The following is a 72,089-nucleotide window of genomic DNA, read 5'->3' as shown; positions in this document are numbered from 1 at the left end:
TTGACCTCACTGTGAACTCTATGTTATTGTACCTAGGCATTTCAGGCGTCTTACGTCTTCTTGTCTATATTCTATGTAGTCTTTATAACTAATTCATATATACATATATATACATTATATGTGTGTGTGTAAAACTTATACACGAAGGAAAACGCCACTAAGTGGTTTTCCAACACACTAGAAACAGGAGTTAAATCTCAAACCACGAAAAACTAATTCTTATTTTAGCACATCGAATGTAGGCGGGCAGGAAAATTTGAGGGAATCTGAAAATGATGTCATTCCCGTACTTCGAAATTTTGCCCTTAACGATTAAATACACTAATTAATTAATCAATCAATCAATGCATTAAACCATCTATGACTCATCAGCGAAAATTCCGATGGACGTATAATTAGAAAACTCAATACATACCTTAGTGGCTTTTTCCTTCGTGTATAATTTTTATACACACATATGATATAATAATATTTGCAGTCTACCGACATTTTTATTCATGCTTGCCACTGGTAAAGAGTTAATATTTAATTTTTACCCTGTACTTAAATTTATATATATATATATATGTCTATCTCTCTCCCTCTCTTGTTCTTCATCCTTTCTGTTTTTCTCTCCTACCCTTTACCTATTCTTCTCTCCCTTTCACCATTCCCTCTCTCTCTCTCTCTCACTTTCTCTCTCTGTCTCTCTCTCTCTCTATCTCCCTCTCTCTCTCTTTCTCTCTCTCTCTCTCTCTCTCTCTCACTCTTCCTCCTTGACGCTCTCGTCGCTGACACGTGACGAAAGGGAGTCTTTCTATCCGCTGGCTTCTTATAGAGAAGACGTGATTTTTCTGTCTCTGGTCTCCTCTCTCATTCACGTCTACTAGCGTTCAAAAACTAATAATTTTTCTATCGTCTTGGCCTAACAGCCCTTATTGTTTGTTTTTACTGTCTCACTGTCCTGTTCTTGTTAACACATTTACCCTCCGCCAAAAATTCCAAATTTTATTCAATTTGCTTTGCAGGAAGAACTGTTCCAACGAAGTCACGTATTGCCCTTGCCTTCGAAACGCGGAGTAGATGGAACAGGGACAACTGATGAAGGAAAATATTCTTTATGTTGCATGGCTCGTCTCTCTGGTTTTTTTTTTCGTTGTTGTAAAAAAGTTCGTTTTCTGTTTTCGTTTCTCATTGTGTTTAACGTTTTTTTTTTTTGTGATGTCCTGTACACATATATGCATGTATGTATACATATAGATGTAGGTATGTACATATATGTATGCATATATGCATATATTTAAATATTATATATATATATATATATATATATATATATATATATATATATACTTGGGTACGTTTCGGCCATATTTATGCGTGTGTGTGTTTATGTGTATGGGGGCGTGTGTTTGTGTGTGTTTGTGTGTGCGTTTGTGCATGCGCATCTGTGCGTGTATTTACGTATGTATGAATGTATGCATATGTATATGTATATTCATTATCAGAGATTAATTTCGTTTATGTTGCGTATAAATCTGTGTTGTTATTTATTTATATATTTATTTACTTATTTTGGGGGGCGTTAGCACTTTTACAGTTAGAATATTTTCCGTTCGTCATTAATCGTTTACTGTTATGATGAACATAGAACATCTGAATGCTGATCCCCTGAAATATTCTGTTCGTTTCTTCGAAGACCCAGGCATACATATTCATAGACATACGCACTTACATAAATTGATGCTACTTTAATTAGCCTTTTGTCATCTATTAATTAGGTATACTGCTCTTTATTTGGAAAGAAATCACTCTTTTGTATGAAAGAGTAATTCACTTTAAACACTTTCAGTTCATCCAACAAAACCATTAGAAACTTAACTTCAGTATGAAACAGTAGACGAACATTGTTCGACAGATATCTATCGTGGAATGACCAGTCGGCAGTGGAAATGGATCAAGTAAACCTGGAAATTTATTTCCCACAGAGCTGAATCAGTCAACACAATTTGAAAGTACTGAACGCAAACGATATCAAAGAAACATCATTTTGAAATTTTAAGATAAAAATGACATTCACGAAGCAGTAGTATTCGTTTGTTCGTTGAGGCATATTTGATATACAATGCTCATTAAGGAATCTATATACGTATGTCTGTGATTGTGTGTATGTATGTATGCATGTACGTTTGTATGCATCCCTGTGTGTGGATGTGTGTCTGTGCGCGCGCATGTGTGCGAATGTGCCTCTGTTACTGTGGGGGTGTATATAGGATAACCATTATGATATATCGGAAATTATCTTAGATTGCGGATAAAATTACTGTGAACTTGAATATAAGAGAACACACACTATTGACTAATGAAAATCTAATATAGCTACCGTCGAAAAGTCACGCTTCAATAAACAGAACCGTAGAATTATGCGGATGATATGCAACAACACAGAAATCCTTTTAACAAGGGCGTTATATTTGATCACACAACCCCATTTCCTCCCAGAAATATCTACATTTCATCTATTGATTTATTTATCTATTGTTTACACATTCAAATGTCCCACGTTTCGACAGATGAACTCATACGTCCTTTCACACCGATTCGTAATTTTATGTAATGAAATGTAGTTGATTTCGTTGCAACATACTGAAACGAAATTCGGAAGATATCGATATATCTTCAATATTAAATATAATGTCACCGATTTAGAACATTGAGTTAAAATTTGAGTAATTGCCTTATTATACTGAACTCGAAGTCTGTTGGTAACAAAATATCTAAAATACCGAATGAAATCCAGTATACTATAAATTTGCGACGCAGTGCGTACTCGCTTTAAATTACACTGATATTTATACTATTTTGAAATAAATTGCCGGCCACGTATCACATTGAACTAACTAAATTCCGCACACAGCTGCATCTAATTATTCCTGTGTGCATGTATGTGTATGTGTACGCATGTCCCTGTGTGTGCATGTGCATAAGTGCACAGGAACAGATGTATGTGAAATAGGGTCAGTTAGTCTTTCTGACTCATGCTAAACACACATAAGCGCCCGAGTTTAATAGTTTGTTAGTATGATTATCTTAAATTCCCTAATTAGTACTTTAGATTTCCTGAATTCGTTAATCAGCTAAAACTTCAAAATGCACTTGGTCTCATCATAAGATTGAAATTATGTAGGAAATGTTGCTTAGTCCGCGTAATGCGCAGTCGGTGCTTATAGATCATCGGGATAGTTTCATTACAAAAAACATCTTAAAACGAAGCCCTTAAAATTTTCCCTCTGTTCGAACATAATGAATTTCGCGGTCACTTTTATGTGTGCTTTTCAATTTTGGTCGTTCGACATTCATTTTTGTGGTTATCAGAATTTACCTAAGTATACGCCCGAAAAGTTTAATTTTCCGTGTGACTTAACAGTGCCATCAAGAGAATGCACGACTATATATTCATTTTCTGTGTGTGAAAGAGAGAAATTCAATTTCAATATTTACTGTGGACATTTGTCATTTTTATTTATATAGTACTAGCAGTAATACCCGTTGTTGGTCGGATGATTACTTTTACTCTTTCTCGAGAGCCACATTCAAAGTGTTATTATTGATATATATATATATATATATATATATATATATATATATATATATATATATATATATATATATATATATATATATATATATATATATATATATATAAATATATATATATATATATAAATATATATATATATATATATACCGGAGTAAGCACATGAAATGTGCAGCAAGGTGGAAAAAAGAGTACTCAAATACCAGATGTAGAGTAATATGCTTTATTTAAAAGCATATTACTCTACGGCACAAAAAACCGTTACTCTGAGTTTCACGTTCCCATTCATCGGACAGTTTTGTTAGAATATATATATATATATATATATATATATATGTGTGTGTGTGTGTGTGCGTGTGTGTGTGTGTGTGTGTGTATATGTGTGTGTGTGTTTGTGTGTATATAAGATTAAATAAATGGAGTTATACGCACGTGTTAAATACTTTCTTTTACTTCAGACATATATTTCGAAGATTACAATTAGTTCATTCCAAAGGAATGAATGATGTTGAGAAAGATGCAATCTTATCTTCAGGGAAATACAACTCAAACGTACGACATATTTACCGAATGCGACAACTGCGATTAGAGAAGGACGGCACATAGCTTATTTGAAAAAAATAAAAAACGTTGAAAGGTGCCAAAAATATATAAATATTTTTTTCCCAACATTATTACGTATAACATACTGCTCTACAAAATATAGAACCCTTTACTTTATTTTATTCATAAGTATATCCTTGCATTAAGACCTATCGAGCGTGGATATCGAAGTAAATATTGGTTCAAACATTAACTTAGTTCAAACAAGTATTTTTTTAACTCCATAAATTCTTTAACTTTACCCTTCTAATTTCCATTTCATTTAATAACTCTCTCTCTCTTTAGATCAACAGAGCATTTATTATCTTTATATATTGTTAAAACACTTGATACCTTACTAATACACACAAGCACCATTTACCTATATAAATAATATAAACATTGCCTTTATTGCCACACGGTTATCGTGTGTATATATAAATGTCAACACTGCAAGTATAAACACACGATTATTTCCCTTTTACATTTCCATTACACACAACATACTTTTCTTACAAATTTAATCTGGTTTAAAATTGTTCTATTTACTTTCCACTCCAGATTCTAATATTTTCTTCTTTCTCTTTTTCTTCCTTCCTCTTCCAACGTACTGTCTCGTAGCGTTGCACCTTCCAACGGTTTTGTTTTTCAAATAAGCTATGCAGCGTCTTTCTCTACACCATTCATTCCTTTGGAATGAACCAATTGTAATCTTCGAAACATATGTCGGAAGTAAAAGAAATCATTTAACACGTGCGTATAACTCCATTTATTTAATCTTATATTTATTCAAAATACCTCACATCAACAGGGTTACATCCAATTTATTTTGTGAACTTTGCTACCCGGTAACTATTAAACAATTTATTTTGTCAGAGTTAATTGTTAACCAAGAGAAAATAAATACATATAATTATATATATATATATATATATATATATATATATATATATATATATATATATATATATATATATATATATATATATATATATATATATATGACGAAAGAGGATCTTTATTTCTGCTTACTGCCTTCTTAAAGACGTATTTTTTCTGTCTCTTCTCTCATGCACGTCTGTCATAGCGTTCATAATAAATTTTCTATCGTCTTCGCTTTACAGCCTTGACTGTTTGTTTTTACTGTCTTGTTCTCACTGTCCTATTTTTGTTAACACTTTCACCCTCCGCAAAAAATTCCAAATTTTATTTAATTTGCTTTGCGGGAAGTTCTGTTCCAACGAAGTCGCGTATTATCCTTGCCTTCGAAACGCGAGGTAGATGGAACAGAGACAACTGGCAAAGGCTTATACTCTTTATATTGCATGTCTCGTTTCTCTGTTTGTCTTTTTTGTTGTTCGAAAAAAGTTTGTTTTCTGTTTTCGTTTCTCATTGCGTTTAGCGATTTTTTTTTATGTCCTGGACCCATATATGCATGTATGTATACATAGAGATGTAGGTATGTACACATATGTATGGATATATGCATATGTTTATATATTATTTATATTATTACACACACCGGCACAAACGAACCCACATATACACACATGCAAATGAACCCACACATAACTCCTACACACACACAACACGCACTCACACACACACACACCCAAGTATACATACATACACACACGCACACACATCACAGGCACACACACATACACACGCACACACACAGGACACACACACACACATGTAGAAACGAACTCACTTACACACACATGCAAATGACCTACACACACACTCACACACACACACACACCCAGGTGCACATACATGTACACACATGCAAATGAACCCACACATAACTCACATACACACACAACAAACAGTAACACATACACGAACACATATTATGCACATACACGCACACGCACACACACACACGAAATAACCCACGTGCGATCCACAGAGCAAACCGCACACATATACACACACACGTACACACACATATATATACACATACACACACGCACACAAAAAATACAGGCACACACTGCTAGGAAATCACACCCACACAATACAGACACACATGCACACACACATACTCCAAAACTGCCTGCCTACTTTCTACTTACTTCGTCCACACCACTCCCAAACTATTCCTGCTACTAATTCCTTCCACTACGTCACACACAAACACACACACATACACTAACAGATACACAGCCAAACCACACACACACACACAGACACACATACATACGCACACACACGTTCTGTTATTACACACATACGACCCTCACGGACGCACACATTTTCACTCTCCTGTCTTAGAAAGAACTTTTCCTCCACCACTTCCTCTTCCGGTCCTTCCACAATGTAACCTCGTGGACATCGGTGGCGATTTTTACTACCTCCGTTTTTCCCTTCTTTGAACTTTTCTTGTTTCCGACGAAGAGCTCCGCTCGAAACGTCATACTCTCTCTCTTTCCTTTCCCGAGCGTCTAGTAACACTATCTGTATCACTTTCTCACGTTGTTGTTTTTTGCTATTGTTTTTTGTCTTTTCCTTTTTTTGAACTTATATACATACACATATATATATATATATATATATATATATATATATATATATATATATATATACATATATATTTATATACATATATATATATATATAATAATATTAAGGACAACATCCAAAATTACAGGTAAAAACTCAATTAAAATCAATTTATAAAAAATTAAAATTAAATTGTGCTTTATAGATAAAATATATATAGAATATATAGTTTTAGGGAAAATAACAAAGTTTCAAGAACACATCGATGAAAATCCACTATCATATATAGAAAAATTAATAATTAAACGCACAATAAATGAGTATAATATAAAGTAATGTAAATATCATAAGATAAATATAATTAAAAAATTACACGTGTTTCATAACTAATTTTCAAATAGAAAGGAAATTTAAATCGATTAAAATCAATTGAAATTATCGAAAATAAATTCTATTCAAAAATATAGCTAATCGTCAGATCGTAAGTAGAACAATAATTAGATATATATATCTCAACCAACAATAAGTACCAAATGAATTAATATGAAATACGTATTATATAAAGATAGAAAAATTATTAAAAATATCATAATATCAAAATAATAACCATTCAATAATCATCCCTTCATCCATTATAATAACATGTATATTATATACAAAAAACATCTTACATAAATTATCATTGTTTTAAATACAATTTGAACGAAGTTTAAGTTTAAAATAATAATGAAGATAAAATTAGTACATATTTAACCAGTGTAATAGTTAAAGCTATACTATTTAAAGCTAAAGACGTTTATTTAATGATAATTAAAAATCAATTGAATAATAGAAAAATACAAGATTTTTTATTTCTACAAACGTAATAATAAAAATATGAATGAAAAAATTATGAATGGAAAAATTATGAATGAAAATATTAGGAAAGAAAAAATTATTAAGAATGAAAGATTAAACTTTATATATATATATACAAAGTTTTAATTTTTAAAAAAATCGTTAACGATATTATAAACAATAAAGATTAATTATTAATCAAATATTATTAATCAAAAATAATCGAAAATATATCAACACTATTCCAATCGAAGTTCTAATATTATGTTGAAATGAAACTATAACTTCTAAATAATTTAGTGTTAAATAAGTTATCTATTAAAAATGTTCTATAAAGAATCAAATGAATAATATAAAAAACAGGAATACATATTATTTTCAAATAGTAGAAAATCTTTAGCAAAGTAAAAAACAGTACTTATCCATATTTTTCCGTAATTCAAACTGAAAACTAAGACGTTATCTAATCGCTATAGCGTTTTAAGCAAGAGGTCGTGCGGAAATACTACGTTAAAATAGAGAATAAAATACGAAAACATGAATGAAATAATAATAATACTTAAATAAATGAATGAAAAATTTAAAATTTATATAACTAACAACATAAAAAGAACAAAAAACTATAGTTATCTTATAAAACATATTAATAAATATTAAATTCTAATATATAATAAATAAATAATAATACTAATAGTCGTAAATTAAATAATATTATGAAATAAACTAAAATACTACTATTGATTTAGTCTTATAAAAATCGTCTTTAGCTTTAAATAGTATAGCTTTAACTATTACACCGGTTAAATATGTACTAATTTTATCTTCATTATATTTTAAACTTAAACTTCGTTCAAATTGTATTTAAAACAATGATAATTTAAAACAATGATAATTTATGTAAGATGTTTTTTGTATATAATATACATGTTATTATAATGGATGAAGGGATGATTATTGAATGGTTATTATTTTGATATGATATTTTTAATAATTTTTCTATCTTTATATAATAAGTATTTCATATTAATTCATTTGGTACTTATTGTTGGTTGACATATATATATCTAATTATTGTTCTACTTACGATCTGACAATTAGCTATATTTTTGAATAGAATTTATTTTCGATAATTTCAATTGATTTTAATCGATTTAAATTTCCTTTCTATTTGAAAATTAGTTATGAAACACGTGTAATCTTTTTATTATATTTATCTTATGATATTTACTTTACTTTATATCATACTCATTTATTGTGCTTTTAATTATTAATTGTTCTACATGTGATAGTGGATTTTCATCGATGAGTTCTTGAAACTTGGTTATTTTCCCTAGAACTATATATTTTATATATATATATATATATATATATATATATATATATATATATATATATATATATATATATATATATATATATATATAGATAGATAGATAGATAGATAGATAGATAGATAGATAGATAGATAGATAGATAGATAGATAGATAGATAGATAGATGGATAGATAGTTAGAGAGAGAGAGAGAGAGAGAGAGAGAAAGAGAGAGAGAGAGTTAGATTTATTCCGCCTGTATGTGTGTATTTTATAAGAAAAAGCATGTAATAATTTAAGTAGGAAAAGTTCAATTTCATACACAAGTTTCTGTTTGTTTATTATATGACAATTATATGAGTCATTTGTGTTAGTTTATATATCAATACAGTAATGGCAATTATATAATACACAATGCGTTAGTCGACACGGAGCTGTAGTGAAAGAGAATTGCCCAACGTGCCATACGGTGGGACTGAACCGAGTGTGACATGGCTGGAAACAAGCTTCTCAACCACACAGTCACACCTATAAATGAGAGATACATTTTGGTTAATACACACCTTGATACGATATGGTTAACAAAAGGATGGGATTTTTACGGCGAGAAGAACTTTGATTTTAATATTTACAACGCAACAACTAACAACGCTACAACATACAGGGCATTTCAGAATTAACAATCTATTTCAATGAAATTGAGCAAATTAAAAAAAGAAAACTTATAGAATTTTGTGTTTATTACCAAAACAAATAGATTTATAAATCCTGTTATTGAAAACTTTCAGCTGTCCATACAAAAGTGAGCTGAAAAGCAAAACTCATAAACCTGGGGTCTCGTAAAATTATATATATATATATATATATATATATATATATATATATATATATATATATATATATATATATATATATATATATATATATATATATATATATATATATATATATATATATATATATACATATATATACAAACACACATGCATATATGGGTACAGGACTTCACGAACGGTGTAAATAGCATAAAATAAGTAAACAAACGAGTTAAATACGTAAATAACGGCAACAAATGGAGAACAGGACACAAGTAAACACAGAGAAAGAAACCTTCATCAGTTGTCAGCTGTCTATTTACACTTTATTCCGAGCATTCGATGACAATATGAGACTTCAAAGACAGTCGGTCCTATGGATTCTAAAATAAAAGCATGACAGTGGAGACATGCAAGAAACCGAACGAAAATAATACGGAGGGTTGTTAGACCTTAACTAGACGCCACACTTCAATTTCTAAGTAATTATATATATATATATATATATATATATATATATATATATATATATATATATATATATATATATATATATATATATGTATATACATATATATATATATATACTGTAGGCTTTCAGTAATCGGGGTCTTGTCTACAACATTTGTCTAAGTCAATATCATAGATCACAATCTTGTGCTCTGTATAGCTGGCGATCGGAAATTGTGGACAATTAACGCTATATATCTCACTTAATCTAATGAATACTGCATCTAAACAGGATCTGGAAAACCTAGTGCTGTTGGTCTATGTCTGCACAGAAGAATCCGGGTGATCTATTCTAAACCAGTCAGCCAGTTGAAAGTGACTGAGCAGGTTAGTGAGGCAAATTCGCTTTTCTCGTTGGAGTGGAGCCAACACAATCCACACGTGCATCTAGGATTGTGATAAAGTCACCTACTAACACTCACGAGGGTCACGTGCCAAGGAAAGCCTCTAGGCATCTGAAGTAGATGGATTGCATGGTGTCGTTAGGGACATAGGACACAACCAGTCTGAAGGCGCTGCCACTGTAATGCGTCGCGTGAAGGACGACCAGCTTGCCCTCCAGGTCACAAAGATTCTCTCGATTTCTAAATCCAGGCCTTTCCGGAATAAAACCACTATTCCCACGCCTCCTCTAGATTAGCTTGAAGATATGTAGATCTCACAACCATCGAAGAGGGGCGAAAGACCTTGTGACCTGGTCAGCTTGGTTTCGCTGGTGACTGCGACATCCATAGCCCATGACCTGAGATCGTTTAGCAAGCATGCTTGCTTCTAATACGATCCCAGGCCACGCACATTCACACTGCCAAGCTTGAATGAAAATATAATGAGAGAAATTGATTACTTACTTGGAGATGGGGAGGGATGTGGATTTATCCTCCCCTCTTGGTGTGTCCTGTGTGGCGTTCTTGATTGAGGTTTGGAGATAAGGGCTCGGGTGTAGATTTATCCTCCCGTCGTGGCTTGTGGGGCATCGTCGATTACGTTCCGTAAATGTGTTTTGTGACGTTTAGCTCTAATGTTCCACTATGATTGAGATATCGTTCCTTTAGTTCCGCATATGAATGACAGTCAAGTATTATTACTTTGATTTGTTCAGGAATTTGTTTATGTGAGCGGGGGCGTTCAAAAGTGTTGGTTGCATTGTCCAGGTGTTTTGGAGACACGTCTGGTGGAGGGTGCCCATAGGAGGTATCCCATAGGCAAGAGCTTCTAATGTGACTCGTTTGACTACATTTGTAGCATCTAGGCCTGCGACTCTCTACAATGACTCACAGGGCTGTGCCATCGGGTAAATTTATTAAATCGGTATCATCGAGAAATCTTGTTGTGTGACCCTTATGATGATTTCGTGGCCTTGGCCCCGTCAGTTTTGTTAGTGCAGTTTCCTGACCTGCAGGGTGGAAATGCTTCTTTCCAAATCGAGCATAACAGCGGCCACGAGCCTCACTACGTCAATTTTTGATGGAACATCCCAAATTTTTATTTTGGACGTACGTTTACCCATATAAGTGGGCATTAGCACTAGTTCGTTAGATTTTAAAGGCGCTGTGGAGTGTTCCTTTGCTTCGTCTTCGGAAGCGAACCCCACCTCAACTGTACCGTATCGTTTTCCTCTTGCTACGTATTTGGTATCGCTTCATATGGGCTGCAGTCACATTTCTATTGTTGTCTTTGTCATTGGCATATGTTCGACTTTTTTGGTTTTTAGTGAAAGTGTTTAAATATTATTGCCTTTCTTTTATTTCTATTTATTTCTGTTTATTAAATAATATCACCGGGCGGGGTTACGTTTATGTCGTTCCTTTCACGCTTTTCTAAACTTTATTGTTTTCTAGGTCTGACTGGTTAACCTTTATGTTTTCTTGGTTGATAGTTGCAACCGACGCGAAACAGTGTCGGTTTGGTTTGATTAATTCATTTTCTTTGTTGGATAATTACTTTCCATTGTTGCAAATTGGGGTGTCCTTTGTAGAATTTGTCGTATAATTCTGGGTATTTACTTTGTTCACTTCCTCCCGTTCCCAACAGGGAAGTGCTGGGAACATGATTTGGTACATCTCGTTGAGTCTGTTAGTATTGGGGGCGCTATCAATGTTTTGGCTAGAAGCCATAATTTCCGAAAAGTGTAAATAAATTACACAAGAAGTTGCCAAAAAAATTCAATTCGCCCTTAAAATAGGAATTTGTAGATTCGATACTTCCCTTGCTAAGCAGGTTTAGAATCGATAGCACATACAATTCGCAATAATGTAACACAATTTAGATACGAAAATAGCAGAAATCGCGAGAGGTAAAATACACTTCTGTACAGCCGAAATTGTCGAACCCGAATACATCGTCTAAGAACGGGAGAGTCCGGCGTATACACTTTTACACACACTCACGCACACACACGCACACACGCATACATACAATTGCCCGAAACAGTAAGGACTTCTGGTATACTTCACTGAGGAAAGAAGACCACGAATGGCCCATCTTTTTTTGCCTGTCCTAATTGTTGTTTCTCTTTTGTATCGTTTATCTGTCTGAATGTTTTTTTTATTTGGCTTCTATTGCGTTTTTGCTCCATTTTTATATTTATATATATATACGTGCAATTTATAGACAACTGTGCCTAGATTATTGGTAAATGATAGTTTTATGGTTGTATATTTCAAAGTGGTGCACAGTCCACGGACATAGAAATCAGATAAAAAAAAAAATAGAGGAGCGAACGGACATACGCATTCTTTTGTGTATAGAACTAAACTTCAGAATAGATATTAGATGGTATTTCTCACCCACCAAAAAAACATTAACTACGACACTAATAAAAATCTTCGACCGGTGTCAAAGGACGTGTTTTCGAACATAATACACAAATGGAAGATTAATACTTCATGACATTTTCAATAAACAGAACATATAGATATATTTATTTACTGTTTATTTCTTAAGTTATTCATTATATATTTGCATTTTAATCGAAGTATACTTATATAGAGTATTGACGTATACGATTGAAGAAGGATTTTCTGGACAAATACTTCAGCATATACATATATATGTGCGGGTGTGCGCGTGTGTGTGTGTGTTTGTGTGTGTGTGTACATGTGTGTAAACAATATTCACTCAAACACAAACATTTTCAAATATACAGACATCTATGAGTTTGTGTAGGCATGGGCGTGTATGTATGTGTGTTAGTCATTACACAGAAATTATCTGTATAAGAATTTTTCTTCCTTACATCTGTATACAGATATACAGAACCAAGCTCACATGCATGTGCACACGTGTTTATGTGTATACAGGGGTGTGCGCATTAGAAAACAACGAAAATGGTGTATTGTAATTTATTGGGACTGTCACTTATATCTCATTCTCAGAAGCCGATACAAATCTCCAACTAACAGTATGTCACACATTAACACTCTCTCAGAGGAACACAGACACAGATACTCTCATGCACACTCATTCATACATCGATTTATACACAGATATATATATTTATATATATACATACATGCATACATACACTTAAGCACACACGCACTCACACACGCACATACACCTGCCTACCTACGTACATGTATACATACTGGCTCAGTGAAAATAGATAAATCAACAGAACATGGTTATGTTTTGCTAATGCCCTGTACTAAGTGTGAGTGGCAGTTTACAATTTCAGTTCTCCTGAGGAATTTTGCTATGAATTTTTAAAACTTTTTCGAAAGAACCAGTCGAGGATAAAACACAGATAAATCATTGAAAATAGAGAATATAAATACCGAACAAATAGGTATCTTTTCTTTTGTACTCTAGGCACAAGGCCCGAAATTTTGGGGAAGGGGGGGTGAAATCGATTAGATCGACTCAAGTACGCAACTGGTACGTAATATATCGACCCCGAAAGGATGAAAGGTAAAGTCGACCTCAGCGGAATTTTAACTCAGAACATAAAGACAGACAAAATGGCGCTTAGCATTTATCCCGGCGTGCTGATGTTTATTATTGCCTGCAAGGGGCTAAACATAGAGGGGACAAACAAGTACATACAAAGGGATTAAGTCGATCACATCCACCCCAGTGTGTAACTGGTACTTAATTTATCGACCCCGAAAGGATGAAAGGCAAAGTCTGTTTGTATATGCATGTTCTACCTTCGGGAAAATACGATATCAATGAAATTTATGCACAGTCGTAATGTACCTAACTATTGTTCTCAAATTGTTCACAAAGCCAGCAAGGTTAGAGGGGAGAGTAAGTTGGTGACATGGACGCCAGTGATCATCTGCTACCTCGAAAGAATGAAAGTCAATGTCGACCTCATCAGAATTTGTACTGAGAATGTAACGATTGATAAAATGCTGCTATGCATTTTGCCCTGCGTACTAATGATTCTGTCAACTCACCCCCTTCGTTATATGCATACTTCTTGATACACATTTTCTTTACGCTGCACCTCATATAATGATTCGTTTTTCAAACTTAACCGTAACGGACAAAATCTGAAGACCTCGATCCAACTAAATATTGGAGAGAACATTAAATAAAGCGGTTATTCCAAATAATCAATGAATTGTGACACTAAACGATTAATTAAAATCCTATATCTCTACGGATAACATTAACATCTCTGAACAATTTCCGATATTTTTTTATGGTTTTAGCGAACACCTTAGTAGGGCCATTGAAATTCAACTTAATTCTAAAGTGAAAATCTACCAGCCAGAGAAGTCTAATCATAATTCCATCATTCTTCTAATAGCGTTCCACTAAAGTTATCTCAATCAGTCATAAAGCTGAGATGAATTACTCAAGTTAAGACATTCGTTAAGTAGATTTAACCATATCACACATCATGTTTCGATGCTTATCCTATATACTCGTGGAAATTTGCCGCTTTTATAAATGCACTTAATGTATATTATAGATTCGCAGATTTTCATTCTACCTCTCACGTATTTGTATCCAATGGACAATGTAAATAACTTTATATCAATGGAGTATATTATATTAAACGGAAATACTAATTAGCTCATTCCGATTAGATGCATAGTTGTGAGGTAGTTTGTATCTGCAAATCTGCTGACTTTATCTCTGTAGAATATTGCCATAATGAAATTTGATGTTCATAACGATGTGTCTTAAAAGCTCTCTACCACATGACATTAATAACATACATTTAGAATATTTACAACAAATTCAAGAGTGGTAGGTAGGATTCAAAATTCACTGACACTTCGTGGTATTTGGCTTTGTAGTCGCACAGTTTAAGTTTAATATGCTCCGATATTGCCTTGATTTAAAGATGAATATGTCAGTTAATTAATATCAGAAGTATATTAGAATGAACGTACTTTTATTTAGTGTACTTTTCGTATAAAATGTTCATTTTATGCTCGATTCTAAACATTTGAATTTAATTTACAAATACGGTTTTCCTTTGAGTACAGACATGATCGCATATGATTTATAACATATTAAACTGGTTAATTTCCTAATAGGGTTTATGCATTGAATAGTATTAAGAACACTAAGGTTACGGAATATCGGAATACATTTCAGTGGACAGTTTCCTCATAGTTGGAGATCTACACATAATTGAATAGAATATATACAATACTTTCGAAAATCGATATAAAGTTAACAAAATACTTTTAATATTATACTGCACATTATATTAACCCATTCCTGCCGAAATTGTTCTAGTCAATGAGATTGCCTGAAAAGTTACAGATACTATTATTTTGACCTAAATAACTACTGAAAAAGAAAATCATAGAAATCCGTTTGATACAGACTGCATACGAGTTAAGAACATGTTTCATTCTTTAATACAGATGATGCACAAATCACAATTTGTGTCAAATATTTGTTTTATGCCCTTATAAATTAAGTGTCAGTTTAAACGAATGATCGGCATGAATGAGTTTAGTATTGCTGTGAATAATTCCGAATAATTCACTTGGAGGTTGACTCTATCACCTCAAAGCAACAACTAATTACCTATCAATATTATAATGTCATCACATTTAACAGAGATTTCATAATTATTCCACAGGAGTATTCACGTGTACGTATACCTGAAAGATTATCAAAGAAGCTTGATATATACAAAGATTCATATCTAGGGCAACATTTCCTGCAAGGCGTTTTAAATAGATTAATAAATTAAATTATGATCGGGAAGGATTTTGGATTACATATTTAGCGAATATAACTGTCCAACCAAACATCACAGTTGATAAGAACGGTATCCAGCGCACCTAGACTATTGCACCATGTTCTTAAACATAACAAAGTTGTCATTATTTATGACTGTGTGACCTGGAACATTCACACACAAGTGCACAGCTTTATCAATACTATACAGATGTGGTTCCAAAGAAGAATGCTAAAGATATCCTAGACAGACAGAACAATGAAGGAACTCCTTAAACAAGAAACAAGCATGATACGACTTGACAATAAACACAGTTAATTGCACACCGTATAATAAGAAATGACATTAGGCATTTAGTCACAGCAAGGAAAGTGAGAGGGCAAAGCAAGAAATTAGGGGATGGTCTTTGAAACTAGCTTTAGAAATATCAGACAAATAATACACGTCTGAGACAGAAAGACATGAAGATGCATGATCGATAAAATCTTTAGACATAGAACATGAAGTTGGAGTGTTGTTCTAAACTTGTTTCTGAATATTTTCTCAGTAACACGTTTCAGCTTATATGTATATGTTAGCACTAGCAATCCTTTTAAGAACTATCTGTGATAAAGGTTGGCCCTTATTTGTTGATGTTCCATGCCACAGAACTATATGTAAGGCTAGTTTCTACGTTTACCTATAGAACTCTTTTCCTTATACTTATTAGTGCTGTTTATTTCACAATAGCGTTGGTCAACGGAAGGTAGCTTCAGCCTGATTTATATTGATGTAATTTCTTGGACATTTTCCCACTTTTGATGAAAATAAAAGCAGAGGCCTTCCGCATAACTAAAACTACAAAGCACCATCATTTTACTGTGGAAAAATGAATGTAACATTCAGGCAGTTAGAGGATATAATGAATGTTGAGATTCCATCATTAAATGAAAGAGAAAAAAGGATTCACTACATTAAGTCAAGTAATGGGCAGACAAAAACAGATTCAACAGCTGAAAAACCAATGTTTTTAAGAAAAGAAGATGGAATAAAACTTGCATACTGTGTACTTAGGAGTGAGTTATTTTTAACATGTGATTTCTTGTATTCCGACCATTAAGTAATCTTATCTACATACACACAGGCGCTCATATATACATATGAATGTTTGAGCGAATATATGTATGTGCGTGTGAGTTTATGGGTTTGTGTGTGTGTGTGTGTGTGTGTGTGTGTGTGCGCGCGTGCGTTTACGAGTTTGTGTGTCTGCGTGTGTGTGTGAGTTTATGGGTTTGTCTGTGTGTGTGTGTGTGTATGTGTGTGTGTGTGTGTATTTGTGTGCATAGGAGGGGAGAAATCAGATAATGGAAGTAGTGAATTTAGATTCAAGTATTGTGACTGAGCAGTCGTGTGCATATTTTGTTAAAGTATACGCCTAATACATCAGATGAACCACAGATGTAAGACACGTACGAACTTCATACATACCTTTCCATTGTTACTTACACACTTTGTTTTAGTTATATAACTATGAATAAACGCTTATATATATATTAATGTATTAATATTATTTCTGTATAGAAGGAGTTGAGCTGGCATAATTTTTTTACCACACCGGGCAAAATGCATAGCGGTATTCCGTCCGTCTTTACGTTCTGGGTTGATATTCCTCAGACGTCCACTTTGCCTTTCATATTGGGATCGATGTCATAAGTATCAGTTCAACATTGGAGGTCTATATAATCAACGTAACCCCCTACTCCCGATATTGTTGGTCTTGTGCCAAAATTAAAAATCAGTATTATTTCAGTAGAATTTTTGTTTCAGTGGTAATTTGTTTTAGTTTCAATAATGGAAAACTAAGCATATATATTAAATGTCATTTTTTAAAGAAATTTGATTAATTTTTATTTTACTACGTCGATTGTATAGAATACGGTAATAAAGTAAGAGCAGAAATAAAAGTAAAACGAATTTGAATGTCAGTATACTAAAATTATATGACCAATAATAACACTAAAATTAAAAGAAGAAAAACTGCAATATTTTATTGATATTTGTCTAAGAAAATAATTGGTCAAAATTTTAGGAAAATAAGCAAAAATAAAACGAATAAAATTTTGGCGTAAGACCAGTGATTTGCGGGGATAGTTTACACTGACCCCGGTATTCAACTGGTACTTATTTATCGACGTCGAAAGAGTGAAAAGCTTCCTTATTGCCAAATTTTACTTCGATGGAATTTGAACTCAGAGCATGAAGAGGACGAAATGCCACTAAGCATTTCGCTCTGTATGCTAACAATTCTGCCTTATGGTAAAGACTTATAGTAAAGAATTTGAACTCAGAACGCATAAATGACCGCAATGGTGCTAGTCATTTCGCCCAGCGTGCTAACTATTCTGCAACCTCACCGCCAGAAAAAATATTGAATCCAGTATCACCGCACAATTCACAATTTTATTTAATATTTTTGTATCGATAACATACAACAGTAGAATTATCTGACTATAGAATCTACGAGTATTTCTAGCAAAGATTTTATGAGTTTCCATTTCCGCTGTTTTACTTTCAAAGGCTAGCCGACATGGTGTCAAGGCTGAATAAATTTTCTCCGTCAGTTGTTTATATCTAATGATTTCAAGCTAAATCGACTTCTCAAACTTCATTACAATGTTTTACAGCTCTATATTTTGAAGAAATGTTAATCAGCCGTGCAGTTGTGCCAATCATTTCAAACTCATTTTATTATTAGAACATTTTCCAAGGCGGCGGGATGGTAGAATCGTTAGCACACAGAGCGAAATGCTTAATGATATTTCGTTTGTCTCACGTTCTGAGTCTAAATTCCGCCAAAGTCAAATTTGCCTTTCAGCCTATCGAGATCAGCAAATTAAGTACCAGTGAAACACTGGGGTTTATGTAGTCGACTGGTCCTCCTCACCAAAATTTCAGGCCTTTCGCCTATAGTAGAAACGATTATTAGAAAATGCTGCGATCTTGGTAGAACCGTTACGACATCAGGCAAAATGCTTAGCCTCATCTCACCCGTCTTTACGTCTGAGTTAAAATTCCGCCGCGGCCGACATTGTCTCACATATTTCGGGGTCAATAAAATAAGTATCAGTTGACGACTGCAGTTGATGTAACCGGCTTACACCCCGCCCTGAACTTGCTAGACTTGTGCCAAAATTTGAAATCATTATTCTAATAATTTCTAGTAATTTTTTACAGACTGAAATGTGCGATTGTTCACTAAGCCTGTTCTACTTGTACATCACGCAAATAGTTAACAGATCATTCACGAAAGACAAATTTATTTTGAGAAATATTAGACAGGGTTGAGTCTTTGCAAGTCAACAAATCTGTTTAGGAAATGATGAAGACGTTTCTTGTAATTCATCGTGGAATACTTCTAGTTTGTTGCACTATATCTACGTCACAAGGCGGCGGTCTTCCAGAGTCGTAACTGCATCAGGTAAAATTCTGAGTGGTAATTCTCCCGACTTTAAGTTGTGAGTTCAAATGCCACCGGGGTTGACTTTGTCTTTCATTCTTTCGGGGTCGATAAAATAAGTACCAGTTGTGTACTGTGGTCGATGTACTCAACTTACCATATCCCACCGAACTTGCTGGCTTTGTACCAACATTTTAAATCATTCTTTCTACGTCATAGAATTTCAAACTGCTATTTCTGCGTCATAGAATCGTCAACAATCAACAAGTTCACCCTATAAACATATTCTAGACACTGTGCAGGCTTGCATTTCGATTATATGTTGAGGTAAAAAGTGTCACCGTAAGATCTTGTAGTCGTATTTCCCCCTATCAGGATATATGTGTGATAGATCTTTACCTCTCTGTTATCCCAATAGTGAGTGGTGAGAACGTGAACTGAGTCCAGAATCTCTACATGACGAACAATATTTAGTACATGTCTCACAAACTTACGAAAGGCTGGTTAATCAAAATGTATCGTATATCTTCCATAGCCTGGGATGCCGAATCTCTCTGATTGTGAAATATTTTCTTTTCTAGAGGACCGAATGAAAAAAAAATATTCATTGGGTTTTCAATTTCTACATTTTTTTATCTCCAACCAGAGATTGTGCTTCCAGGATGGATGCAGTGATGCATGCTTTGAAGCTGCATAACATAGATGGATAACATTGGTGAACATGGCTCACATTGGGTGTTATAGGACACGAGCTTTTGTGAGAAAACACTTCCGCTGAGATCACAAAAATGACAGTATAAATTTTTAAAAGTCCCTTATTTCTTTTTGAAAACTGACAGCTCTCCTAATCTTCCGTTTTCTCCTTGTGTCAGTTATTAGAATGCGATCATGCTGTGACACAGTCTTGACAAATTTTGATTGACACCAAAACTTATATTTAAAGAGTATTCATTGTTGAATCAGTGTTTTATGCCAAGCCGTTTAGATACGGAGAGATAAACAAACCAAAACCTGTTGTCGAACGGTGACAGCTGGCAGGCGACAAGCGCAAAAACAAAGCCACACACACACGTAAACAAACACACTCACACATAATACATACATACATACATACATACATACATATATATATATATATATATATATATATATATATATATATATATATATATATATATATATATATATATATATATATATATATATATATATATATATATATATATATATATACGGCGGGCTTCTTTCAGTTACCATCTAAGTTAGAGTTAGCTCTCAGGGCTTTGGCTGTCTTGATGACATAGTAGAAGACATTTGCTCAAAGTGTTACGGCAGTGGGACTAAACCCGAAAACATGTAGCTGGGAAGCAAACATCTTACACACAATCACATCTGTGTGATAGAAAGGTACATCTTTGTAAAATCGGAAATCTTCCCCATGGTAAGTACTAGTACGGAAAAACTGAGATAACTTCAACACTGGTTTAAGGAATCCAGGATATTTTTGTTTTGGGAATTGTTTACAGAATGTAATCTGATACTCATTTTTAGAGTGGGGTCATTGTCTGAATGCATTAGTACATATTCTACGGTTGTAATTTGGTAGAAACACGTCTTTTGGATGCAAAAATGTATGCTGCTTTAAAAAGTCCTATGTGCGGACCTTGCGGACGGCCAACGATTCCATGACGGAGACATATACAGGCATAAAAACAAAATGGAGTGTGTAGTATAAGCCTGCTACAATACTTGGGCCCAATTGAAGCTAGTCAAATGGATCGATTGTTTTCGCAAAGAGTACCTTAGTATGATAAGGGAAACAATCGACCTTATGGGACAGGAAAAGAAAAAGCCAATCGATCATCAACGACGATTTGACTTCTTAAACCTTAGCCACCCCTGAGTTCCAGGTTTTGTGTCATCAATCAGGAAAGAAGCCAGAGACTAAGAGACAGATTGACATCGACTCCTACAAGAACACTATCCATTGAGGACCTTGTTATAATTTCCCTTTCATCTAAGTATTTTTATAATTTCCAGAAACAGAAATTCCCGGGGTAAACTATATTGTGTTTTTATTATCTTTCATCAGCTACATGTTTCAAGCATGAGGCTGCGGCCAGCTAGGGCAACACCTTGAGGAGATTTTTGTCGACCGAATGGACATCGGTACTTTTTTCTAAACCTGGTATTTATCCTAGCGTTCTCTTTTGCTGAACCGCCTGGTTGTGTGGAAGTAAACAAATCGTCACCTGTGATCAAGCGGTTGTGGTGGACAAACACAGACACAGAGACACACGTACGCATTTCCATACACAAACACACACACACATATGTATATACGACGGCTTTCTTTCAGTTTCCGTCTACCAAATCCACCCAGGAGGCTTTGGTCGGCCCGAGGCTACAGTAGAAAACACTTGCGTATGGTATCACGTATTGGGACGGAACTTTTAACCGCCTACGAAAGGCAGTTTTTTGTTTTTCAAATCCGCACGTAACTTTGCTATTCTTAACATAGGAAGAACTAAATATGCTACCAGTCATGTAATTGTATTGTATCAAAATGTCCTTGGCACCATGTCTCCATCTTGTAAATACCCATGACTACTTGAGCACGTGGGACTGACGCAGAGCAATCATCTCGTAGATTTTCTTGAAATCAAACTTCAATGTCTTTCAGAAGATGGTACATATTGCATTATTTTGTCTCCCGTAGAATTATGTCATAGAAACAATACAGGATAGATGAAAATAGAAAGAGCCGTTCACGGATCTTAATACTTTTTGTGCTAACTTAAAGTTAAACAAGGAGAGCAACCACCAACAACACCACCAGCACCCCCACCCCCAGAACCCCCAGCACCACCGCAACGACAACGATAACAATAACTATAAAAATTTGGGGCGCTTTTCATATTGATATCCAAAGCACGATATTTTAATGACCAGTAGTATATATTGTATCATATGATAGTCGTCATATACTCCGTGGAATATTTTGATTTGTAACTTCTTTCCAATATGTATTAAATATTGAGGCTTTGCATCACAAGAGATTCTAATCTTATTGTGCATTATTTTCTATTAAAGAACGTAATCAGAAAATTGCTGACGACTGTATCGTTTGAACAACGTGAATCAAAATATGATCTAAATTCCTTTCGTTATTAGCCTTTTAGAAGTAGATCTGTGTGTGCATGGGAGGGGTGCATATGCATGTGCGCGCGTGTGTATTTATGAATGCATGCATATATATATATATATATATATATATATATATATATATATATATATATATACTCATACTCACACACGCATGGATATTATATATTATACATATTAATGCGTTATATCTATCTCTCTATTTATTTGTATATATATATATATATATATATATATATATATATATATATATATATATATATATATATATATATATATATATATGCGTGTGTGTTGTTGTTTTTAAGGACAGGGAAATGAATAACGTACTTATTATGCGAATTCCTCTGTGAAGCCTTATGTTGTGATAAATAGATTAGGGATAAAATGGATTCCGCTTGCACAATACAAATTACATGTTGAATATAGAACTTTGTTCACTGATTTTTCATGGGATTTTATTTAACATTCTATTTGATATGGTTCAAGGATTTCTCCTTTTCTAAATAAATGTTTCTGGGAAGGATTATAGTAATTCATATGCTGATTGTTAACAGGATTGTTAACATACAATTAAATCATATATATATATATATAGACAATTAGATAAATAGATAGATATATACATATATGTGTGTGTATGTGTGTATGTATGTATCTATCTATTTGTGGATGTGTATGAGTATACAATCTGGTTGGTGAAATTTGCATAGACCAGGAATATATTGTATACGAGGCTTGATCGATAAGTACCCGGACTGTTACCATAGTAACAAAGTTAAAGCACGTTGAGTGAAGCTGCTTCGCACAGATTGACCCTGAACGCTGCTGCGCGTGTCCACTATTTTTTAACGTTCTACCTCACTTCCGCTGTTTATAGCAATGCTTGGAAAGAAGGTGTGTGACGTGTGATCGTCGTATTTACCATGACTAAGAAAGTTGTCATGGCGATGCCTGCTCAGAGGCCTACGCAAGGTTGCAGAAAATGTTTAGAGAGGAGTGTATGAGCCGCACACATGTATACGAGTGGTTCAGACGTTTCGAAGATGGCCGAAAAAATGCCGATTGTGACGGACGTTCTGGGAGATCCGCAACCAGCAGAACTGAGAAAAACATTGCACATATACGTGCAGCTGTGAGGGGAAATCGTCGAATAACCATCCATGAGTTACCAGAGGATGGGAACATTAGTTACGTTTCAGTTTAGTCTATTATCACAGAATAATTGGGTATGAGACGCGTGTCTGCAAGTTTGTGCCAAAACTGCTTTCAGCTCACCAACAAGGCATTCGGATTTCAGTTGCACAAGATCTTCATTGTGTCATGAACGTGTTTTGAAAAGTTTGCTTAGGCCTCTGTGCAGATATCACCAAGTCTTTGGCAAAATTCTATGCAGATTCGGTGCTCAACTTTCACTGTCATAGTCATGGCGACGATCACACGCTACAAACCTTCATTCCAAGCACTGCTGTAAACAGCGAAAGTAATGTAGAACGTGAAAATTTAGTGCGCATGCACAGCAGAGTACAAGGTCGATCTCTGCCGAGCGGCTTTACACTACGTGAAAACACATACATAGACATACAAACACAAAGACGCACATACACATACATAATATAAGATGGGCTTCTTTCAGTTTCCGTCAGCCAAATCCACTCAGAAGGCTTTAGTCGGACCAAGGCACTTGTCCGATGTGCCACGCAGTGGAACTGAACCTGAAACCATGTGGTGAGTGGGGAGCAAACTTCTTACCACACAGCTACTTCTGCGCCTATATATATATATATGTATATGATTGGTATTCCGTCTGGCACGACGACGAGGTTTCCAGTTGTTTCGATCAGCGGAACAGCCTGCACGTGAAATTAACGTGCAAGTGGCTGAGCACTCCACATACACTATATACGTATGTATGAACGCATATATACGGGTGAGAGTGAGAATTACAGACAAAGAGTTTTAGTAGATGCATACATTAATACAAAGATACATATATAAATACAGACACACACACATATATACACATGCATACAGTAATGTTTGCAAATATGCATACATACATATATACATGCATGCATGTATACATACATACATACATGCATACATACATACATACATACATACATACATACATACATACATACATAGAAAAATGTGAACATTTATTCAAGGAAGTTCTATGCGAAACATCGACAAGAATCCATTCTGTCACTTGCTATTTTATGCTGAAGTTCTTTCCTGGTTTAACTGGTTTGGGAAGAGAAACGTTACTGCTATGAATGTTCAGATTTCGAACAATGAGCTGTGACCATTCCTTGAGGCAAAGCCTGTGAGAAAATACTCGGTGTTGAAAAGTTTGATATACGGTGTTTGGTTGATCACCTAGACATCATATTATTTTCATTTTAATATCACAAAGAAAAGAGGGGATAGTTATCTCCTCTTAAACGTCAATGTTCTACTAGAACAAACGATACTGCAGTAGATACCATGAGATAAACGCTCACATTAGTATTTTGTATAAAGTGCACGCTTGTTATAAATCTCCACAACCTCCAGCAACCTCATCACCAGATCATCCGGTTTACACCACCTTTGTCTTGTCTCTGATGGACGCTCAACAGCTAGATATGACAATGACACATTTCCCGGCCAGAATAAGTGTCAGAATACGCGCTTTTACAAAATGCACCGGAGGTAGTGGAGAATTATCTCACTGCTACAAATATAAACAAGAGTACATTTTGTACTAAAAGCCAACATAAGGGTTTCTCTCATGGAACTTCTGTTCATTCTAACAGAACATCCCCATTTAAGTGTGGATTGATATTACCTTTCGCAATTAAAACTGCCTTAATCGGAAATATATATTTTTAACAAACTTACTGGTTAATCGCGACACCAGAGACCGTTCTGTCACAATTACTCTATATATCGCTGGCGGGGTGCTATTTCTAGCGTCCCAGCGTCCATCATTGTCAAAACCAAGGAAGGTTGAAATCACGTAAAATGTTGCTCTAGGCGCCGGAAATGGCGGGGATTTATTTTCCCTCTAGTGATATAAACAAGTGCATTTTGCACCAAAATCTAATAAGAGATTTTATCTTATGGCATCTACCGCAGTATAGGTTGTTGAAAGTGACCGCCCGCGTTTATGTGGGGATAAATATTACCTCTCGGTATTCATACTGCCTCTGTCACTAATATATATTTTTCAACAAGATCAAACAAAATAACTACAAATGAAAGGAAAATCCATATACGCCAGAGTCAGTTATTGCGCTACAAAACTCTACTTTAAATTACGTACAACTCATAATAACTGATATTATGAGGTATTGTTCATTCACAAACCAACAAGTTTTCAGCAGTGCCAGATATTTTAAATTCTTTTGAAGACATACATTACGAATAGACTTCAGAATTTACTGCAATAAAAATGACAAGGATTACATGCGTCAACAGTATAATTAACAGTTCTGGCTCCACAAGTTCACAGGACTGAAGAAGTTTGGTACTACAGCTTTGAAACTCAGAAACAAAGAATATTTCATATGGCACTTGAATTTTTGAAGTGGATTCAAATTCATAGAAACGGAAGAATTTGGAAAGGCAAACGAGATAAAATGAATAAACAAACATATGTCATTTCAATTTTTCTTATCAAGGCAGTTAAAGGCACTATTATTAGTTTATTTAAGTATGAATTATTTTTACAGATAACGATATGCGTTGGATTTTATAAAACATACAGGGACGGGTGAGAGAAATCGTATAAGTGTTTGTAAGAAATTGCATAAGAGATGGACAACAATGGATAGCAGGTATTTTGAAAACTATTTCAATAAATGGCGAGTTCGTGTCTTAGTTGATAGTGTACCATACTGAAGACACTGAAAGAAAATAGACTATACAAATCTCATAGTATCATTATTCAAACATCTCCTTAAAACTCTATTTTCTTTTGTAAATAAATATTCCAGATTCTAGTACTTCATCGAAAGGAATTCTAATGCACATCACTTGTAATTTAAGACTAAAAAAACAGAGGGCATCTTTTGTGTAAAGTTAAAAACAATAGGTTACTTTCATAACGTAACTATCAAATCGACTCGATATATTCATATTTCTTATAGAATAACAAATATTCCCATAGATATTTCATCCCTCGCCTTTCGTTTATGGAATCTCACTTATAAAGTTTCAATCTTCTGAGAATACCATGTAGCAAGTAATATATAAAGATGTAAAGTGTGTTACTTTTGCAAATTAATATCTGTATATTGACGCATTATTAAAATACACGTTTGCACACGTATATAGAAATATTTGTGTAAGAAGCTTTAAACTCCACCATAAATTAATAAAACAATCGTTTAATTCATTTATGTTTAGTCTGAGTTACTGTGAATACACAAGGTGCTTCTTAAATATAATTTGTTATTGTTTAGTTGGTATAAAGAAATGAAACTATTTAAAAGTTTACAATGTTAAATATTAAATATGTTAGACATTTATTATAGATACATAGCATAACTATTTTATGTTTTCGGTGGAGACATTAAATTCTGTAACCGCTAAGCTATTAACAAAATGGAGAGACCATCCAACAAAATTCTTTCTGTAATGTTATTACGTAATTTTTCATTCTCAGATTATTTTCAAGAGAGGTCCACTTTTACTCAACATGCTTTCACTGTCAACACAATATGTTACCGGTCGCATAGTCGGTTGTGTTTATCTACGGAAGTTGATATTAATATGTCCATCAATCAAAGTATTAATTATTTTACTTTCACTTCCAATCATCATCATCGTTATCGTCATTATTATTATTATTATTATTATTATTATTATCATTATTATTATTATTATTATTATTATTATTATTATTATTATTATTATTATTATTATTATTATGATCGTTCAGTAGTTTTATTTTTATAACGTGCTTTCACTTCACTACCGAGCGCAGCTCTGTGCGCCTTGGGTATGTGCTGTGGTTTGCTGTGGTGCTCTTATGTTTACTGTATTGAAAGTGTTTTGCGTAGAATGTGTGCAGTACCCAGTAGTGCAATTTTCTGTATGTTATATATATTTGTAAGTCCTGGTATTTTTGTTATGTATTTGTCTGAATATTTTTTTAATTATACCTAAGGCACCTACTATGATAGGAATTGTTTCTGTTTTTAGATTCCACATTCGAGTTATCTCTATTTCCAGGTCTTTGTAATTTGAAAGTTTTTCCATTTCTTTTAGAGAAACGTTGTCATCTGCTGGTATTGATACATCAATTAGAAAGCATTTTTTTCTTCATGATCTTTGACAACTATATGGGGTCTATTTGCCTTAATTTCTCTATCTGTGTGTATTGGCATATCCCAGAGTATGGTTGCTTTCTCGTTTTCTGTGACCTTTTCTGGCGTGTGTTTATACCATCTTTTTTCTGTTATTATTCCATAGTGTTGGCATAGCTTCCAGTGTATATAGGTCCCAGCTCTGTCGTGTCTGTGAATATATTCCTTCTTAGCCAGGACTGGGCAGCCAGAGATAATATGATTTATTGTTTTATTATTATTATTATTATTATTATTATTATTATTATTATTATTATTATTATTATTATTATTATTATTATTATTATTATTATTATTATTATTATATTTATTATTATTATTATTATTATTATTATTACTATCATGATTATTATTCAGTACTCTTATCTTAATCACGTGCTTTCACTGCACTACTGAGAGCAGCTGTGTGCCTTGGGTATGTGCTGTGATTTGTTGTGATGCTCTTAATTTTACTGTACAAAAAGCGTTTTGCGCAAGATGTGTGCGATGCATAGTAGTGCTATTTTCTGTATGTTATATATACTTATTAGTACTGGTGTTTTTTTTGTTATGTATTTGTCTGAATGCATTTTTTTATCATACCTAATGCGCCTAATATGATAGGAATTGGTTCTGCTTTTAGACTGCACATTCCAGTTACTCTTTTTCCAGATCTTTGTATTTTGAAGGTTTTTCCGTTTCTTTCAGAAAAACATTGTTATCTGTTGCTACTAATGCATTGATTAGAACGCATTTATCCTTGGTGATCCCTGACAACTATATCTGTCGTATTACCTTTAATTCCTCTATCTGTGTGTATTGGCATATCCCATATTATGGCTGCTTTCTCATTTTCTGTGACCTTTTTGGGGGGTGCGCTTATACCATATTTTTATGTTGTTATTTCACAGTGTTGGCATAGCTTCCAGTGTATACAGGTCTCAGCTCTGTCGTGTCTGTGAATATATTCCTTCTTAGCCAGGATCGGAAAACTAAAGACAATATGATTTATTGTTTCTTCTCCATCTCCACATACTCTGAAATTATTTGTTGTATTTCATTTGCATGTCTTTGTTGATTTCTGGCGGGAAGGCTTTCATTCTTTGCAGCAACTAAAAAGCCTTCATTCTCTGCTTTGAGTCCCGAGCTTCTCAGTCATTGTTAGGATTTTGCTTTGTCTATATCATTTCTCTTCATTTTAACCCAGTATTTGCCATGGCGGGGCGTTTCTTGCCATCGTTTTATCATGATATGTTGCTGTTCCGGTTTTAGTTTGGATTTCAGTTGTTTTACAGCTTCTGTTGTTTCTTCTTTTTCTTCATAGTTGTTAGGTAGTATGGCTTCTTTTTTTGTATTTGTCAGCTTCCTTAATGACTGCAAACAGCTTTTATTTGTTCGTGTTTTGTAGCTATATGTATCAGTTTTTCTTGCCTCTGAAGTAGGTATTTCTGTAGTCCTCTGGTGATTATTTTGTAATAGTTTTCTATCTGCATAAGGCCTCTAACAACTTCGATACGTTGTATATATAACCTTTCTATGTTTCATTTTGGGTGGTGCATCCTAAATCCTGTCATTATTTTAAAAAAATTGTCCTGTCTATTTTGATTTAGAGTCCAGTTAAGAATATTGTAACTGTACCTTATAACTGGGACACCTAGTATCTTGTTTTTCGTATTGTGCTCTGTTTTCAGTATTAATATCTAACCCGTCTTTAGTATTTTTCTCTTTCATTTGTGTGTGTTCTATCGTATGTAGTTCATTGGTTGCTAAGTATTTATGTGTCTAGCAGTGGCCTAATTCTCTTATTTCATTTGCATAATCTAGTGTGATGTTGCAACTCTTAACTAGTTTCCCTCATTTCAATGTTGCTTCGGCACATAAATCTAAGCCAAATTTCACGTTTATTTCTTTGGTAAATTCATGAATTTTCTGTAGTAATGTTTCCAACTGTTTATCATTTGTAGCATACAATGTTTAGATCATCCATATATACGAGGTGGCTGATTGTTTTGCCATAACAGTTGTATCGACATCCAGTTTTATTTAGCATGTCAGATAAAGGTGTCAGTGCCAAGCACTATTATTATTATTACCACTGCTATCACTATTGCCAAGGTGGTGAGTTGGCAGAATTGTTAGCATGCCGGCGAAATGCTTAGCAGCACTTCGTCCGCCTGACGTTCTGCTATCAAATTACACGGAGGTCGACTTTGCCTTTCATCCTTAGGAGTAAAACACAAGTCCCCTCCCCCAAAACGTCAGGCCTTGTAACTTCAGTAGAAAGGATTATTATAATTATTATTCAACATTTGGTAGCTTCATGCAATTTTTATTGCATCAACTGCTACACCTCTGTGTTGCTGGGGTGTGTGTTCTTTTTGTTGCTGGGGGAGTGCAAACACTTCCTGGTATTGAACTGCGTCAGTTTGCTTAGTTATGGGGTCTGATTGCAGTTTTTTGTTGTACTAGTGTTTGCATTATTTGTTGTGTGTATAAGCCCGTCTCGCGTACAGCCGGACGAGGGTGATGGTTGCAGCAACAGCAACACAATCAGCGTCCCCAAAAAAGTTTTCAGAAGCTGCAGACCAGTGCCAGTAGCACTATCATCGACAACAGCAGTAGTAACAATAGCAGGAACGTTATTGCTGTTTGTGGTAGCATTGACAGCAATAGTGGCGTCAACAGCAGCTGCACTACGAACGATAATGGTGAGAGCTAATTTGAAGGAGACAACATTGGCGGCGTGAGTAGCACCGTTGGGAGCAAAAGCAATAGCAATAATAAAACTACCAAGAACAACAAATACAAAATTTCATTCGCAGACGTCTCTGCCGCAAAATAATTTTTTATCTCTCCTTAGATAGTAAAGCCTCAAAACTGATAGCTGCAGTTTGATTTAGAAAACTTGAGGGATAATGGGCAAAGTTTGTGCCCCCTCGTCAGTGACTCTAGCAGTAACGGCAATGAAATTTGTGACAGTTAGATGCATTAGTTTCAAATCTTAGCGCTTGGATACGGTCATGGACCTCCACTTTGAAAGGTCCCTAAACGATATATGGTAGAATATTGGTCAAGTATCAAATGTAAGACAGACAGTTTGGCAAGCTCGAAGTCTTATTTAAGACTGAAGCCTTGCGAATCCATAAGTGAAGATTTCCTCCTCTTCCCCATGTATCGGGGAAGAAGAACAATGAAAATTACCATTGAAGAGGTGGCACGAGAACCGTGGTGTTCCATGGCTTGCGTGGTTTTGAAAGGTAAGGAAACACTCCTGGACCTCAAGAGAACCAGAGATGGAGCTCGACTGGAGGTATTTCTAAATGTAAAGACTGATCAGCAAGTAAGGATCCTCTACCTGATCTCCCTGGCGAATGGAGCAGAGTTACGAGTCATTGTTGAGAGCAAACGACTGAGATGCCACATCATCAAATGACGGATCACATACTGGCATTCTGCCCAAACAGCAAAAACAAGGAAAATAGAAAGGAGGGCCCCACCGTTGTCGTCACGGCCGCTGCTACGGCAACAAAAACAAAAATCAAGTAAAGGGCAGTAACAACAACAGTGGCTAGTGCGAAACAAGAGAAAGTTACACCGCCAAAATCCACAACACCAATGAAAGCGGAGGCTGTACCGCAGTTTGTAGTGGTAGCTTCATCTTTGGTGACAGACGTAGCAGCAGCATCGCCACCGTTCCCACCATTATCAACAAAAAGATCAATAGAATGGACCACACACGGAATTCCTTAACCCAACTCTTCCTAATATCCTTTCTCAAACACACTCACACATAGATACTCATAGAAATTGTATTCTCACCCTAACCGAGAAAGTTTCCACAGACACTGATTCCTCCACATTTTAAAGTGAAGACTTGAAGGATCCCCACCCACCAAAAAACGAAATACACGGAAAGAGAGCAAAAAGTGCATTGACTCATACCAACCCTCTCTCAACGAACACGGACACATCAAAGCACCAACCCACCAGCTATACAACCGTGAACAAAACCAATGCTACCCATACCAGTACCATCAATACTATCGGAATCCCACCTCGCTCTAAAAACAAAACTCGCGCAACGACAGTCAGTTACATAAACACCAGATTTACTGCTAATGAGGAGGGCCAACGAAGAAATGATGGCCCGAAATAAAGACGTTGAGAGAGTTGGTGCAATTTACGACACCAGCGCTTTTAGATTGTCAGATAATGTAATGTGTCATGAGAGATGTACAAAAACATTAGGGAGGATCTATTCATAGAAGAACAGAATGGATTAAGCACAGAAGTAACATACACGATGACGGAAAGTGTCGCTAAAGAGGTCACAAATGTATGATAAAAGATTTCCTTACAATAGACATCAGTTAAAATAAGAAAAGTAATAAACGAATGACGAACGAATAGGTAATGAGTCTGCTTATTTCACAAAATAATATATATATATATATAACAGAAATATAACAGCATCTGTTTCAACCCATGGTTTCACATGTGGAATCTTGCAGCACAAATTCATAAATGTAATTGCTGTTGCTGTCGTTGTTCCCATTCTTGTTCTTTTTCTTGTTGTTATGATTGACTGAGAGAGCAGTACACACCATCAAATTGAAACTGGGGTAGAAATATACGAAGTCAAATATACCCATTATGACTACCCGCCTGATAAGGCAACACCAAGCACATGCATTTCAGCCAAAAGTACGAGAGGTGGTCACGTCATATGAAGATAAGCAACGCATGACCTTAAAGGGTGGTGCCCGGTTGGAATTTTCTTGGGGTCTAGCAGCCCATTCCGCTCAAAATGTCTGTGAATAAGGTTTGTTTAAGGATTCTGAACGAAACAATCATGTGCCCAGAGCTGACTTATTTAAATTCCGAAGAATTCCCCTATGAAGATCTTCCTCTACAGATCCTCATGATCAGGATGCATATATCTTACGTAGTTACTTCTCTTCCTAACACAATTAGTTCCACAGCGTTTAGGTTCACCACAGTAAATATACACGGCTTTGATCCTGATAAAACTATACTATTATGGATCTTAGTGTAGAAAGACGTGCTTTGAAAAATGACTTCCTTGACATCGAGATTCATTGTTTTTCTAATACGCATATATATGTATGTATATGTGTGTGAGTGTGTGTGTGTGTATGTCTGTATGTGTGCACAGAGGCAGAGTGAGTGAAAAGAAGAGAAAGAGAGTTGGCGTATTTATTTTGCTTTTCTTGTATGTAGGAAGAGCAGCAGAGCTTAAATGTTTACATATTATCTATATTTGGCGAAAGTAATCTATTATTTGTTATTTCTTTCTATCTTCACGCCGATAATTTCTCTTTCCACTGGGATGGTGACAGCAGCTGGAAGAGGGGTTTTCAATAATAACTGCTGCAATCTGCTGCCTTGGATAAATACCTCCAACAATACAAACGCTAAACTCTAAACGTTCATTATATATTAGACAAGAAATAACTGCAGAAATTACGTCTGTGTTAGTGATGTCAAAAGTAAGAGCAATAATCATGGCAACAATGACCGGCGATAGAGCGGAAACTATATATGCACGAGCTCTCATTGCAGACATGGGTTTGTATTGCAATGCGATAGACGAAAGCATGGATATAAAACATGAGATGCAATATAATCGTTCACATCCTAGAATATTATCAATAAAATGCAATAAAACAATACACCAATACATTCTCAAATGTGAAACGTCTCTTAAACTGCTCAGAGCGAAAAATAAGAAGCTGTCAGCAATTCAATGACATTCTCAAAAACATTTTACCTCCACAGGACAATTCACGATGTCTAGAATGATCAACTGGTTTATGAATAAGTCTATTAATGGAGAAATTGAATGGGAACATAGAGTTCAATTTGGCTTTACACTAAAAAAATTGGTAGTCAGTCATAAATGCAACATTATTCTCAAAGAAAAGGCATATATATTCCGAAAAGTGACGATAAACATTTCAGAATTAAGATTTTCGACTAGGCGATGAAAAATGTAATGAACTGAACAAATGAAAAGTACTGAACGGCTAACGGGATCTAGTTAATATATTATAGCATATTTTTTGCTCAGGCATAAATTGCATTTCTTATTTCCAATTACGTAAGGCTCTCTCCTACCTTTAATTTTCTATTCTATCTCAAAGTTAGTATTTGCATCCCTTAAGGATCAAATAAATCCACTTAAGCTCCTGCTATGCATTTTTTTCTGCATTTGAAGAAACTTCAAAGACAGTTAATTATTTCTTGAATGTAGTCGAGCGCATTTCGATAGAAAAAATGTGAGATGCCACCTAGGGTAACCCTACACATGTACACTATATTTTTCATCAACCGTTGTGCGTTAAAAAGGCAGATTTTCTTAGCTCAGCCACCAAAAGTTTCATCGCTGCTAACTTTACTTAGAATCGGAATCAATTATCTTCTCCATATATTTACCTAAATTTCTACTAGTGTTTAAATGTAGCCAACCCTTGAGAGTTTGCATGTTATTCTGTCCAAAGTTTATTACATTTGGTACACCTCAGTTAAGAACCGCATCAGTTGCCTCCTACCACTGCTCATCTCCTGCATCTTATATGTTTCCCTCGTATTGTCAATAAGAGCCGTGTTCAATGCACCCCTGATTGACTATTTATCAGTTCAGCTCTTTGTTCATGGTTATTATTATTATGTTTATTATTTTTATCATCTATTCTATTATGGTTTTTATCGTTATGGAATTCACATATTCTCCTAATATTATTCGCCGCGATAATTTCGGTTCAGTTTTTGCTAGTGAAAAATGGGAAGGTAATCGCGTGCCGGTTGAAGATCCAACTGTATTTATTCTTTTGGGAAATTACTAACCAGAGCTGCGAATAGTTTGGGGGAAATGTTAGTATCTATTTGCTTAGAGGATACTGCATTATACCACAGTATAATTCTCGATTTATTCATTCTTTTGTGAGCCTAGTTAGTATAATTGCAAGTTGGTCTATTTTTATGAAGAAAAAAAAGTTTTCTTAAGAAGTTAGTCTTCGAAGTTACTATAATACTTGTTTATATTAGTAGCACTCACTATATTCTTTTTCTTAAGGAGGATACTTAAATTTTAGGTGCCTGTCTTTTTATTGCTTACGTTACTGATTTTACTAGGGAGTGTTAGCTTCACTGTCTTTATTGAACTTTTCTATATTAGTATTGACTATGTTATTATCTCGATCCAATATGTAATTATTTTCATTCAAGCTATTCTGGGCGTTTCAGGCAGATTTCACCTTTCCACTTTCAGATTTCCACTTATCGACTGATATCTGTAACTAATATGTTCCAGGACTTATTCCTATGGATATAGTTCTCTTAATACGTTTCTTCACGGAACATATCATGAATAGGAACGTTGGTGTGATATATAATCAATCAGGTGATTGCTCAAAAATGTCCTTCGTTACACTTGTCTGCATGATTTTGTTATTGGTTGTATTTATTTTTCTGAATAAATATGAAAAATAATGAGTAATTGTGTTTTTTATTCGAGTTACCTCTATTACATCAGGTGGTGAAGTTATACGAGACGTTTCTTTTCTATTTTTGTGTAAGTAAATGGTAAATAAAAAGGCTTACCTTATATTGACTGAAATGTTAAATCTAATATATTTTTCTTTATTTTCAGTCTGTGAATATGTCTAGAGGCTGCATCAGTTCACCAGATATATTCTGTTATGTCTTCGAGCAATTCACCCCTTCAGATTCCAGGGGCAATATTACTCTTTTGTTGAAGCGCTGTTGTTTAACTTATTTTGGCTGCAAACTTGGAGACCAGGACAAGCCATTTGCACCTCACAAAGCTTGCAAGAGTTGCATCGGTAATCTTCAAAAGTGATCAGTTGGGAAATTTAAATGCATGCTCTTTGGAGTACCAGTGGTATGGCGGGGGTAAATGAACCACTATGATGACTGCTACTTTTCTATGACTAAAGTAGCTGGATTCAATAAGAAGACTAAAGATCGTATAATATACCCAAATATTCCTTCAGCAATAAGGCCTGTTCCACACTCAGCTTATATACCAGTACTTGTGCCACCTGAGACACGGGAAATTTCATCAGAGTCTGAAACTAGGGATACTAATGGGATAGTAGTACAGACAGCCAGTATGATGAACAAAAAGACTAGCCACCACAAACTAGCTCCTTTTCCGGAAATCACAATATGAAAGCTGTGCCATTAGTTGACCCCCAGCAAAAAAATTTCTACTGCCACCACTCCACATCAAATTAGGGCTTATAAAGAATTTTTCGAAAGCCCTGAATAGAATGGAGATGCTTTCAAGTACCTGGAGTCAAAGAGAAGGTAAGCTAGATGCAGGAATCTTAGTTGGCCCTCAGATTCGGGAATTGATGAGGGACAAGAATTTAGAGGGTGCATTAGTAGGTGTCGAAGTGAATGCCTGATTTTCCTTCAATATGGTCCGAAACGTCTTGGGTAGCAGCCTCTCCCCAGAATATGAAAAAAATAGTCCAAGACTTGATATCAAGTTCCCAACAACTTGGGACTAGAATGAGTGTGGTATTGCATGTTTTGCACTCGCATCTTGACTATTTTTCCAAGAATTGTGGGGACTACAGTGAGGAAAAAGGAGAGCCGTTCCATCAAGACATTTACACCATGGAAACTCAATACCAGGGCAAATGGGATGTCAGCATGATGGAGGATTACTGCTGGTCATTGAAACGTGATGTTCTCGATGCACAGCACAAGCGGAAATCAAAGCGGTCCTAACCCTTTAACCCTTTAACCATTAGGAACATAAATTTTTACCTTCATTTGGCTTGATGTTGGTAATTCTGATTCATTTCATGATGAAAGTGGTTCATTTGATGTTGATTTGGAAAACATATGTTCTTAAAACTAACAAAATGTACTTTTCCTTGATTACTTACTTTATTTTAGTAAAGTATTAATTTATTAAAAATTCACATTGTTTTATTATTATTAATTTGTATGTTATTCAACATCCTCATGTTGCAGAGCAAAATGGTTTAGATATTTAAGTCAGCAACCCAAGAATATGTAACATCACATCCATCAATAAAAATTAAAAAAAAGTTCCCAAATGCAGATCAGTGTTATAGACTACCATCATTTCACTAAGCGTGAGAATGTCAGCACAAAGCAATATCCCTTTTTCAGTACTTTACGTGCAAAACTAAGGCCATAGATATAGTAACAGACAAAATACAATTACAATCAAAATTTAAACATTCAAAAAATAAAGAAATAGACTAAAAAGAAAGGAGTGGGTTGATTATAAATTACATTTCTATCCTCATGGTCACATTATAGGGAATGAAGGGCAAAGAAGATTGACGTGTTAAATTAAGAATTCAGCGATAATAAATTGATGAAGACTGACCATTTCGGTATTTACCACCATTTGATTTGATTCTGTGAGAGATCTATATATCCCCCTATCCTTCGTGATGAAGCAATTGTCTCCATTCTATACTCGAATCGACCTTTATATAAAACAAATGTATTACCGACTAGTTTTGATATCCTTTTTTTTAGAACGCTTAAAAAAAATTAGAAGGTATATTAAACCTCACCCCACTGCATATACATACCTTTCCATATACCCAGATAGAAGGTAGTATATATGTGTATATATATATATATATATATATATACATATATATATATATATGCGCATATATATATATATATATCCATTTCTACATACCTACATATATTACTACTGTATTTACTGTTTGCATAGGTAATAATATATGTTGGGTAAAAAGTCAAACGCACTAATGTGTGTGTGCAATTTATTAGATATATTACTTATATATATATACTCACATATACAGTGGAATAGACAGACCGGGAGACACAGAGACACAGACAGATGCAAATATGCCAGAATTGTAGAATTAAACAAGTATTCGCTTGGTTACAAGTATTCTGCAAAATTCCATCTATTACCGTGGATACGAATACAAAAGGATGTCCGCTGGCTTTAATATTAACGATTCATCGTATGAAATGTTTATTTTACATCCATAAACTAAAACCATAATGAGAAAAATGATTTTTCTCTTAAAATCTTGCCACTGGCAAATCTACTTTGTTCCATATCATTGCAAGTCTGTTGTGCGTAGTCTTTCACTTGAGTGGATAACATAACTTCAATATGCATGGTTTTATATCTTGTTGTGGGTATCTGAAATTATGAAATCTATAAAGGTAGAAAGAATTATGTAACTAAGTGAATTCAGTTAAACTAACTAAAGCCTCTTCTCTCTTGATACGTAGTTAGTTAATACCTTGAGCTGTGGCTGTTTTTGTTCTTGACTACAACAGTGATGATCAGTCTATCCAAGTAATTTTAATGTTGTTGTTGATATACATAAGGTTTGCGCTATATCTATAGAAATATATTTTCTATCACCGATCTTTCACCTACCAAACATTCATATCCATTCATAAAGGCATATACATGTATGTATATGTGCGTCTGTGTTTCTGCTCGTGTATTGGTGGGTATGTTATGTGCGTGTGTGTTATGTTTGTTTGGTTGTATTGGTGAGCATGTTATGTGCGTGTACGTATGTGTATGTCTCTGAGTATGTTTGTGTTTTTATAATTGTCCGGGTGGTGTGTGTGTGTGAGTGTGTGCAACCGTATACACACATATATACACACAGAGACACACAGACACACACACGCACACACACACACACACACACACACACATACACACATATATATATATATATATATATATATATATATATATATATATATATATATATATATATATATATATATATATATATATATATATATATATATATATATATATATATATATATATATATACATGCATAATAGTTAAAGAGGACAACAAGCATTAAGTCATGGCAACCACCGGAAGTTGTATATGATATTATCATTGGAAAAAATTCAAAATGTTACGGCTGTTTCTGGGATACCCCCGAGTATGGGATATTTTGTTATCAGAGACAAATAGGGAAAATCATTAAGAAGGTGACGACAAAAAGGAAGGGATTAAGAGAATAAGGAAATAGAAAGAAAGAAGGAAAAGGAAGCATAAAAGTCCATAGTTCAACTTTCCGCAGTTAGAAAAACAAGAGCATACGTTATAGCTGCAATCCTGCGTAGATCCATGTGGGTTAAAATCCTGATATAGTAGACATCCAGAGAAGAAAGACGTGAACGTATCACCGTTCAATAACAGAATCCGTTACAGCACTTACCTAGCGTACCTAATCGTTTAGATTACCTGTGAACTAAGCCACCGTACTTAGTATATATATATATATATATATATATATATATATATATATATATATATATATATATATATATATATATATATATATATATATATATATATATATATATTATACCAAAAATTAGGCAAAAGAATATAGTATCTGTTAACAAACTTAGCAAAATACTCACAGCTGAGTTTTTGTATATATATATATATATATATATATATATATATATATATATATATATATATATATATATATATATATATATATATATATATATATATATCGACTTTAAAGAGAGCTCAAAACTGACCCATTGAAAATACTTTATTATAATAATAATAATGAAAATGACCTATGAACGTTTCGATGCAATATCCAGAACAATTCATGCATATTATAAAATATTATAAAATATAGGAAAGGGGGTTTGAAAATGCAGAGGTCTTTTTAAAGATGGTTATTGACTTGACCGGTTTCACATTTTATCGAATGTAAAATGTAAAGCTTTGTATGATTCGTTGTGTTAGAAAATGGTTATCATAATTGTATTAAAATACAGTTATACAGTCTTTGATAATGATAAGAAAATGTAAAAAAATAGAATGTTTGACATTGATAAAAAAATATTAAGAGGGGCTTTTTGTTAAACAGTTTTCATGAAAGAGTTCAAAATAGGTCGAAAAGTAAATTTATTATTAGTTTAAGAATCATGATTGTATAGAAGCATATATACAGAAGGAATCATATTGAAGTATTTATACAGAGTTTTAGGGGAATGACCAACCTTTCCATCCATCATCTCTGTATTGTAGTGCGTGTATGAGAAATGTTTGCTATTATTATAAATAGTCTGGAAGGTTGGTTGGTGGGTGAGGGCATTGTGGAATCAAAAGGATGTTTTGTGGTTCTGGGATAGTCTGTCATGGTCCAGTGGGTTTGGGGTCTGGTCTTAGAGTTTGAAATCGTGTGTGCGAGAGACTCTGTGCACGTTTCTACGTATATATATATATATATGCTTGTGTTTGTGTGTGAGTTTTCTTTTATTTGTCTTAGAGTTTAGTGTGGCGTGTGTATGGTTCTGTGTATGTGCTTCTTTTATATCTAGCAGAATGGTGCGTGTAAGGGTGTGCATGTGTTTGAGAGTATGTATTTGTTCGTGTGTGTGTGAATGTGTGTGTGTGTATATGTGGGGTTGAGTGGTTTATGTAATTTTCGGGTGCATGTGCACATGTGTGTGTGCTATATTTTTTGTGGCGAAGTGTGTGTTTGCACGTGTGAATGCCAGTGTATATTATTATTCTGTGTGTTGCTTTGTTTGTACTGCTTGCACAGTGTGTGTGTGTCTATACATGTGGGTGTGTTTGTGTGAGTGTGTCTATGTGCATTCTATTTGTCAGGGTGGTTTGTGTTATTGTGTGTGTGTTATTTAACTCATTAAAAAGAAATCTCATTGTCGTGCATGTTGACATTCATCATATACATAGGATCATAGATTTGGGAATGCCACTTTAGCAGGCCTCAATGTCTATATATACTCTGACACATGTAAATCATTTGTACCATGAGCCAATAATTAAAATTCTTTGCCCAAATAGACGCAACTCATTGCTCTCAAACATCTTCACTAGCGATTGAACAATTCCGACAGGCCTTGATATTAAAAATTGGCTGGCCGCCCACACTTTTTCCTGCAAAATAGGGGTAGTTTATCCTGTTCAGGCTATATTATTCTGCGTTTGAGAATTTAAAATCACTTCTTTTACTTTCTAAGACATCTCAACGTTTCTAAAAGCAAACTACATTTGTTTGTTTACGTTTATCTTAATTTGAATTTAAATAATTATTAATTTCTTACATAAGCACAAGATCTTCATTTTTCGCAGGGGGTTGATAACCATTAAATAGCCCACCTAATTTGACTGATATATATTTCACCGAAGCAGAATTATTAACTTAAAATCGGCACGAGTGTAACGTTCTATCAAGAATTAAAGGTACGTTACTAAACACTGCAGACAACTTCCTTCTGTTGCTTCATCGAGTGCCGACATCAAACATGCCGACATCAAACATGCCGACATCAAACATGCCGACATCAAACACTATTGATATTGTTTCCGAAATACAACAACAACTGTAATTTTAGGGGTGGGGATAGTTGATTACATCGACCCTAGTGATCATTCATTTTAACAACGCCGAAATGAAAGGTAATGTCCATCTCAGCAGAATTTGAACTCACATTGTAATGACGAGAGAAGTGCCTCAAAGCTCTTTGCCAGGCGTGCCAACGATTCTACAAGTTAGATGCCTTAGTCTCCATGAATTTTGAAAGCATTTTTATTCGTTCTCATACAGAAAGCCGTTATGGCGCGTATCTTGGGGTGATTTAAGTGTCACTGATATTTTATTAATAGCCATATGATAATTCCTTTCATATAAGTTTGCATGATATTAGAATAGAATGTATCTGAGAGACAAATAAGAATATATCAAGTTAAATGCAGATGCAGTCAACCGAAGACGGTTAAGTTTATTCAGACGCAGCTGCAGCAGCTTTCAACAGTTTTTTCATTGTATGAATGATGCAATATACATGTATGTTTATATATATATATATGTATATGTATATGTATATATATATATGTATATATATATATATATATATATATATATATATATATATATATATATATATATATATATATATATATATATATATATATATATATATATATATATATATATATATATATATATATATATATATATATATATATATATGTACATATATATGTACATATATATATACATATATATGTTTATATATATATATATATATATATATATATATATATATATATATATATATATATATATATATACTTTGTTCGCATATTACTTTTGTTCATTCTGCGTTTATCCATGTTACGGAATAAGGTGTGCAACTTTGTTGCACACAAATGGTTGCTATTCTTTTGCTGTTTCGCATAATTATCATTTTGTTGGTACCCAGCTGGGAAATAGAAACATTTCAACACTTGTTTATTCTGCCGAATCAGCATATTTAAAAATATGACAAACGCAAATATATCACAGCTTACATAACATCGCCCATGTACATTCCCATCTAATGTTCAAACTGTGAATGAATCGATCACAATACACCCACAAGCACAAACACTCATACACACATACACAACCACAGACACACACGTACATACTCACCCACACATATATATGTATATGTATAGATATATAATTATATGTACATACATAACTATATGTATATACGTGTATTTATATATGTATGTATGCGCATGTATCTATGTATGTATGAAAGTGCGTGTATATATATATATATATATATATATATATTAGAAATAATATATTTTTAAATCTCTCAGAGAGACTTAAGCAGTAGTGATGCGATAAAGTAGTTGTATATTGCCAACTTAACGTGACAGTCCCAATAAGGGAATATACAACTGCTGTTTAGCCCTAGGAAGCTGGACCGCTTCCTGTCGGCCTTAACACATTTCCTGTGTCCTTATGTTTGCGAGGGGGAGACAAACTCCTCCACCCAGCCTAGCCTCAATTCAGGGACATGTTTCTGAGTCTTTGCGCATCATCAGCCTGAAGTAGCACGACTATCTGGTTGAAAAATTCTGTGAACCCTTCGCAAACATACACTATTTTTCAACCAGCTAGTCGGGCTACTTCAGGCTGATGACGAGCAAAGACTCAGAAACATGTCCCTGAATGCAGGCTAGGCTGGGTGGAGGGGTTTGTCTCCCCCTCGCAAACATAAGGACACAGGAAATGTGTCAAGGCCGACAGGAAGCGGTCCAGCTTCCTAGGGCTAAACAGCAGTAGTATATTCCCTTATTGGGACTGTTACGTTAAGTTGGCAGTATACAACTACTTTATTTATATATATATATATATATATATATATATATATATATATATATATACAGGGGTTGGACAAAGTAATGCAAACACCCAGAATGACAGCATCATCATTTTGAAATAACTATAAAACCGTCGAAAGCTTCTTTAGTTATATGTTTTTGATTTATTTTTAGTGTTACTTAATATGTTTTGCTAAAATTGCTGTTTCTTTTCAGATATCATTAGCAAAAGATAATTAAAATTTATTAAAATGACAGATCTATCGGACTTTCATTCAGGTGAAATTGTTGGTGCTCGTATGGCAGGCGCTAGCGTAATCAAAACAGCCAAAGTGTTTAGTGTATCAAGAAGTACTGTCTCGAAAGTAATGACAGACTTTGAGAAAGAGGGAAAAACCGACTGGTCCGGATGAAAGCCAAATCTTTGAGATAGAGACCGGCGAATTGTTAGAAAAGATCACAAAAGTACAGCTCCCAAAATTACTGCAGAGAACCCACTTTCCACAAATACTGTTCGACGGGTGGTGCACAAAGCCGGATTTCACGGGAAGGCTGCAATCAGAAAACCATTAGTTTCAAACACAAACGTTGCAAAACGTTTCGAGTGGAGTAAAAACCTATACAATTGGTCCCTTGAGCAGTGGTGACAGCCAAAATTAGCATTTGACCCAGACTGCTTTCTTCCAATTGTTAAAATTGGAAGATCTGTGATAATCTGGGGGGGGGGGCTATATCTTGAAAATCTGCCGGCCCAATGCTTTCCCTTCATGGCAAAATTAATAGTCAAAACTATTTAAGCATTTTATCTGATCAAATTCATCCGATGGTTGCGGAACTGTTACCGGAGGGAAACGCAATCTTTCAGGATGATAATGCACCAATTTACACAGCTAAATTTGTTCCTGAATGGCACGAGAAACATTCTAGTGAAGTTGAACATCTTATCTGGCCACCACAGTCCCCAGATCTCAATATTACTGACCATTTATGGTGCATTTTAGGGGAAAAAAAATAAGGCGTCGATATCCTCCACCATCATCACTACAAGAACTGGAGACTGTTTTAGCTGAAGTATGGACAAAAATTCTTTTGGAAAACATTCGTACCTTGTACAAGTCCATACCTCGTAGAATTGAAGCTGTACTTACTGCCAAAGGCGGACCTACCGCATATTAAAATAAATTTGTTTGAAATGTTAAGGTGTTACCATTATTTTGTCCAACCCGTGTATATATATATGTATATATATATATATATATATATATATATATATATATATATATATATATATATATATATATATATATATATATATGTATGTATATGTATATATGTATGTATGTATGCATGTATGTATGCATGTATGTATATATGTATGTATACTCTTTTACTCTTTTACTAGTTTCAGTCTTTTGACTGTGGCCATGCTGGAGCACCGCCTTTAGTCGAGCAAATCGACCCCAGGACTTATTCTTTAGAAGCCTAGTACTTATTCTATCGGTCTCTTTTGCCGAACCGCTAAGTTACGGGGACATAAACACACCAGCATCGGTTGTCAAGCGATGTTGGTGGGACAAACAGAGACACACCAACACATACACACATACACATATATATACATATATACGACGGGCTTCTTTCAGTTTCCGTCTACCAAATCCACTCACAAGGCTTTGGTCGGCCCGAGGCTATAGTAGAAGACACTTACCCGAGGTGCCACGCAGTGGGACTGAACCCGGGACCATGTGGTTGGTAAGCAAGCTACTTACCACACAGCCATTCCTACGCCTATGTATGTATGTATGTATGTATGTATGTATGTATGTATGTATGTATGTGAAGGTATATCATGCGGGAAACATGTTGGTAGACTAATATTCTTTAGGTAATATTATGAAGTTATAGTTATACTTCGCTTCAAAAAAAAAAAATAATAATGTTCTGCATTTTTCGCTTTAGATCAGATGTCTTCGGTGTGATTAGTTAGGGAAAAACGGTAAATTGTATTTTATTCTCTTTGCGCAATGTACTGTTCGACGTTTTTTTGCTGTAGAACACATTTTATACACCTAGAAAACTACAAAAAGTATAAACTGTGACTCTGCGTCATCTTAAATAAAAAAAAATACATAGTACAATTAGACTTCGTTTTCATATATTTTGCCTTAGACTCAACTTCTTGATTTTATAGCCACAATTCCTATGAAATTCATGAAATTAGAACACATATTAAAGATGCGATAGAGTTTAAAGCTTCCATTCTGTAGTTCAGTATAGAATTCTGAGTTTACATATATTGAAGATGTATAGAAGATGTAATTAGTATTGCATTTAATTATTTTTCCTTAGTGCTCTCTAAGTATAAACGTACTGACTCAAAATGTTTTGCGACAATCTTAAAACGTTTCAGCTTCTATATGAATTCTAATTAGCTCAGTACCCTTTCTTGCTACTCGAGCTGAATATACATACAAACTCATACACACACACACACACACACACACACACACACACGCACACATATACAGAGAAACCCGCATACATGCAGACAAAGAACACACACTAAGCATACATACGCATATCTATCCATCTCAGTCTTGTAGTTTATCTAAATTTTATATATATCTTTATCTACCAATCTCTCTGTGCAGCTATAACTGAAACTATCTCTCTTGTCTCTCTCTCTCTCTCTCTATATATATATATATATATATATATATATATATATATATATATACCTTATATATATATATAATTATATATATATATATATATATATATATATATATATATATATATATATATATAAACAAATAATAAATGAGTATATGCATATATACGTACAGATATTCTGATAAATAAGTATCCAGACTGTTGCCGTTATAACGAAGCTAAGGCATGCACAGTGAAGCCGTTCGGCACAAATTGTTGGTGATCGCTATTGTGCAAGCGCATTAAGTTTTAACATTTTATCTCATTTCCGCTGTTTACAAAGGTGCTTGGAAGGAAGGTGTGTAACCTGTCAACGTGGCATTGACCACGACAGAAAGTTGAGCAGAGAATTTGCATAAAAGTTTGCTAAAATCTTGGCGATATCTATTCAGAAACCTACACAAACGTTTTAAAAACTTGTCATCGTTCTCGTCTGAATGAAGATCTTGTGCAACTGAAATCAGCATGTCTTTTTGGTCAGCTGAAAGCAATTTTCGTACAAAGTTGGCAGACACGAGTCTCGTTCCCGAAATTCCTGTGATACTGGACTGAACTGAACCGTAACTAATCTGCACATACTCTGATAACTCACGGATGGTGATTCGACGATTCCCCTCACAACTGCTCGCACACCTGCGATGTTCTTCTCAGTTCTGCTGGTTGTGGGTCTCCAGATGGTTCGTCAATATTAACACTTTTTCGGCTATCTTGGAAGTGTCTGAAACACTCGTACACTTTTGTGCGGCTGATACATTCCTCTCCATACAATTTCTGCAACTTTGCCTCCGCCTCTAAGCAGGTATCGCCATGACAACTTTCTCTATCATGGTCAATGTGAATATTAAGCGCTACATACCTTTCAAGCACTGCTGTAAACAGCGGAAGTGAGCTAGAACATTAATAATTAGTGTGCTTGCACATGCACAGGAGAGTCAACGGGCAGTTTGTGCTAAGAGGCTTCACACTGCCTGATTTAGCTTCGTTACTATGGCAACTGTCCGGATACATATTGATCAGACCGCCTATATATAATATCCATAATATCCGATATTGAAAATGCTTCCCTAAGCTGAGGTGGAAAGTAAAATATGACCACTAGAAACCTAACAACCATAATATGATTGATACCCTTTTCTTCCGCACATAGTAATATTTTATGATACAGGAGATGGGCTTTTGGCATGGGGAGAAAGTACCCTACCGAAGCGACCTTCAGTTACAGAGTCTGATTGCGCAAAATGAGTTACAATAAAGAAATAGATGGGTCAAATTTCTAACAAAAAATAAAGATTTTCAAAATCTAAAAATTTCGCAAAATGAGCAGATGTCAAAGTTTACCATATACCTAAGTCCAAATGTCATACTTGACGATCTAATACTTATTTCTTCATCTACCGTATGTATGTATGTATGTATGTATGTATGTATGCATGTATGTATGTATGTATTATGTATGTATGTATGTATGTATGTATGTATGTATGTGTACATATTCTTTTATTTTATTATTTTACGTGTGTTTCAGTCATTTGACTTCGACCATGCTGGGGCACAACGTAGGTGGGTTTTTAGTCGAACAAATCGATCCAAGGACTTTTATTTTAAGCATAGTACTTATTCTATCGGGTCTTCTGCTGAACTAGTGTGTTACGAGGTCCGAAACACAGGCACAAATAACTATACACGTAAATACACACACACACACACACACACACACACACACACACACACACACACACACACACACACAAACACACACACACATATATATATATATATATCCAAAAGGATGAACGGCAAAATCTATCTTGGCAGGATTTGTACTCAGAATGTAAAGACGGACAAAATGCAGCAGAGCATTTTGTCTAACGTGTTAATAATACTGCCAGTTCGCCGCCTTATAAATATTACTGTTTGAGTAAAACGTTTTGTACTATTTTGGTAACTTATTTGCTTTATTCCTCAAGTTACAAGAGCAGTATCGCATTCAAGGTAGAGACCATCTTGTTGCGCTGTCTGGAGCCACTCTTCTACCTGTTCCTTCATCCCACGCTGATGCCAGTTCTTGTACTTCGAAGTTTCCACCTTCTCTTGAAGTGAAACGTGGATCGGAACAAATAATATTCCGAGGGATATATTTTCCTGCGATATTAACGTGCATAAACAGTGCTTAAGCAAGGGCCATTTTCCAGAACCTGTCACCTGTCAGGATGATGCTCGGCATCTAATAGAATTGTGAAGGGATAATTCACTACGAGTTTTTTCTGGAGGGTCGGACTATCCATTACAACCTGTACTCCAAACTGCTGGAGTGGACATATGCCATTGTGCCGCAAAAATACTCATCATATCTTAAAAGGAAATAAGCAAGGCAACACACGATCTCATACAGCTCGAACGACCTGAATAAACGCCAGTAACTTGAGGAACCGAATTGAAAGTCTTCCATCCATATTTGTATCATAGTATTATCATAATATGAGTTTCCTCCCCGCCTTTAATATTCTCTGTCGCTTGTCTCTGTGTAAGTTGGATCTATTAATGTAAACATCTATATATTGGGTTTCAAAGTTATAATGGAAGTGACAAGGAAGCATATTCACCTTTTTTTTTCTTTATGAGTTCAATAAAGGCAACAGCGTATCAGAAAAAGTGAGAAATATTAATGCAATATATGAGGATCGGACTATAGGTGTAACCCAGTGGTACCAGAAATTCTGAGCTGGAAACTACAGCCTAGAAGACGAGTCTCGTCCTGGAAGACCTATAGAGCTCGACAAGGAGGTCCTGAAAACGCTGGTGGAACAAATTCCATCATAACTAGCCGAGAAGCTTGGATTTGGTCATTCAACCATTAATCGACACCGGCGTGCCATCGGCAAAGTCAGCAATTTGCGTCAATGAGTTTCTCACATATAACTTGCCAGCGCCCCTGTCATCGTGTACACGGTAATCACATTCGGTTAAACTGACTCAGTGATGTGTTTTGTTTCTTTTTTGTCCCTGGCGAGATGATTACATTGTTTTACATCATTTTATTCCTTCAGGAATAATACCAATGTTTTCTTTCAAAGATATGTCGGAAGTATAAAGATTTGAATAACACCTGCGTTTAACACCATTTCTTAATTTATGAGCTGGGAGTATATTTTCGAAGGGCGAATTTCGTGGGCGAAATGCTTTGGCATATCGATTAGTGTGATTCCCTATAATCTACCGTGCGCCTCTATTTAACAGAGATTTCGATTCGATTTTCAGCTATTGGAATGGTAACTGAGAAGAAGCCCTATCTTTGAATGATTACTCGATTTTACTAGTTATAAATGTACATGTAGTAAAACCTTATCGCTGCTACACAAGTACCTGTTTTCTTACTTAATAATACAGAAATATCTTTTATGGTGTAATTTTTCGCTCATTTTCGTCCATGAATATGTTTAATATGTTGATCATTATAGGTATAACAGCTGTTAAGAAAGAATACGAATAAATCATGGCATTCCTCATTATAAGCCATAAAGTAAACGAAAGGAAAACTGATAATAAACGTTTAGAATGCAATCGGCAGAAGACTTCTAAGTATTAAAGCATGAATATAATTATAAATATCTGTATACAATGTATGTAGAGAATTAGAAGGCCCACATTAGCAACTGATATACCTGTACATATACATACATCGTATATAGTTATCAGCATATTTACGAGCTCATATATACGTACATACATATATATATATATATATATATATATATATATATAACAAAAGAAAAATGACTATATATATATATATATATATATATATATATATATATATATATATATATATATATATATATATATATATATATATATGAAGATGCATACATTATCATATATTCATAGGAACACAGGAACTGTCATAATTTTAAAATTCACTGCTCTACTGAATCCATTCTGCATCGTGGCTCTTACACTGGATTAATATTAACAATATCTAATGTGAGAGAAACAACATATGTTACGGATACACACTACAGATTTACTGGTTTGAAAATTATTATTTATACACCCATGTTCGTGTTGGCGGTAATAGGACAAAGCCGGCTAACAATTGACGTTTTTCAGATATACATGTTATTTATTTATCTCAACATTAAGTATGTATGATTTTCGTATAATATTGTTCGTCGTGTGATAAAGGAATACTAATTAGACATAATACTTTAAATGTTACTCTGTGAATGTCGTTTTATTGACAACTTTTCAACAATAAAAATGTCAGTAGACAATACGAACATTATTATATCTATATGCCCTCATATTAAGAAATATGTCTTTCGTTTTTCATCAAATATTAAGATATAATTGTTATTTTCTTTTAATTTATTGCTAATAGACACTTAAACCTAGTAGGTGTATTATTACAAATGTATTAGATTACTTTGTATCTTTGTTCCATTCTTCTGTAGTTGATGTAAATCCTTGCACGTTATTGTTGTATAAATTACATATGTCAATAAATGGTATTGGAAAATGATCAAGTCAGTGTTGTTTACTGGAAATTAGTAGTAGTTTTTAGGATTCGCATTGTGCCTTCATTCTACGCTTGGTAATAGGATATAAATCAAGTAGGCTAACAATAAAAAAACTGTATCCGGCAGGCTTTCCATAGATTCGTTAAAAATTATAACCTTTGCATCTCATTTGAAAATAACACCAAAAGAGCTAACTTCTTAGATGTCACTCTGAACTTATCCTTACCATAAATCGAGTGAGTTACTACAACATAGCAACGTCTTATTCAACCACCCTGCATTTACTCTTAATATCATCGTCACTGGTGTTACCATCAGGATTTCTAAAATATCAACTAATGAGCATATTTTTAAAATTCATACGCCGTACTATAAACAGGCTCTGTAGATTACGGTCTTCCGCAAGAAAATCTTTTTTTATATACAATATTAATTAAAAATCAAAATCCGTGCATTCTCTTTTCTAAAGCGAATCTTGTCTCCGCTGAGTTTACCTCTATTAATTCAAATCTCATCAAACCTCGAATGAATTTCCGTATTCCCTGTACTTGCTGGTTTTCTGGCCGCCTCGAAAGGTTAATCAACTTCAAATTTCCCTAAGTAGGTCTGCCCAGTACATGCTCTGTCCTAAAGCCTCCGTAAGTAGAAAGCAGTTCCTGTGGTTCGCTCCATCATTCTCACATCAAGGTAAATCATTACTCAAGGTAATTTTCAAAATCCTAATTTCCGACTTTCACCAAAACCTAAATAACACCATATCTTTTATAAATATTCCAGTAAAATATCCTGCTCTACAACACTAAACTTGGAATCTAAAATTGCGTCCTTTAATAGGCCCAATCTTACCCACCTTAGTGTGTAAATAAAGAAAGAATATATATATTTGAGTGCTGCATTTTTTAATATGCGAAAGAAGCTCAAATAATGTCCATTGTCGACAGTAAGGAAAAGGTTAATCGAAAAGGTCGAGAGATAGTAATGTCATAAAATGTTTACACACACACTCACACGCGCACACACACACGCGTACACATATGTACGGGCACGCACACACACATATCTATATATCTACGAATATACATATTTATATATGTATGTATATAAATATGTATGTATGTATGTATGTATACACGTATGTATATATGTATGCATATATTTATATAAGTATATATATGTATATATATATATGTATATGTATGTGTATGTATGCGTGTGTGTTTGTTTGCATACATATAATGTACATGTATATATATATATATATATATATATATATATATATATATATATATATATATATATATATATATATATATATATATGTACATATGTGTGTATGTATTTATATATATATATATATATATATATATATATTATTAAAAAAATGTCAAAAAATTACCAGGAAACTAGCACATTTAAAGAATCAAAGAGATTCAGAAACCGTATCTGTTATCTCAGGGGATTAAAGTACATGTCCACGTTAGTGGTCAACGTCATATATAAAAATGTACTTTAATCCCCTGAGATTGCAGATACTGTTTCTGAATCTCTTTGATTCTTTAAATGTGCTAGCTTCCTGGTAATTAATCGATATTAATTATTATATGACTTTTTGCCATTTTTTAAATAATATATTAACCCTTACTGAGTTCTCATACTGGATATATGCGACGCAGTAAATATTCTCTGCAGACATATTCCTGGAATTAGCGCGCCAAAACGAAGAGTTTTGAATTTTACCATTAAGCTGTAATTAGCAGAACCATATACACGCGCACCTATGGCGGTGGGTAACTTTGTATGGGCTTCTGATGATTATGGTTCCATTACAAATCAGGCTGAAGAGAAATAGACAGTCGGTAAGATTGTTAAATTTGAAACCGGTACCTGTTTAATAATGTTCCTTTTCGGTGATTTTAAATGTCTTGCCCGCTTACGTTTTGGTATCACGCTATATTTCATGTTGAGAACAATTTAGGTCTTTTTAGACACAAGATGTGATCTATTTCTAGCGCATTGAATGTCCACGTTAGTGGTCAACGTCATATATAAAAAAATATATATATATATATACATTCGTATTTCTTTTAGTAAATACATAGCAGCAATAAAGCAATTGATAAACGTTTCAGATATTTCTAGACGGTAATAAATGATGTGGTAAAAGAAACGATGGCAATAAATTAAGAGGAACTTGATGAGAATATAAGAACTAATACAATATAATAAATGAAATGTTAATAGGAACAGCGTAAAACATATTGCTTTCAAAATGTGTTACAAGACTAGCTGTTTTAGGATTATGGGTAGTTCTGTTAAATCGACTCTAATGCTGAAATGGTACTTATTTTATCGTCCCCAAAGCAAGGAAGCCAACGTTGACCTCGGCTGAATTTGAACTCAGAACTTAATGTCGCACAATGGTGAAAATATTACAATGAAGGAAGCTGATAATAGTATTTGCAAAGGACTCGTTAACCCTGGATTTAATGGAACAGTCATCATAACTAACAAGAAAACTATGAGCTGTAACGTATTTCACATTCCAGTATTCTAGGAACAGGATTCCTGCATGGATATCAGAATGTTTCTAGAATGCTTGAATGGTAATTTTCCACTCAGCTGGAACTATGGATTGCAACTGATCTGAACATACTTCCATAGAAATACCGGTTGAATAAGATCGGATTTTCAACCTACTGTTGAACTTAGAATTATTATAATAACGAAATGAAGACACTCTAAAGAGTTTGTATCTTCAACTCTATTCGGTGTCAACACTAGATGGCACATGTAGAGAGAAGCATGTTGAAATGTATGAGCCCTGTCCTATTATTGTACGGAACTGGATATTGTGTGCTTGATATCGGTTATTATTGTCTATAGTTGAGACTGATTTTGTTTTGTATAGGACAGAAAACATCTAAGGTAACACTTAACGTGTTTCCAAGTGTTATCCACAAGACAGCCAGTAATGTAATATATTGGTGATGAGGAATATTCCTCATGCAACATTGAAATGTTGATTAGGGGAACTAAGACTTAAACCCGATTACAATGTCTTAGGAGATCCAACTCTAATTGAAACAAAAATAAACGCATTTAGAAGGTGGAAATATGCTCTAATTCTGACAAAGAGTACCCCTATTAGAAAATGTGTGATACAGAGCTTTTCATTAGTCATTGTGATTAGTTTACTGACAACGCATCATTCACAATGTGAGAAAATTATGCAGATTTTCCGTTGGTTTCGCTAGGATCTGAATTCAAAGTAGACTGTAGGAGAACATAAATCTAGGCTGTCCATGTGACACTGCAAGTCTCAACCATTTCGTTCACGCATCCGTACACACACCCATACATATGTACGATCACGCGCGACCGCACAAACACACACATATGCACAGACACTCATGTATATACACACATGTGTTCGTATGTGTGAGTGTATGTATGATGGCAGGGTTTGTGGTTCTCAGATTTAGACAATATACGAAAACAATTTTTTAAAATTTTATTTTTCTTCAAACAAAATAAAGTTGTTACCGTTAATTGACAACATTACAAGAAAACATTTACATCTTTATCACGTATGAGAGAGTGAAAGAGTATGTACAAGCTATATGTGCGTTGGATGCATGTGTGTGTATGTGTGTGTACGTATGTGTATGTGCATGCGTGTGTGCGTATGTGAATTTTGTACACAGTCTAATGTAAAGTGTTACCTACTTCGTGTTACATTCACGTAGATGGTTGGTGTAAGCGCTAAATAGGACTAGGAGATTCTGAAATACTCTCCGCGTTCCATCAACGCGTTGCGTTTATATTGCGTGTATACATAAAACATTACTCGATATGTTGGTGATTGCAATCAGATATATGTATACGAAACTGGTAGGAGATAATTACTTTTAAACAATGAAGCTATTGCCTATATATTTATACAATTCATTGAGTTTACAAAACAAATTGCTGCGTAAAAATTTACTCGATCGATGTTTGGATTTCATTGTTTCAGTTAGTGATTTTGCAATACGAATCGTGAGTTCAAATACAATCAATGTCGAATAAATTTTGCTAGGAAGAGTCAATAATAAAAGGAAGCAGCATCTTTAAATTTCATGAAAGCTTCAGAATTATATATGGAGTAAAGTGAATCGCTTATTCTCAACCGATGAAGAGTCTCCAATGTGTGCAATATAGTGAACTCTGCTGATGTATCAGTGCTCGTTTATTACAGGTTGACATGGTATATGTTCAAGCAAACAACCAAAATGGTCACTCCAACGTGCGCCAATACACATCCTGATAACCAAATATTAATTAATAATTCATGGGTGAAGATTATTTGGTAGAGACGTTTTAAAGTAACTGGAGACGAAAGCATGTTGGTTGCGAAGCTGATTCTCTTTTTAAGTAAAAATTCATAAGGGTAATCGTTATATTATCTAGTCTCGATCGGTCTATTCACGGCTTTTATTCACCCCAGGCTTTCTCTTTTAAAATGTCAATAAAATAATTATCAAAAATGCACTGCGTTTGACTTCAAATCGCAATGCTGTTGATTTTTACATTGCCTTCTTACAAGATCGATAGAATAATCTAGAAACAAGTACCTGATCGATGAAGTTAAATACAATTTCAAACCCCCAACCCATATGTGTTTCTTATGGCTATGTTAAAATTATTAATACACAGATGTTTAACTAATATGACCCACACCCCACATGCACAATTTCCACCGTAGCTAATGAAGCAACGCTTTAACATCCTATTTGCACGATTTCTCCAGGCTATTTCATAAATCAATAAGCCATTACAAAAATGTTATTTCCATCTACATAATCATCAATATTCTGACAAGATAAAAATGTAATGCTCATTAAATGAATATGTATGTGTGTGAATGTATGTGTGTTTATGTATTTGTGTACATCTATAAACAGAACTATAGCAAGAGAGATAGAAAAGTGATTAGAGTACATTCCATTCTACTAAATTTACATAAAATAATCTGTATACGTTTGTAATGGTATTTGTTGTGAGAATTTGAAGGTTCATTGCCTTATAGAATCCATTAGTTTTATACGAGACCCACAGTAGTTATATTCTGCTTCCTCTAACAGTTTAGCTAACAACAGCACGAGTCCTGATCTACTCTATCCATCTTGGCGACTATAATTTACAAAGTTGTCTCTAATTTTTTTTTTATTTCTAGTAAACATCATTTGAACATTATAACAATTATAATAATTTATTTGTAGACATTTAATTCATGATATTTATTGCCATGTATATATACACTTGCGTTCGTCTTTTTTCTGAAATTTCTGAATGAACAATATTATGATTATGTGTTCAAATAACATCGAATTCAGTAACATGATCCTAACAGGAGCGGCCAAATCTGGTGACGATCAGTTACTAAAGAATAGAATATAACTTCACCCGAAACGACGTATCCAACAGTCCATATCTCTTGAAGACAATCAGATCATATAAACTAATATATAAGGCAGTGAAACATGTGAAAAGTTAAGTCAGCGTATTTTGGTTTTTAAAATGTCAAGCATTGACCATATTATCACAGAAATGATATTTGCCCGCTTTCAATTATAATTATCCTACAGTTAACAGACATCCCTAATGAATTGGTTAAAACACCAAGGTCGTTACGATGTGAGGAATATTAAGCAGACAATGGTGTTACAATGTAGACAGTGGCAAAGACTGTGACAGCAGTGGCATGTCTAGGACTTAAGACCTTGATGCAGCCAAGCTCCTTAAAGTGTATGGGGCTAAAGGCCGAAACATATACTTGACTGGTGCTCTTTAAAGTTACTACGTTTTCCAAATCCCCTTAGAGTCTCTTATTTTTTTAATGTATATGAAAAGTGTCTTGGTTCAGTCTTAGAAACAAATCACAGGCAATTATAAGTATCAAAACGAATTGCCCGTTAATCCATCAAAAATAAACTTGTGGTACAGATAGAATTCGGTGTGCATGTTTCTGTGTGTAGATAATTTAGACAGAATTATGTAGTGTATATCCAAGTATAGCTACCATTATTAGGCATGGTGACAACTATTTGCTTCCATGAATTGTAAATTTTGTATGTCTAAACCATGCACCATCGTTATAACTCTCTTTAACAGAATGACTACTTATGATCTGTACCCTGCATGCAATACTTACATACGAACTGGAATTCACATATATTCCAAGACAAGTGATTTATGAGCTCACACTATTTGATTATGTATAGTAGTAATGTTTCGGGATCATAAAAGCAATAAATGTTATTTGCATGTACTATTTCATCAATATAAATGTCACGTATAGGTCTGCTATATCTTCCACGAGAACGAAATTATCAAAGTTTATCTGATTATCACAAGAGGATTCTCAGATAATTTCCACGGAAAGTGCTATACATACAAGCAAAAAACGAAAAAACAAAATACATTTTAGGGTTGTGGACTGACTGGATGAATGAAGTTTAGACATTTGGACTTAATTGTTTTAAAGTTATTTCCCCTATTATAACAATGTGTAACAAAATTCGAACGTTCCAGGTTGTCTATGCTACAATAAATATATCTAAAGGGATAGACGTGTTGCTTTGTAATTTGCTTGGAAATGAAGAGGTTCTAGACTCTATGAAAATTCCAACACTACACATATTTTTGTTATACACAAGCTGCGGATTTACCAATCTCTATCAATGGAATTCCCAACCACATTGTTCCTGCTTCAGTCCCACTGCGAGGCATCTTGAATAAGTGTCTTCTACTATAGCCTCGGCCAGACCAAAGCCTTTTGAGTGTATTTGGTAGGCGGAAATTGAACGAAACACGTTCTATCTATATTTGAGTGTATGCGTGCGTGTGTGCGTGTGTATGCATGATTGTGTGTGTGTGGTGTGTGTGTATGTGTGTGTGTGTGTGTGTGTGTGTGTGTGTGTGTGTGTTCTTCTGTATGTATCTGTGCCCCACCACCACTTGAGGACCGGTGTTGGGGAGGGTTCGCAAAAGAGAGTGATAAAATATGTAGCAGTATTTACAAAATATATTTCAACTGTTAAAAAGCAAATTCACTGGAGTTATCGTAGAAATAATTTTTCAGATGGTAAAAAGGTATAAAAACAGAAAAAATTTACATGCATATATATATATATATATATATATAGAGATAGATAGATAGATAGATAGATAGATAGATAGATAGATAGATATGTATACGTATGTTTACATATATATGCGTGCATATATATATGCATGTATATATATATACATATATATATATATATATATATATATATATATATATTTATATATATATATATATATGCATGTATATATATATATATATATATATATATATATATATATATATATATATATATATATATATATATATATAGAGAGAGAGAGAGAGAGAGAGAGAGAGAGAGAGAGAGATGAATGAGTATTAATAGATGAGGGCACGCGTGTGCGTGCGTGTGTGTGTGTAGTTAAAACATGTTCGTTACATATTTAAATTCTAAAGGCAATTTCCTTGCCTGTTACTGTGGAAAAGTTGCACCCAAATAGTAAAAGGTTTTAAAACACTACATGTGCCAAATGTTTCTCTCTAGGCATCTCCCAACCGCGTTTCTAAGGCACTTTAACTTTCCTCAGTAGATGTCGAAAAGAGATAACGCTGGGCAGATTCGAAAGCTGAAAATGTATCGCCTGAACAGTGAATATCAGTGACTGAGTTGGATTCACGGTTGGAATAGATGCAGCAATATCAGTTTTAAACATTGATGAAGAATAAACGAATTTGGATTAGTGAAAGTAACTTTATGACATAATTTATCCTTTAAGTCAAGTTCTCTGAGTTACTTAGGACAAAAAACTCTCTCTCTAATGGTACAAGGTATAGAAAACAAGCTATCTGCCAACTGCTTCTTTCCAGAGAATTACCCGACGCGCTTCTGGCAGTTTATGGTGTCTTTACACCTCTGACCATGAGACAGAATTATGTTATTCACAGTGACTGTAGAGAATATTTCTTGAGAAGTTAAAATATATTAGAAACATAATATATATGCATGAGTCATTTCTGATGCGCGTAAGTATGTGAACAAATAATGGCAAGAAACGTGCTTGTGTCTATACAGAAATACATATGCATATATACAGACACACACATATACAAACATTCATACATATATACATACACGTACAAATACATTCGCATACATACACGCGCGTGCACACTTATACATGCATTTACACCTACGTAAACGTATGTATACACATATAAACCAACCCCTCATAGCCATATTTACAGATGTACAGACACACATACACGTTCCTACACTCACAATATTGATAACATTTCTCATAGCAACGGCCCGACAATAGATAGCAGGATAAATTATATATTGTTCTAACACTTTATTGGTGAAATTTTGGAATTATTTGAATGTGCTATATTTTTTATGTGGGCATCAGCTGTTTTTACAGTTTGATATTTCTATAATTTCTAATAAACATATGTTGAAAAATTTACTACCGGGTTTATAGGTTGCTACATTTCTTATAATAAAACAAGATAATATACATTCTATAATTTTCCGACCCCCTTATAAGAGTAGGCAAAAGATGTATAATTAGGATGTTCTACATATTTGAAGGAATAAACGTGGTTATAATGTCTTAATTCAAATTTAATAGTAGCACCTATATATTCGTACGCATGTTGATGAAAGTTGACTGAACATTTATGAATTATGCTTTCAGGAAGCCACTTATTATTGAAAGGATAACACGATTTCATTCTACAATTACATAATGTTCAAATATTTGTTATTGATATCGTTGTTATTTCATTCATTTTGAATATGTTATTATGATAATTATTATTTAGTCATGACTCTCATCATCATCATCATCATCATCATCATCATCATCATAAGCATCATCATCATCATCATAATAATCATCATCATCATCATTATTGTTTTCATATACACACAACATATTAGACTGTTTGAATAACAAAACAAATCCTAACGTTGACCTACATGTAAACTTAGATGCCAAGAATCATTCTTAGTATCTTAGCTGCCCCTAATATCACTGTTTTCTGGAACTGTACTAAACTAGGTTTATGCCTAGTTCCTCTATCCATCTGTCCAGACTTTTAGGGATAGTTCCAAATGCACCTACTACTGGGATATATTTTACCCGCACCTTCTATAATCTCTGTAGGTCCTGTTACTTTCCTATAGCTAGGTCCTGATACTTTCCTAGTATTTCTATACCTCTCATATCAATTTTTCATCATTTTGTAAAGTCAATTACCTGGCACCTTCTATTTTCTTTATCCACTACTAATAAATCAGGCATTCTAGCTTGTATGTCTGTGTCAGTCTGAATATTGAAGTCCCACAACATCTTGTATTTCTTCCTTTCTAGTACTTTACTAGTTTCAAAATGACTACAAGGTCGCGGCTATGAGTAAATCACGTTTGCGAGTGATTTTCACGCTTTTGGAATCGTCACTTGTCGCTTGAAGACCCACCGCGTCCTGGGTGACCGTAGAGCTCCCAACTGAATGAAAAAATCATGAAAATTCATGAACTGGTCTTATCAACCATTGAAGAACTGGTTGATAAGGCTGGTATGTCCTGGATTCCTGCTAACGAATTTTCAGCAAGGAATTGCAAACGAAAAGGTTGCAACAAGATTTGTGTCACGCTTGCTCAGGGAAGATCATATGCAGTCACGACTGAATGCATGCCGTGAACTGACAGAACAGTTGGAAGTTGATCCAGATCTCTGTTGCTTCGGAATTTGCAGATATGGAAGAGATGAAGTAAAAAGATGACAGAGACGTTAAAAGCATCAGTTCGTAAGAGTTCCAGCACGGCTCCGAACAGTGGAAGACGCGTTTGGACCGATGCATTGCTTCACATAAAGAATACCTTGAAGGAGATAAAAGGGTAAACATGAAAATATAGATGAATAAAATAATATTGCAAAAATCCGGTTCGTCGTAGGTAGCCCTTCACTCGTGTATATATATATATATATATATATATATATATATATATATTTGTAAAAATATGTGACACTTATTCAGTAGCCATGATAAAACTCCGAGTTTCGGATGCCAGGGTTGGGGGTTCCCGCCAACATCTCTTCAGTTATCCAGCCATTGAAAATTCCTTTGAAAAAATATTTATGTATATATTTGTATATATATGAATATATACTGTTGTGTCTGGGGAGAGTCATTTTCTTATTGTGCCTTAAAATTTAGCACAATAAGGCACAATAAGAAAATGACTCTCCCCAGACACAACAGAATATGCTTCAACACACGAAATCACATAAAATATCTTGCAAACCAAATCCAAACACGAAATATGAACTAGCAGGACCACTCCGGATACTCTTCCAGAGTTTCCTTGCAAATGGTAAACTTCCCAAAAAGCTGAAGGAAGGCACCATATGTCCTATCCATAAAGGTGGAAGCAGGGCAGAGGCTGGGAACTACAGGCCCATCTTGCTGAATGAGACCCAGCATGGTTTCCGTCCAGGTAGAAGCTACCTCACGCAGCTCTTGCAGCATTATGACTGGGTCCTGAAGCAGCTACTTGACCATTCAAATGTTGATGTGATATATCTCGACTTTGCAAAAGCCTTTGACAAAGTTGATCATGGCTTGATATGTCACAAGCTGCGAAGCCTTGGCATAGCTGGTAATTTAAGAGAGTGGCTGCATGACTTCCTGAATGGTAAAAGTCAGACAGTTGCAGCCAATTGAGAACTATCTAGGGAAACACAGATATTGAGCGGTGTTCCACAAGGAACTGTTCTGGAGCCACTACTGTTCATAGTGGCCCTTCTGGACATGCCCATGGTCACTCGGAGAGCCACTGTCACTAGCTATGCTGATGACACAAAACTATCTCAGGCAATAAAAAATCCTGATGATATTGTAAGCCTGCAGAATGACCTAAATGCAATATATGAGTGGGCAGAGCAAACTAATATGCAGTTCAATGCAAAAAGATTTCAAGTACTGCGCTACAAGACCACAAGTACCTCCCAACTGGCATACACAGGGCCTGGAGGTACTGCAATCCCAGAACCACAAACAGTAAGAGATCTGGGCATCAACATGTGTAGTGATGCATCATTTCACATGCACATTGTCAAGTTGACAGCAAAGTGCAGACAACTGGCAGGGTGGATACTGAGGATATTCCGTACAAGGGATCAAAAAGTCATGTTGACTCTGTGGAAGACATTTGTTCTGAGCCGCCTAGACTATTGCTCTCAGTTGTGGTCAACACACAGTGTTAAGCGGACAGCAGAACTCGAAGCAATTCAGCGGCACTATACAAAAAAGATCACCACAGTCCAACAGATGAACTACAGGGAGCGACTGAAGGCACTAGGTCTCTACTCCCTGGAGCGCAGGCGGGAGAGATATGTAATAATATACATATGGAAAATACTGGAAGGACTGGTGCCAAACTTTGGCATCAAGTACTACAGGAATGCCCGCACGGGTCACCACTGCATGGTGCCAAAGTTACCGTCCACTGCATCTCACATAAGAACGAGATACTGCAGCAGCCTTGGTTTCAGAGGACCTCAGCTCTTCAATGCCCTGCCAAAACATTTGAGAGACATGCAAGACATGGATGCGGAGATCTTCAAGACAAAACTTGACGCTTTCCTCTCCACGATACCAGACGAACCAATGACTCGTAATGAGACGCAGTTTAGGGCAGCTATGTCAAATTCTCTTATACACCAGATGTGCCAGCAAAACACTTGATTGGACCATGTAAGCTGGGGGAGACGAGCCATGCAAGGAACGTGAAAATCACGGTGGTTCACCAGCATGACCGCAGCCACTTGGCTGAAACACATAAATAATAATATATATATATATATATATATATATATATATATATATATATACACATACATAATTTTTCAAAGTAAACTCTGTAATCGTTACCAATATAGCATAAAATTTCACCTCAAAAAATCTTTAGATTTCTTAAGGATCGATCTCCTTGTTTATATATCCAAATTTATACATTTAAAAAAGAGAAGTTAGCGAATGTAAACAGAGATGATGTCGTATTTAACCGAAAATGGTATAGATTTAAATTTTAATTTGTTCGATCAATTCATTATGTTTTTTTTTTTTGTTTTCTTTTGTTCTAATGAAAATTATTCCTGATGACGTGTGCAGCAACTAATATATTTAACTTATTTTAATAGTTAAATATAGTTATACACAGAAATGTTTACATTGAATGAATACATGGATATATAAACATCGGTGTTAAATCTCTTTTATATATATATATATATATATATATATATATATATATATATATATATATATATATATATATATATATATATATTTGTATATATATATATATATATGCATATATACATGTATATATATATACATATATGCCTCTGTGTGTGTACATAAATGTATTTATGTTCGTATTTATGTATGTAATGATAATTCGCATGTGTATGTTATTTATACTTAATACTTGCCGGTAATTTCAAACGAAAGATATGCTAGTCGAAGTTGTGTGCAATACAGCAGAAAAAATTATCCTTTATACGTTCACAGTGTGTTCATAACATTCTCCGCACATTAATTAACGGAACACCGATATGTCGACATGTTCTGTGAAGTCAACATGAAAACCTGAATTTTTGAGCCTAAACAACCAGTGTCATCATTTATAATGCCAACGATTCTGTTGTCTGTCGACAAATAAAATATCTTTATTTGCAATGTGTGACCAAAGAAAATATTGGCAATTCAATATGGCCGCAGTCGTAGAACTCCAACCTAAGTGGCTATGAAAATATATAACATTAACTGATTTTTTTAGACAACCCATTATTGGAATAATGGGATTAAATAATAGAAGAGACTAGCAAATATAAGGTATTGCTAATGAGGACTATCACAAAATTGTAGCTAAGCTCAACAATGGCGGCCCAGTGTAATTGTCAACAAAAATGCAAGTCTGAGAATTCCACGCGTTAGTGGTGATACATACTGCTTTTATAACTCTACGACCAAATGTGTGTCTTGTTTTGTAATAAGACCGTTATATTTATGGGCATTGTTCTTTCCATTTCTCAAGAATAGAATGATCGCGCCTTGTTTCGAATTCGTCTTGACTGTACCGAGGTTGTTATTTATGATTGAAAACGAACCAAAATTCTTATATCGCCAGAGTTAAATCCTCAAAGTTCTTACTCTCGAAAGGAAAATGTATTTCTGAACAACCCAAAGGCATCCAGTATGATTCTATAATTTATTTAGATTTGACAAATAAAAATATTTATTGCTTAAGAAATCTTTAGAAAGAAATTAAGTAGTTTGAACACAAAAAAATATATATAAAATGAATATCGATTCAGCATCAGCTAAAGACTACATGCATTAATACATATATTAATGATTTCGAGTCATCATATTGTTAAATATATTTATATTGCTATAAATCTGTATATTTCTTCCTCTCTCTCTTAGTTTGTCCTACGTCACTCTATCTCTTTCTCTCCATCTTTGTACATTTTGTGTGTGTGTGTGCGCTTATGTATGTATGTATGTATGTATATATCTATGTATGTATGTATGTATGTATGTGCGTATGTATGTATGTATGTATCTTTCCCCCTTTTTTTTTATCTAGATTAACGTTTGAGTGTCCACATACTTTGCAGCAAGATTGTGAAACAAAGCATTTCATTTCATTTATCGCCCCACAATGTTAAGAAGTTGTTGCAGATTTTTATAATCCCAGATATAATGATCATTTTTTTGTGTATAAATAACGGAGTTGCGTTCTCAAAACCCAAGTTCAATTATACTTTGCTCCAGATGGTTTGTTACATATCCTGTTGTCCCAAGACTGAAAGCTATGATGCTGAAAGTGTATCTTGGATACTGGATTTTCAAACTCTTTATCAGTGGTCAGTAGATGTTATCTTTCTTCTGTATTTTTTTTCTAACGACATTGATGTTCAGAGGTCAGCTGATATCCGCAACAGAGCATATAATTTCCATCTGCTCCCACACAATATTTGGTCTGTTGCATTTTAATTTGGTGACCTGTAATCCTTAATCCATTGGTTCTGACATAGTTACTTTCTTCTGTTAGTGCTTTATTTATTTTTCATCGTGTTCCAGACTGTTCACTGCACCATGCATGCAGGGGTATATAATATATGGAACACAATATATTGCTGTTGGCACCAACGTGGTGTTTCTGTTGTCTGTCGCTGTTTTCTGTCTTTGATGCTTCACTTATTTGTTTAGGATCTTTTACTATTGAAATTTATGGACGTAGCTTTCGAGCGGTGTGTCATAAACATGTCGACATGCCATGCCAAGCTTTTGATATGACCAACTACTTCTACAGTTTGAGTTTTTTGTGCCCAGTATCTATGCACAATTTTCCCAAGGAGTAGTCCATTTGTTTTGTTCTTTTGATAAACAGAATTTAGCAATACCCTGCGGGAAGAGATCTGTATCAGCTCTTATTGCATTTCTCTCCTCGTGTTCATTACTTATCCTATGTAGTTAATTTCATGATCGTAAAATTGGGAAAGGTAGTTACTGGTCTCTTTGCTCTGTTGCATAAGTTCTCACAACGTCAGAATATGTGCTTCATATGACATCAATACAGACTTCACACCGCGTTCACTTTCCTTGCGTGGAAAGTATAGTTTATCTACGTCTCCACTGTTGAACTTTCCCGTAACCCTGAGCAGCTTGCGAGTTCGAGCACCAATCTCATTGAATTATATTATTGAACATCTCACTGGGCAAATATGTAACCGTGAGGACAGTCACTGGAAATGCATTGTTGACAATGCGCTTTTAAGCTTAGAGTTCGGATTATTATTTTACCCTTTTGAAGTGTGTATCATGGTTGACATTCTGATCATGTCTAAGATATTTATAACTTTTCCCAGAATTGTGTTATGAGATACTGTTGTGCTTTGATGTGGTTAATATTTGATCTATAGTGCTTCATTCCGGTAGCTACTGTTATTTGTGCTTAGGTACGACAGGGGATTAAAAGAATCTACGTAGAAGTGTCTGTCTAGAAAATGACCAAAAGTTCTTCACAAGATTTAGGCTCAAAAAGCCGTATCTGAAGTCTTCAAAATCATCTGCACGGAGAAAATATCAGTTCTGTAGAGGAGGATAGAACAGTAGTGTAGGAGTATTTTTCGTCACAGACAAGTGGATTTTGAACCCGGGGCCTTGCAAGCCTTCCAAAGACGGAAGAGCATTGTGGAAAATAAAGGAGAGTATATTTTAGTTTTAAAAAGAACTTTGTTTATCTTAATTTTGAAAAATATAAGTATAAAATAACGCATTATTTATGGTATATCACACTATATATATATATATATATATATATATATATATATATATATATATATATATATATATATATATATATATATATATATATATATATATATATATACAAAATATATATATACCTGTGTGCGTTTGTGCTTGTGTGTTTGTGTGCGTGTGTATGTGATTTGTCTCTGTGCGTATTAACGCATACCCGCTCACACAAGTAAATATATAAAGATACAATAAACAATATTTTTAACGACTCTACTTTTAGGTTGAACGTGAAAATATAATTTGCAAATAATTCTCAGTACTTTCGGAAGTTAGGACTGAGGAACTATTTACTCTTTAATTGTAAATGTAAACTAGCTTCTTATAACAATCATAAAGACAGTAAGTATCGATGAAAGTAACAATCATAATAATGTACAGGAGTCTCTCTGAAGTCTGTTTGCGAGCTGTAGCTTTAATGGTACCCTCCAAATTTTTCCGTAGTTTAATGGATTTGAGTTAGTGAAGCGTTGTCTGAACGCTCATTCAATTGCATTTACTATAAGGAATACAGAGAAAGCAAATGGAAAGATTTACAGAGAAATATCTGCGAAGCACGTGGGTAGTAATGATCTATGTTGGGTAATAAAATGATTACATATGGATTAAAAGAAAGCTAAGACCATGGAAGATAGTAGCAAATCATTGAATAGCCGTCTTCTAAATTTCCTATATTTCAACCATAGTTTAAATATATATTCCATCTAAATTACAACATTGATTTATAGTGGATGCAGTAGTTTAATCAAACTACATAAAGGTTGTTATATTTTTTTAGTTTTGTTTGAGAAGCTTCGTATTAAATTAGGAAAAATATTCAGAAAATATCTTTGAAACAATATTTGATGACGATATGGATTCGAAGCTCCTTAAATCACAACATACTCTTTTTTTAAATGGCCTGCAAGCGTTATATATTGCATTGGAAGCTACACAACATCTTTATATAGAATATATTTTGGTCATGAAAGAGAAATTTTGCTCATAATTCAATTTGGTCAAGTCTATAAAGCGATATACCATTAACAAGAGTGGCTTCGTACTATATTTCGTGTGATAGGGTTGATTATTTAAGTTATTATTGTGAATAGTATATAATCCTTTTCAATTATATGAACAAGGCCAGAAATTTAAAGGCATGGAGCTAGTTGATTACATTGACCCCAGTACTCAAGCGGTGCTTATTTTATCGATCCCAAAACGATGGAAGACAAAATTAATCTCGACAAAATCTGAACTCAGTATGTAAATAAGGACGAAATGGCATCATGCAGATTGTCCAGTGTGCTAACAATTCTGCCCACATAGGGCCCTATATGAATGATATATAATATTCCTGATATCAAGTGTCTTCTGTTAATTGTAATATTTACTCACATGGTACAGCGATCACTCTTGTAAATCCATTATATGCATAAAGCACCTAAGTCTACAATTGTATTGAGAAAGTAAGTTTGTTAAGTGTCTTCAAAAATGTGAGCTGGCTATGAAACTACGATAACTTTTGTGTTAAAATCTGAAAAGATATGACAATATGTGATTGAATTGTTAAGCATTGCCATTAAAATAAAATAAAAAACTCTCTAATTGCGCCCCTTCACAAGAAACTAACTTCAAATCTTATTAGAATCGATTTGGTCGTTTCTGTTAAAGGGGTCTATGTAATTGACTATATCACGCGCTTAAGCCTGCCTAATTTTTTTTAGGTCATATATAAAATCGATATTTGATAATATACTATATTACGTTGTTACAAACGACACGTTAAGAAACATAACTCACAATTTCATATACAGGTATTCAATTATACCACAAATGAACGTGCTGTATCGGTTTTTGATTTTACTATAGAAACTAAGATGAACCCTATATGTTGAATTAACATCCACGAGCATTTTAATTATCCGAAGGTGATAATTCAATTACATATAATATTTCTAGAGAGAAACCATGTTTTTAAAAAGCCCTCACATGGCCTCTTTCTTCGTGTAGTTCATTTATGTTTTATAACTAGATTGAATATTTCCCTCATATTGTTCGTAATTTATCTATATTCAAATACAGGAAACTGTTTATAAATTAAATTACCATACGTTCTCTTTTCATTTCTAGTCGGCATTTCATAAATCCAGATATTATTAGGTTTTATGTATAAGTATATGCATCACAGATTGTTTAGGCTTACAATAGTTATGGACAGTTCGCAATGCTTTATCCTCTATAGAAATGTAATAATTCGACATTCACAGAAAACATATAAAGTTAAGAATAACTATTTTGTTGGTGTAAATGTAAACTTATGTGGAATTTCGCGATACCCGTTAAGAATACATTTATAATATAATAATAAACTTTGCCATAAGGAATTTTTAAATTGAAGCAACACTTCCCAACCCAAATTAAGATTGCACAACACTGACGATATCTGTCTACCAGCCTATACATACATACATACATACATACATACATACATACATACATACATATATATATATATATATATATATATATATATGAATGAATGACGGAAGATGGAATATACGAGAATTTTTATTATTAATCACGACAATTGTTCCCACACATCTAGCATCCATCTCTCAGGGGTGGGATACTTAACAGCTGGTTTACGAGCATCCGGCGGTGCAGATGTGTCTTATTGGGTGATAGATAGATACAACTCGTTAAAATAACACTTCTGCTATGTAGACTGCCATTTTGTAGAATGAAAAGCAGCAAAACGAAGGCAATATCTTCATTTATATAGAAAATCAAAAATAAAACCACAGGTGCAAAAAAGAAACGAACCCGCAATACAGCGAGAGAAGTATTTAAAAATAACCGCTTACAGATATGGATGTAAAAACGTCCTCGTGCAAGTTGCATGGCACGTGCACACTCACTCATACAAGCATCCGATAAAATATAAGCATATGCACACGTGTAGCTTGGGGCATCACGATCACACAGCCAGTCAAATAGCAACTTGGTGTTTATAAGAATGGAGGGATTAGAACTAAACTTAATTCATCCAAACCTTAAAGTAAATTACGTGAACAGTTACTCAAATTCATTCCCGCTGCATTGTGCGAAAGTACATTTATATGTTTGTCGGCATCTTCAGAGTCTTTCAGAAATTGTATTAATGATTGTCTCATTAGTCCACAGAATAGACAGGGATTCCTCGGAAAAAGTCGACATCTTCTGAAAATGATACTGCATGATACTGCCTTACAATGATACTGCCTTACAATGATACTGCCTTACTATGGACCAAGCTATGTTGTACTTAATATCATCTTCCTCCAGTTGACATACAAAATCTGCCAAAGATGTCGAATGCCTGTTATTGATTGTCTTGAAGCTGTTGACATGGTTGCAATAACGATTCTTAAAAGAATCAGCCTTCGGCCCTTCACCTGTGTGCACGGTACATTTATATACAAGATTTGTACTCATATATAGTTCAAATTTACACAGACTCATATATAGTTCAAATTTACACAAACCTATAAGATGAAGACTGGTGAGTGAACAAGAAGCAGGTGCATTAGTTTGACGTTTGGGGTCTATGATCTTCGACAGAAAGGGATGAGAGGAAACCATTGAGAGAGAAGGAAAAAACGCTTAGTGAAAATGATGTGAAGGATGAAAATGACATGATGAAATGACGGGGAAAAAAAGGCAAAGTATAAGAGATATAAAAATTAATGGTGACCCGAGTGTACATGTAAAAATTGTGTGTGCGAGGGTGTATTGTGTGAATGGGTGCGAGGGTGTGCGAATGTAGGTATGTGCAAGCTTAAAATTATGTGTGCCTCTTCGTAGGGCGGCGTGTGTGTGCATGTGTATAAACGAACCAGTATGTGAGTTGTGTTCACTGATATGTGTTCTGGTTGTGTGTATATATCTCGTTTATGATGACATGTTTGGATCAGTGAATTGTTGTAAAATGCTGGTGGCCAAGTCCTCAGAGAATTGTCCAAATAATATTGTGATTGCGATTCCAATTTTTGGTACTAGTAGCGGGTTGTGACCTGGAGTGCTTAACTTTATTTAATGACCAGGCTATATTATTTAACGTTATGTCCTTATTGAAAGTAAAATGACTTGAAGGCGATTTTGGCTTCTAACTTATGATCTAATAACGATATAGCGCATTTACTTGCACTAAAATCAGACATCTTGTTTCTTTTACTGGTAAATTTTTTGTATTAAACACGCCAATCTGTATATTCTAAAACATTATTCTTTAGTCAGGAAGGAATTCAGTCTCCGTGACCTTTCACCGGGGCTCCCAGGTTGGTGAGAAGAAGTTATCCTGAAATCGGAAACTTGTGGCCCAAGAGTCTACAACAGAACGTACTTCGCTAATAAAGGACACATGCGCTGATGTTAAGCCAACATCTTACCATAAAAATATGAGAGCTTGCTGAAAAGTTCCTGACGTTAAGAGTGTTGTGAAAGGCTGGAGGCTTAACCTTCCGAGTTCTTTTACAGAGCTTAGAAAAACTGAAGGGATGCTACCATAAGTGTATGAATCTGAGATGGGAATATGTTGAATAAAATCATAATTAACTGATCATCCTTATTTTCTCTTACCCAAGGTATGGTACTTTTCAGTACCCACCTTGTAGGGATTGAACTCAAAACGCAAAGAGCCGAGAGACAGAAAAAAGTACTGCCAGAGATTTGCTTCAATGTTCTTAGATTTCTGCCAATGTAATAATCTGAATTCGTACTCTTTTATCGACAAAGGAAAAGATTTGGAGCTCCACATATCATGAGAAAATACTAAAAAAAACTACAAAACACATTGCTCATTACGCTAATTCGCTGTAATCTATTTACAGTTCGGTGAACTTCACCTACATTACTTGCATAGGGATATATATTTTATAGGAAAATTAGTAAATGATTTGTATCATACTGCATTCTTTCCAGATTTTGTGGTAGTTACTGTATCAAATCAAAATTACATCAAACAATGAGCTGGCTCATCTCTAAGCCATGTATTATAAACTTATTGTTAACTTATAACAGAATATGTTTACATAATAGAAGCTATGATGTCACATTTAAAAGTCATGCAAACATATGAGGGATAAATTTCAATGTGAACTTATGTAATCCAAACTTTGAGGGTAGCTACTTTCAAAAATCATTCAATTTGAAATTTCATGATGCGAAGAATTAATGGCGCTTTTCGAAATGCTCGACTGTTCTAAATGACATTCTTTCAGTTAGATTTCAATTTCCTGTTCTAGATATTCATTATCGATTTGATTTATATTGATTGACCTCGATAATGCTGTGAATGGAACACAATTCCTGTCGGCTTTCTGTATATATATATATATATATATATATATATATATATATATATATATATATATATATATATATAAACAAAAGTACTGTGAAAGAATTTAGGAATATCACGAAGAATGTATGTGTCTGTATGTATAACATATATATGTATGTTTGTATATATATATATATATATATATATATATATATGTGTGTGTGTGTGTGTGTGTGTGTGTGTGTGTATTTAAAATACAGAGATGCCTATAATAGGACATCTAACCCACTAGAAAGAGCAGCAAAAAACTCTATACCACAAAAATAGGGATAATTTCGAAAGAGAATGAAAAATAGTATAGACTGGTAAAAGTTTTTACTTTTCATTCTCTTTTGAAATTATCCCTATTTTTGTGGTATAGAGTTTTTTTCTGCTCTTTCTAGCGGGTTAGATGTCCTATTATAGGCATCTCTGTATTTTAAATGAATAATATATATATAGTCTATTGACTAATTTTTATTCTCGCTGGACCACTGGTGGTAAATTAAATTTCAAAATTTTTTTCTTTTGCTGCCCTATGATTTATTAATAATGATAATATATTTTTTGGCTAATT

Source organism: Octopus bimaculoides, chromosome 11, assembly GCF_046866305.1.
Source record: "Octopus bimaculoides isolate indiv1 chromosome 11, ASM4686630v1, whole genome shotgun sequence".
Classification (NCBI taxonomy): domain Eukaryota; kingdom Metazoa; phylum Mollusca; class Cephalopoda; order Octopoda; family Octopodidae; genus Octopus; species Octopus bimaculoides.
Note: the sequence above shows the minus strand (reverse complement) of the source record.